General features: G+C 31.1%; 9 protein-coding genes across 16 annotated transcripts; 2 read left to right on the top strand and 7 right to left on the bottom strand.

Annotated features, from left to right (window-relative positions):
• Positions 1–4967: 4967 nt before the first annotated feature.
• On the bottom strand, positions 4968–7544 carry LOC108328443 (acyl transferase 4). Its single transcript, XM_017562314.2, has 2 exons — positions 7020–7544; positions 4968–5951 (listed from the first exon to the last, which is right to left on the bottom strand). Exons 1-2 carry the CDS (start codon positions 7425–7427, stop codon positions 5070–5072), a joined length of 1290 nt encoding a protein of 429 aa, XP_017417803.1. The 5' UTR covers positions 7428–7544; the 3' UTR covers positions 4968–5069.
• Positions 7545–13895: 6351 nt separating this feature from the next.
• LOC108326808 (two-pore potassium channel 5) lies at positions 13896–16579 on the top strand. Its single transcript, XM_017560374.2, has 2 exons — positions 13896–14992; positions 15905–16579. The coding sequence occupies exons 1-2, from the start codon at positions 13980–13982 to the stop codon at positions 16050–16052; spliced, it is 1161 nt and encodes a 386-aa protein (XP_017415863.1). The 5' UTR covers positions 13896–13979; the 3' UTR covers positions 16053–16579.
• Positions 16580–20168: 3589 nt separating this feature from the next.
• On the bottom strand, positions 20169–22257 carry LOC108328175 (pentatricopeptide repeat-containing protein At4g02750). The gene has a single exon (XM_017561994.2). The coding sequence runs from the start codon at positions 22233–22235 to the stop codon at positions 20550–20552; it is 1686 nt and encodes a 561-aa protein (XP_017417483.2). The 5' UTR covers positions 22236–22257; the 3' UTR covers positions 20169–20549.
• Positions 22258–27519: 5262 nt separating this feature from the next.
• LOC108327847 (protein RADIALIS-like 3) lies at positions 27520–28345 on the bottom strand. Its single transcript, XM_017561572.2, has one exon. The coding sequence runs from the start codon at positions 28229–28231 to the stop codon at positions 27854–27856; it is 378 nt and encodes a 125-aa protein (XP_017417061.1). The 5' UTR covers positions 28232–28345; the 3' UTR covers positions 27520–27853.
• A 1780-nt stretch (positions 28346–30125) lies between these two features.
• LOC108327914 (peptide chain release factor 1, mitochondrial) lies at positions 30126–35382 on the bottom strand. Of its 5 annotated transcripts, none has more exons than XM_052872391.1 (12): positions 35174–35382; positions 34880–34980; positions 34597–34695; positions 33526–33709; positions 33346–33394; positions 33179–33257; positions 32977–33051; positions 32814–32891; positions 31901–32059; positions 31109–31204; positions 30914–31025; positions 30126–30504 (listed from the first exon to the last, which is right to left on the bottom strand). In XM_052872391.1, the coding sequence occupies exons 1-12, from the start codon at positions 35304–35306 to the stop codon at positions 30449–30451; spliced, it is 1221 nt and encodes a 406-aa protein (XP_052728351.1). In that variant the 5' UTR covers positions 35307–35382; the 3' UTR covers positions 30126–30448. The 5 variants fall into 5 exon arrangements, 3 of the variants coding, with proteins under 3 accessions (XP_052728351.1, XP_052728352.1, XP_017417134.1); XM_052872392.1 differs by having other exon boundaries at positions 30126–30508; XR_001832067.2 differs by lacking the exon at positions 30126–30504 and adding an exon at positions 31370–31539 and having other exon boundaries at positions 30983–31025.
• A 3320-nt stretch (positions 35383–38702) lies between these two features.
• On the bottom strand, positions 38703–40574 carry LOC108327622 (pectinesterase). The gene has a single exon (XM_017561309.2). The coding sequence runs from the start codon at positions 40483–40485 to the stop codon at positions 38767–38769; it is 1719 nt and encodes a 572-aa protein (XP_017416798.1). The 5' UTR covers positions 40486–40574; the 3' UTR covers positions 38703–38766.
• A 5529-nt stretch (positions 40575–46103) lies between these two features.
• LOC108327623 (pectinesterase) lies at positions 46104–47968 on the bottom strand. Its single transcript, XM_017561310.2, has one exon. The coding sequence runs from the start codon at positions 47865–47867 to the stop codon at positions 46149–46151; it is 1719 nt and encodes a 572-aa protein (XP_017416799.2). The 5' UTR covers positions 47868–47968; the 3' UTR covers positions 46104–46148.
• Positions 47969–52003: 4035 nt separating this feature from the next.
• On the bottom strand, positions 52004–53940 carry LOC108327624 (pectinesterase). Its single transcript, XM_017561312.2, has one exon. The coding sequence runs from the start codon at positions 53831–53833 to the stop codon at positions 52115–52117; it is 1719 nt and encodes a 572-aa protein (XP_017416801.1). The 5' UTR covers positions 53834–53940; the 3' UTR covers positions 52004–52114.
• Positions 53941–57828: 3888 nt separating this feature from the next.
• LOC108326894 (uncharacterized) lies at positions 57829–61870 on the top strand. 4 transcript variants are annotated; one of them, XM_017560491.2, is made up of 6 exons: positions 57836–58093; positions 58254–58346; positions 58807–58837; positions 61271–61294; positions 61389–61561; positions 61633–61865. In XM_017560491.2, the coding sequence occupies exons 1-6, from the start codon at positions 57902–57904 to the stop codon at positions 61669–61671; spliced, it is 552 nt and encodes a 183-aa protein (XP_017415980.1). In that variant the 5' UTR covers positions 57836–57901; the 3' UTR covers positions 61672–61865. The 4 variants fall into 4 exon arrangements, with proteins under 4 accessions (XP_052728354.1, XP_017415980.1, XP_017415979.1 ...); XM_017560492.2 differs by having other exon boundaries at positions 57842–58093; positions 61389–61521; positions 61633–61861; XM_017560490.2 differs by having other exon boundaries at positions 61389–61865.
• The last annotated feature ends 6415 nt before the right edge of the window (positions 61871–68285 follow it).

Genomic DNA, 68285 nt, shown 5'->3' on the forward strand with positions numbered 1-68285 from the left:
TTTTTCTTGCAAAAAGCAAATTACCTTTAAGTAAGGGTAAATCATTTATTACATCTAATAAATTATTTTTACTTTATATATGTTGTGTTTTAAATCTTATATAATTAGAGTGGCATATCTTGGAGGTTGAAGTATTATTAGTGATGTCATATACTTTGTTGTTAGCTTGAGTAGTAGATAATCATAATTAGTATTAATTGGTGTATATGTAGTCTGAATGAAAAACGTGTTATTCTAAATGTTTTAGTCATGGTAAAAAAATTAGAATAGATTTTAAATGTTTTAATCATGGTAGAAAAATTAGAGTATAGACATTAGTTATATATCAGTTGTGATACTGTTATGTTTTCTAATTTGTCTGCATCTTATACACTTTTTAAAGTTTTACTAAAAAATTGCTTATAATAATATTAATAAATTTTTAATACGTTTTTCTATTTCATTATTCTTATGTTTACAGTAGTTAAACTTTGAAATTGAAATATATATATATATATATATATATATATATATATATATATATATATATATATATATATATATATATATATATATATATATATATATATATATATATATATGAGATCTAATAAATATATTAAGTAGATTAGATAAGACTCATTCAGTATTATTGACCTAAAATGATTAAATAATATTGTAAGAGATTTTTGTTGGTGCAATTATCATATATTAACTGAATATGTGACTAAATCTCGATAGTTTGATTACGTTATAAACAATATATTGCATTGTTGTTATTATCTTGTTAATTTAACATATAATCGATAAGTTGTTATATTTGTTGATATTATTTGATATTTTTTTCTTTATCACATAAGTTACAGACTCATAAATCTTATAAATATATTTGATTATATTATAATATTTTTTAATATCATATATCAATAAAATATACGGGTAATTCGGTAAAATATTGTATTATTATTATTATCTTGCTAATTTAATATATAAACGATAAGTTATTATATTTATGGAACTGATAATGAAGTTGTGCTTGGGATAGAACTTGCACTTAGATTTTTCTTATTTGGGAAAAATGGTTAAGTGTAAAGTTTAGAAGGGAACAACAAGATAAAAAAATGAGGAAAAGAAAAAAAAAAGTAAAAAATACATTATAATTTGTGTTAGATATAAACTTCTGCAAAAAAACAAAATTAAAACTCCCACCGTTAACAACTTTTATAGACAACTCACTAGAATAATCTAAATAATGTTAATTTGGAAAGTTATAACCTCGGGAAAATAACTCCTACTAATTTCTTTTTACTGTATTTTTTTGGATATTTTTTGTTTTTATAACATAATTTATTGGTTCTAAAAATTCTATAAATACATACACTATTTCATTAGTCATCAAAAGTATTCAAATTGATCTTGCTCCATATATAAAGATTCACACCTCGAATCTTAATAAGAATAATCTCAATCTATTATTTTAATATATTTTTTATCTCAAACTTTTAAAAATAAATGAATATATTTCTTTTAACTTAAGGGAAACTTTTCATTTTCAAAACTAATATTTTAACTAAAACATGTATACAAAACAGACAACTTAAACGTATAAAAATTATTGGCACATTAAAAAGTTTGGCAGAAGTTTGAAAAAATATGTCAATTCATGAAAACTCGTACAAAAATAAATTCTAACTTTACATAAAAATTTAGTGACTAAAATATATTTAATTTTTTTTAATTCGTTGATACGTCAAGTGATAAGGAATGCTCATGACTTATTAAAGATTTTCTACAAGTTAAACCACAAACTAGGAAATCCAATTGAATCACATGTTAAACAATATCATATATATTTATTGCACAAGATATTGACTTTTCACTATATTTACTTATAAATTGGATGAAATTATTGCGTATACACATTTTTTATTTTATGCATTATAATTTATATAGTTAAACTAAAACTTATTTATTCATTAAATGAATTTGTATAGTTAAAATATGTGAATTATTTTTCTCTAATCACGACTGAAAATTACAAAAAACAACATTTAAATTATTTAATGCATGTTATTTTTAATCTAATAAATATTTAATATGTATTTTTTATATAAAATTTAGATGTTAATATTTTTATTCGTAAAATATTTTATTATGACTATATAGCACAAATTTAAAAATATCTATATAGCAATTAACCTATGTAATTAACAAATGAATAATGTATAATTAAAATATTAACTTGTGCAATAATAACATATATCTTACATATTTTTATATTCCATAATTAATAGTCTATTAATTATTAATTTTTTAAGGATTTCTAAGAAAAAATATTTTTATATAATAATACTTTATAAGATATTTTAAGAAGAGACATCAATGTGATTTGACATCGATGAGATTTGACATAAGTAAATGATAAATAAGTTCATATAAAATAATAAAATATTATTTTCAATTTAAAATTTTAAAATTATATATTTATGAATACTTTCATTTATATATTATTCATCTTATTTTTTTTATCTAATATAAAAATTTTAACTTGAATTTCTAAATAATATGGTTCATCTACTTCAATTATTGGTATTACTTCATGATTGTCTTTAAACGAAATGAAGACCATGTAAAATTTGAAGATTAACTATTTATTCGAAAATATTCAATTATTTTCAATCACATAATCATGGATTTTGTTTTTTCAATACTATGCAAAAGGTTTGTCCCCGAATATTGGAACAGTATGATCCACTATGCTGTTACTTTTATATATATTTTTTAAAATTTATAGTTAATAAACATAAATCAGGTGATATTGTCTCACGTTTTAGGTATGTTTTTAATACGAGTCTTGTTAAATAATATTTATTTATCATGTATTTCTAACTTCACACAGAATATAATTAAATGAAAATTTACTCCCTGAAAAATTATTGTGCGAAAGAAGTTGTGAAAATTATGTATAATGTTAAATTTGATTGATTTGGTTACGTAGCAAATTACTGTGATAATGAAGTATTTTTGGTCACATTACTATTGTTTTTATTGTACGACGGTATGATATAAAATACAACTAATTATATCTTAAATGTTTACTCCAGTGACTATTAGACTGATTATTTATCGATTTATAGAAATTAATAACATACCAAACTTTTTGTGATTTAGTAAAATATGATTAAACACGAATTCAGATAAAATAAATGGATTCATGTCTATTCAATCAGAATCCACAGAGATAATAAATTGTATTATAAATAATACAATTATTAATGTATCCTTTTTTACTTTTCGTTAATTATACTTAATATTTTATTGATATCTAAGGTTTGTTTGAGAGTCAAATGTTTTGTGTAAATACAATCTTCATTCACTTTAAAAAAAGGCAAATAGTAGAAAGGAAAAAAAATAAATACTTTAGAAATGAAAATTAAATAAATTTGTGGAATTGGAGTTTCTTAATACCTCATTAATTCTGTATTAAGAATAAATAAGTTTAGTTTTCTAAATCATACTTTTAGTAGAAAGTGTTATTGTTTCCTATTTTACGTTGTTTTGCAATCAAGATTGATATTTCAATTTGTTCAAATTGAATTATTCACATAAATTTGATTCTCGATAGTGAATTTGATATTACAACTTTATAAATTATAAGTACTTGTCGACTAAGCTACTTATCAATTCAAATATATTCTGTAGAAGTTATTTGTATTAAATTAAACCTTTATTTTTTGGGATTCATAAATATCTTATAGGTAGAGATTTTAATGTTATACGAGGAAAACAATTACCTACAAATCATAATATTACACCAATATTAATTTATACTAAGGTAAAACATAAACGCGTTTGTGTGTACCTTTTTCTTTTTAACTATCTACAAATTAATTAAATTTTAAAAGTAATAATTAGAAAAATCAAATTAAAAAAACAAAAATATGTATATAGTTATAAATATAACTAAAATAAATTTTAGTTATTAAAATAAAAAAAATATATTATAAGTAATATTGTGTGAATAATATTATGAATAGTTATTTAAATTTGAAAAAAAAAACATTTATTAAAATGATAAAAGAGTAAATAATTATTTTATATTAAATCATTATTTAAATTCAAAAATATAGTTAATAAAATAATAAAATTGAAAATTAATTTAAATAATAATAATTAAAATGGTAAAATTAGAAAAAAAAAGATCAAAAAAAGTATATCATCTTTATATATAGTTATAGATTCTAGTTAAGTTTTCAGTTTAAAGGTTCTGTATTTATAATTAAGACAGTTTTTTTCTACTTTTAGAGTATAATACCACAAGATAAATAATATTTACAGTACAACTCTTTCTTATGTAGGAGTGTAATGTAACTCAATCTACTTAACTTATGTCATTAAAAAAATACACATGTATCACCTATCTTAAAAGTTAGATAATTTATTATTAATAGAATATGTTACATGATTAAAAGATAAAACTCAACAACTCATTTCCATCCAATAATATTTCCAACATATTATTTCAACACGACAATATATACACCTAATGAAATATAAATATACAAATAATTAAAGATAACTCTTGACCAAATCAAAATCATCTTTCATGTGACTAAAGTACACTAAGAAAACTTTCAAACAAAAATTATTTAGGGATGTCAAATTTTTTTATGAGTATACAAAAATTTTAAAAGTATCAAATATATTAAAATTTAAAAATTATATATTAATTTATATATATAAATATATAAAAGAATGCGGAACACCAAGACCCTCACACACCATTAAGCGGAATCCCTCCTAATTGGTCCAAAATCTATATAATATTTAAGAAAGACTTATTTCAACTCCTTCCTTTAATACTCATATTTACTTCCTTTTATTTCAACTAAAGAGTTTGGTTCAAAAACAGTTGAATTTTGAGTAACTCACATCTATATAGTTTCCATATATTAATAGGTAAAAAACAATTTCATATTAAAACAAACTTCACGGAATTTACAATTTATTTCAAATGGCAACATCACCGAACAGAAGAGTAAGAAGCAGAAAGGTTATAATTTTTGTTGGAACCCTTCATCTTCTCCTATTTACATACTCAGTCCCTCGTTCATCACCCCATCCATCTCATGGAGGAAAGAAACGCGATGTGCCTCCTCCACGCACCACGTCATCAAACGAATCCCTTTCTTGGGAAGAGGCATGGACCCCACAATGGCAACTGGTATAATGCTAGACCCTTGGATGGGAACCACGTGGACGGGTGGGCCCCACTGGTAGTCCACGTGGTTGAATCCGAGCCTTCCCCATTCAGATACGAACATAGTGGTGTAGGTGAGTGGAGGCGCAAAAGGGTCTTCTCCATTATTCAAATGCTCGCCCTTCAAGTATTTGTCAAATTCCACGCCTAACTTGGCCTTCGCTTCTTGTATCAGCTTCACCACACCAACCGTTGTTGCATTTCTAAGTGACTCACACGAAGCCGTGATCGTCACTGGGAAGAAACAATTGCCGTAGAAGCCATTGGGCAGAGCTGGGTCCAACAGTTGACGGCAATTTGCAAAGAAAACTAGCTTCAGTTCCGTATTTGGCTCGAATCGAATGGCTCTTGTTCGACTGGTCCAGCATGCTGCTGCAACAATCTCGAAGGTCGAGCAATTGAGTCCAGTCACTTGTTGAAATTCTCTTTTTAGACGGTTGATTTGATCCAGGGGCATGTCTATGTTAGCATGCTGTAGTTTGTAGTCTGGCATTTGAGGAGGAGCGAGTGGTGTTGATGGTAATGCAGTTTTTTGGGGGGTTTGAGAAGGTGGAAAGAAGTTCCTGTGCCACACTGGTTCAATGCTAGGTTTCTCAAGATCCCTAGCTAGTTCCCCTACTGCATTTAGAAACTGTGCAGCACCAAGACCATCGCATATGCTGTGGCAGAATACGAGGCCTATCACAAAACCCCCGCAACTAAATTGTGTCACCTGAAGGAAATTGTTTAAGAAATAGATTTAAGCCACACCCATTTTCATAAAATTGACTTTAAAATTGAAGTTTTCATCTTATTTATATATTATAATTTGATTTTATATATAGTTAATGTGAAACTTTTAACGCATCTTTTTCGTACTGAGTTATAAACATCTCAAATATTAAAATAGAATTAATGAGTTGATGTGGAACAAAATCTCTCGCATAAATCAATGTTCAATATTGCACTTGGCATGGCATGTACACTCAAAACTAATTGCATCAACCATCTATTAACTTAATGTTACGATGTTTGTGTGAAATATAATTATAGATTATTTACCATTTTACCATGAGATATGATGAGTTGGTCTATAAATGAAAAAAAAGGTTCTATTTCTGCTTAGTGGGATCTTTTCAATTGTACTAACACCATCTCAAAGTTTATGAGAATAATTGAAAAAACCAAAACAGACATAGACTTTTCATTGTTAATGTCTTGGATAAGTTTTTGTTATAGTTGATTGATTTTGATCAGTTGATTGATTGGTTATGCGTGTAAACACTATGAGTTGCTGTTTGTTGATTTTTTTTTTTGTTAAACTTGAGCCATTAAGAAAAATGTTTTTTTTTTATGAAAATAGGTAAATCCGACTTCTATATTACCAGAATAAGCAGATTTAAAAAAAAATTAAGAAAATAAATAAGTTAAGCAGTCCTTAAAAGATTTTATACGAAGAAATCCTATATTTCTAGTCCATTTCAGTTTTGTTATATATGAAAAGTTGAAATGATGTATCTTCTAAATGATCTCAACGCGTTAAAATCATTTATCTCGATACAACTTCAACGATACCTATGTTGAAATCATATAGGGATACCTTTCTTCAACTTTTCATATACAAAAAGCTGAAGTTTGTAGAGAGACACGAATTTATTTACAAAATATATGACTTTCTGGTATAAAGTCGTGTGAAACAACATGATTTACTTATTTTTTAAAAATTTGCCTTTGTTAATATAATAAGTAGATTTACCTACTGTAAAAAAAATGAGAAATACAAGGTGAGAATGATATATACCTGCATTTGCACGAGGGGTTGGATGCCTTGGGTCTCGGGAACAGCATCAGGAAGAAGATCGTGATAAGGAATAGAATGAAGATCATCAAAGAAATCAAGAGAGTGAAGTGTGCAATGAGAAGATGCTTCAACATACCAGACTCCATCACCTGAGCACTCAATTTGAAGGCACCCTATTTGCGATTCTTTGAGTCTCCCCGCAAGAGGGTAATAGGGAACGAGTGCTTTGGAGAGGGCCTCTTTTATCACCCTTGTTGCTTGAGGACCGTGTTTGAACACATGCAAGGTTTGAGCATTGCATCTTAGAACAGGTAACCTATCGATCACTGACAAATCTAGTGTGCTCAAGGGAGTCTCCTTCCCTGGCTTAACTAGGCCTCGATTTCTTCTTATCACACACAATTCCATGATGCTGTGCTCAACAAAATGGATTTGCTAATGTATGATCGTGTACTGTCAATAGGCTTTGTATTTATAAATCAATAGATTCATATTTTATGTTTTGTGCTCCTTGGCGTTTAAGTCTAAACTGTGTTTGGTGGGTGTACAAAAGAGAAAGTGAACTGTTCTGTCAAGCATACACGCACATAATTTATCAATTGAGTAACAATATATATATGCATTATAAAATCTTCACATTTTGTCTTTTTGGGAAAGATCCAGAGAGGGAGTGCATGTGTTATTTTTAAAATGATATCATACAAATAATGTTAATTTTGTTATGCATTACTTAAGGTTTAAAAATGGGGCAGTTAGAGACTCCTTTTTTACGTTAGTGTTAATTTATACATGAGTTAGAGACAGAAGAAACATATAGTGATTTCTTGTAAGTCTAAGGTTAATGCACGAGTAGCGCTGGAAAAGAAATAAATAATTGAAGTGCACTGTTAGTAAAAAAAATAGTTTGTTTGAATTAAACTAATATTCAATTAAAAAAATTCGCAAATTTCGAAATGGTGAACAAAAAATTATGTATAAATAATTAAATTTTAAAATTTAGTAAAAAAATTCAAATTTAATCAAATTTCAAAAAGTAAATAAAAAAATTAAATACAATCGAATTTCGAGATAAACAAACAAAATTTCACACATAATCAAATTTTAAAATCCATTAAAAAAAATTAAACTTAACTAAATTTTGAAATTTGATTTAAAAAATTGATACAAAATGGTAAAAAAAATCACGTATAAATAATTACATTTTGAAATTTAGTAAAAATAATTCAAATTTAATTAAATTTCAAAATTTAGGAAATAAAAGAATTACACAATCGAATTTCAAAAGTCGATTAACAGACACAATTTCACACATAATCAAATTCTAAAATCCGTTAAACAAAAAAAATTTAAACTTAACCAAATTTTAAAATTTGATATAAAAAAATTATACATAGTTGGATTTTAAAATCGAATTATTAAAAGAAAATTGACACTTATTCGAATTTTAAAATTCAATGAAAAAAAATTATATTTAACTAAATTTTAAAATTCAATAAAAAAAAAATTCATACTTAACTAAATTTTGAAATCTAATATGCTAATAATCAAATTTTGAAACCCAACAAATAAATAAAAGTTCATATATAACCAAATTCGAAAATTCGTTGTAATGGAAGGACAAAAGGAGATGCAGGTTTGAGTGTAGCAGCAGACAAGTTCAGTTTGAGAGTGAAATTGTGGGATTGTCCTAGTCAAGGGTCAAAGGTTAATTTAGCCCTTTTAAACTTTTTGGGGTGCAGCAAGAAAATAGTGGGGTGGAGGAAGAAATCTCCCACTTGAAGCTCGGTTTGTTGATCTTTCTTCACGTGTTTTGTTGTAATATCGATTGGGCCATCTCTTTTTGTGTCTTGGGTTGGGTTTTGTAGCTCTTCAATCTTTGTGTTGGATAAAAATAAATAGATAAATGTTTCGGTAAAATAAAATAGAAAGAATCCTCCTCATTTGTCAAATGGAAAAAACAATAAAAATATTATTATCCTTAAATTGCACTCATACTTTTATAATTCTATAAAAAATAAATATCCAATTAAATTAATAAAAGGCTTGAAATGTGATTATATATATTAAAGAATTAAAAATTAAAATATCATTGTGTTTTCTTTGCAAGATATTAAAGTATGCTAAAGACTTTTAAAGTAGTAATTTGAAAAATGAAAAGTTTGAAAACCAATTGGACAAAACGAAATTAGAATACCAATAAAGTGTGATGTTAAATTTAAAAAGAAAGCATTGCATTAAAATAATATAATTAATACTCTAATAATGAATGTAAATTTAAGAATCAAATTTCCTTATAAATCAAATGTGATATCGTAGATAGAGCTATAAGTATCTACGTAAATATTCGTCTCATTTCTATCCAACTTTTTAATTTTTATTTTTGTTATTCATCACATTATTCGTAACATTTTTATTCTTTTCTCTCCTTGTTTTTCTACTCTAATGACTATAAGTTCGTAATTTTTCCGATAAATAGTGAATTTATACCTGTTCAGTTTAGAGTATTTTATTCTTTGGTGTTCAGTTTGGAGTTTGATGCCATTAATCGCAATAAAAAATATTTTTCCCTTATTAAAATCTAAAGTTGGTTTAATTTGTTAAATTTAGTTGAGATTGCATCTTTAAATTAATTCCAATTATGTTTTTATATTAAAACCTCTTTTGTTTTTTGTTAAAAAGTGTAAGGATTAGTGTAAATAATTGAATTTGATTGGTTGTTATATTGTAAGATTCTTTAACACAATTTATTAAAGTTTTGTGTTGGTTTATTTGGAGTATTTCAAGTTGTATAGTATTTATTTTGTTGTATCATTCCATTTCTTATAACATTTAAGCTTCCTAATAGCAATATACATATAATAAGTATTTCGGAAGGAAATAATTTTTTACTTAAATATTTTAGTGATTTCTTCGATACATTTATTTTATCATTTAATTTTTAATATCTTTTATTATTTAAGTCTTTGTAATATAAAATTATCATTTTAATTTCTATCAATACAGTTTTATCATTAAGTGATGACATGACATACGAAATATTATGTTATCAGTTTAATTAAAATTAAAATTAATATCCCTGATATAAATACTTTTTCTCTGAGATATATTAGTGATCCCTCTAGTACATGTATTTTACAATTTTGGCATCACAGCCGAGATCCTCCCCCAACCCTACCGAAACAGTTCCTTTTATTTTTATAATGAAGATTTTATTGTTTATTGTCATCAAGGTTTTGTTATTAAGTGATAACATAATACATGAATTTCATGTTATCATATATAGCACATGCTGTAGTGTATTATAATAGTTATCTTATTATTTAGAGGCAATACTCTTTCGAAATAAAAACAAAAGAAGGTAATACTTTAAGGACCAAAATCATATATATTTTAGGACCAATATTTCAACTTATTAATATTTTACATTTTATAACATTTTTGAAATATTATGTTATTTATACAAATTTAAAAACTATAACTATTTTTTAATTTCATTTCTAATTTCACACTAACTGAGAATAGAGCTGTCAAAACGGGTAACCCGGCTCGATCCGGTCCGGTCCACCACGGGTTGGTCACTTAGTGAGTCAACCCAACCCAACTCATTTATCAACGAGCTGAAAAAATTCAAACTCGGCTCGACCCACCACGGGTTGGTGGGTTAAACGGGTTGACTCACTGACTCGCTTAGTTATAAGTTTTTTTTAAAATAAAAAAAATTACATTTTTTTCAAACTCAACCCGGCTCAAATTCATGGTGAGCCGGGTTGGTTCGCGGGTTACAACCCATTTTGATAGCACTACGTTTAACCCACCAACCCATGGTGGGTTGAGCGGGATTCGAATTTTTTCAGTTCGCTAATAAGTGAGCCGGATTGGGTTGGCTCACTAAGTGATCAACCCATGGTGGGCTGAGCTAGGTCGAAGGTTACCTGTTTTGACAGCTCTAGTTAAACAGGTTGACTCACTTAATTATAATTTTTTTAAAATAAAAAAAATTATATTTTTTAATTCAAATCTAAATAAATTTCACTCTAATGATGTTAAACTTCAAAGACAGTTCAAAATAAAAAAATTATCATACAATTCAAGCGTAATCCAAAAACAAACACAAAAGACGGACAAATACGTTTTTAATATTGATAATTTTTGTATCACTTGTCCATCTATAATATTATAGTCTTGAATAGATAATCTATAATATTTTTCTCTCTTTTAAATTTTTTTTCTTCTATCCCATCTACAATATAATAAAGAAATGCTAACTAATAATATAGAAACATAAAATAATAAATAATTAAATTAGATTAGGGGAATTGGTGAGTCAACCCGACTCACCACGGGTTCAACCGGATGAGTCGGATGGAAACTAACTCACTTACAAAAATTATATTTTTTTCAAATCCAACGTAGTTCAAACTCGTGGTGAGTCGGATTGGTTCACGGGTTACAACGACATCACTAATTGAGAATGCAGAAAATAGTTAAATTTATTTAATGTTCCCTTCATAAAATAAAATATTAAGATTTTTAAATTATTTTCGGTCATAATCATTGAAAGACGTATAAATTTAAACATACAAAGTACTTTTGAAATCATTAAATAAAAGATAGAGAAAGTTGAAACTTATGTAATTTATATATATATATATATATATATGTATGTATATATATATATATGTATGTATATATATATATATGTATGTATATATATATATATATATGTATGTATATATATATATATACATGTATGTATATAATGGAAGGAAAACAGCAAAATAGAAGAAAGAAATATGCATGTTGGGTGCAAAAGTAATGAAGTTTGAGTGAAACATATATTAGGTACGCTAACTCTTTATAGTTGGGTGGAGTTTTATTTGGTTTGCTTCATGAAAGATAAGGTTGGTGGAGTCATAGACCAGCTGGTTCGATTTTAATTTTTTCATTTTAAAATTTTAATATATATTAAAACATATTTAACTTTCTAAACATTATAAAAATATTTAGCATATTAATTAATATTTTTAATTGAATAAATTAACCAAATTACTTAGATAATTTATTGGCATGCAATTTTGTGTTGTAGTTAGATAGAAGATGAGTTGTTAATGAATATATTTTTTTATTGCTAAGAATAGGAGACATATTTACCCCTATGTAATTCTCCTCCACACAATTCCTAATTGCCAAGCCACAATAACTGGACTTTAATTTTGTTTTATTTAATGTCTAATTCAACTTAATTTAATCATCAACTTGTGTTTAACTGGATAATATGGCTCCCTCAGCAAAGCACAAAGTACATCTATTTTATTTATAAAACTAAAACTCTCAGCATCACAACATCGAGGAAAGTGAAAGTCACCTTATTGTTATTTTTTTAACTTGACCAAATTTTGAGTTGATTGCAAATTTATATTTTCAATAATTTTTAATTAAAAATGAATCATTTTTTTTTCAAAGTCTCTAAAGATTTTAAAATTTTTAATTGAAATTTTAATTAAATTTTTATAAAAAAATATTTCTTCTATAATTTTTTTTAAACTTTATGATTTGCCATTCAAAATGTAACATCAGATACTTAATTGAAAGCAAATTCAATAAAAAAATATACAAATTTTAATTAGTTAATACAATGAAAAATTTATAGGAAATATTAAATTAAAAATAAATAATTTTATAAATAACATAATGTTTAATTATGTTGTTTTTTTATTTTCTAGATGAAAACACGTAATGAAAATTTCTACAAAAATTTAATTTAAAATATTTAAATTTATAATAAGTTTAAATTTTGATTATGTTAAAAAATAGAAAAACTTGCTGACATTAAAAGAAATACAATTTTTTAATATAAACTAAGTTAAAAAAATTAAATTTATAAAATTTGTGTAATTTAATTTACGTTTTTTTTTCTTTATTTTAACATGGTCTTTTAAGTCACAACTTCCGTCACATTTTTAATGTTCTTTTTTATCTCTTAATTATGTCACTATTTGATTAGAATGATATGTGTATATCCATGGATCGTACTAAATTCTCTGGTTAAAATAATTTGACATCTTTAGTGTTTTCTAGGTTCACCTTACTTACGTGTAAGCTAATAATATTTCTTTTTCATATATATATATATATATATATATATATATATATTAATATACAAGATACATTTATTATTATTGTTAACACATACTAATGGTATTAAATTTAATACCGATCAAGAAAAGTATTTTATTGGATACGGTATAATTTATTAACTAATATTATTATATTTTAAATTATAATAAAATTACAAAGATGTACCATCATTATTTTTTTATCTAGATTAATAATTATGACAAAATGGATTAAGGGTATTCAACTTTAAAAAGTAAATAAGAATGAAATTAGGTGATTTAACTCATCATTTTGTCTATTTTTAATTCGTTAAAGAGAATAATCTTACAAATGTTTTCTTTTAAAAGAAAAAAAAAAGCATTCATAAGATGTATAATGTAATAGTGAAAAAAAATTTAAAATGAATATTAGAAGACTGTATATGTTTTTATTAAAATACCAATAAATTAATATGTATTAGTTTTAGTCTTAATCTTAATGAAAAACAATATTCTGAAATATGGTAATGTTTAGAAAAAGGTGTGTCAAAGTTTTGAGTCGTGGACTTGGTGGTTGTATGATTGGTAGGTTGTTGTAATTGTTTTCGTGACTCCGAAAAGGAAATAAATAAATAATAATAATAAAAATGCAAGACACACTTTGTCTCTAGCATGGAATGACTGGAAGCCCCCGGAGGTGTTGCAATCAGCATACGTGGCGTGGGGCCCAGAGGAAGTAATGAGTGTTTGGTGGCTGAGTGATGAGTGAGCAAGTAACAATAATGAAACCAAAAATTCACTTCAACCATTCTCAGACACCGTACCATCTAAATCTATCCACGCACACCAATCTCCTCTAATCTCTATGTTCTCTTTTCTTCTTTTGCTTTCTGCAATGGAAGACGAGCCTTTTCTCACAACAACAACACTCGCTTCCCAACGGGCCGATTTCCACTTGCAATCTTCCAAGTCCTTCGACGACGTCACGGCGCCACGCGCCGCCCGTAACGCCGAGATTCAAGAACACCTCTCCCAACCCTCTCCCTTTCACTCCAAGAAGAAAAAGCTCAGTCGTTGCAAGACAGCACCCGCCCTGGTTAGCATGCGAGACCTCAAACCTAAGATGCCCGAAGTCCCCAAGCCTCAGTCCAGTTCCATAATCCGCCAAGGCATGTGCTTACTCGCCATGTACCTCTGTGTGGGAGTCGCCATTTACTCTTTCAACAGGGACAATTTCTCCGGCATCGAGACCCACCCCTTGGTCGATGCCCTTTACTTTTGTATAGTTACCATGTGTACCATAGGTTACGGAGACATCGCTCCCTTGACCCCGCTTACAAAGGTTTTCGCTTGTGTCTTTGTTCTGGTGGGGTTCGGCTTTATAGACATACTCCTCAGTGGCCTTGTCAACTTTGTTTTGGATGTGCAAGAGAACATGATCCTCACGGGGCTCCAAATGGGTGCAACTGGGAGGGAGGGCTTTTCTGCCCGGAACTACATCGTTGATGTGGTGAAGGGGAGGATGAGGATCAGGTTGAAGGTTGGTTTGGCGCTTGGGGTTGTTGTGCTTTGTATTGGGATTGGGTGTTTGGTTTTGTACTTTGTGGAGGGCTTGGATTTGGTTGATTCTATTTACTTGTCAGTCATGTCTGTCACAACGGTTGGGTATGGGGACAGGGCGTTTAAGACACTTCCCGGTCGGTTATTTGCTGCTATTTGGTTGCTCTTTTCAACTTTGATGGTTGCACGGGCTTTCCTCTATTTGGCAGAGGCCAGAATTAATAGAAGGCATCGCAGAATGGCCAACAAGGTGTTGCAGAGAGAAATTACTGTTGAGGATTTGCTTGCTGCTGATATCAACCACACCGGTTTCATCAGGTACCAATCAAAGTTTTAATCTGTCACAGTTTCATCACGATCTTTAACATGCTAAGAAATTTTATAAAAATGCGATTGATGTTACAACAACTGCACTTGCTATATATGCTCGCCAAAAAGGCTAAAAAATTGATATTGTAACCGAAATTGCAATTATGAAAAAGCCTTGTTGCCAATTATCACGGTTTTAAAAGAACAGCTACATCCGCAATTGAGAGACTGTAACATCGAGATCTTTTTGACTTAGTGTAATTGCAGTACAAAAATTGTGTCTGCATCAGTAATATTTTGCATAACGTTAGACATTTGATGAAACCGCAACTGCTTTTCCAGTCACTGATACATGTTAATTTACGCTCTGCCTATTGTCAATTACAAGTAAGCAGAAGTAGAGATTGTTGAGTAAATTGATCAAATGGGGCCTTATTGTAATTATTGGTATCTAGTATTCGTAGGAAAATAGCTCCAAATGCATAGGATACCATGATTAGGATATTCTAATCGAGTACAACGCACCGCAATTAGCTAACACCATAAAATATGTTATGATTCGTGAAATCAAGAGGCATACTAAAATATTTTTAAGAAAAATATGAATGGTAGTCATGTGCGGAGATGACTATAATTTGATTAAACATTGTGGTTTTGAGGGAATTTTTTTTTCTTTACTTGTATACTTTCATGAACTGTCATCTGTTTTGGAAAATGTCACTTTCTAAATAAAGATAATACTAACAGTGTTGGATGTTTCATGCATCATGCGGAGTGTACAGGTAGGGGCAGAGAGTGTGAGTCATCAATGAATTATTTGATATTTTATGTGGTTATTATTTGAAAGGATTATTCTGTTAGATACCGTTCTTACTATAATTCTGTATCTGCCATTGTTCTTCTCCTTGGCTTTGTTTTCAGCAAGTCTGAGTATGTAATCTTCAAGCTGAAAGAGATGGGTAAAATACAGGAAAAAGATGTGTTGCAAATTTGTGACCAATTCAGGAAGCTTGACCCTTCTGACTGTGGGAAGATAACACTGCCTCATCTCTTAGGGGGCACTTTATGACAGAGTAAAGGCAAATCAGCTGGTGTAGGAATGCATAATTGTTCCAGTACAGAACCTTGCAAAGGGTAAAGCACCATTTTTGAACAAGGAAGAACAGGGGTAGACCATCCACGCTGAAAAAGTTCAATGTCGATAAAGCCTTTTTCCTTATGGGTGATAGTGATTGGATTATTTGGAGCACTAGAAATTACATCGATCATAGAGTTGGATGCAGTGCCTGGATCAATTCTGTGTCCTAAAATCACACGTCTCTAACATGAAATTAAAATCAATTATGAAAGAATTGAATTTTGTCCTAAACAAGTATGTAAATCATAAGAAAAAAAGAAAGAAAGGAGTCAGCCATTGTAAAGTCATTCAACCTGTTACAGGTATGAAAATGCAGATAGGAAAGGCCAAAAATGCATTATCACAAGTGTTACTTGTTTTGTAATATAAAAGTATCCATTTGGATATCTAGATGAAAAAACACTACTAAAAAGTACTTGTAAAAATGTCATGGTATACTAAAGTTCTCTTCTTTTAAATGATGCTTTTTAAATCGATGCAGTTAAACATTTAAAGCTATTAATTATTTATCAACTGACTCATTGTTAAAATAAATTAACTCACAATAATTTTTATAATATAAAACATAATTTATTGAACCAGTCATCTAAAATGGGTTTAGTGAAAGTGACAAATATCTTACAACGTGATTGGTTTATTTATAAGCTTAATATAGAACTGGGCATAAGTCACAAATCATGTTTGAAACAAACGTTACAACAACAATTAAATATGACTTATTACTTACGATGCATCTGGACACCCAGATAAATCACGTGAAAACAACTTATCATCAGTGAAAAACGTGAAAGATAGAATTATTTGTTCGTAGCTTGACTTGAAAAAACCCGTCAAAGCTGTGGAGCCAAACGTGCCACAACGAGCCATATTCGAGGGCCGAAAAATCAGAGACAACACTTGATTCGGCCACACTTTTTTTGATGTTACGTGTATTTTAGTTATACGAAAAAGAAAGTGCAGTCTCTTTTGTCTTAACCTAACAGTGGATGACCTTTAACTGCCTCCATATTAAGCTCAAACAAATCTCTTTTTTAGTTGATTTTCCTGTTATCACAGTTATATTAATTAATTTTTAACCAAAACCTTATTTGACTTCCTTCATTCCTCGCACTAAGTTTTTGTTGGGAATCTAAATAGTGCATGTCTTACGAAAAACTATATAAAGGTGAAAACACATTAATTCATAGTTTTAAAGTGTTGGAAAAAGAGTGATGTTAGTGAACTTTCTCTTTGATAGACCCATCATATTTCATCAATGTTTGTATCTTTTCAATAAACTTCCTTTTTTATAGACCGAACAGTTTTAATCAAAATCTTCTTTGTTAGTTATTAAGTTATTACTTTTCATCCAAGTTGACTCTCTGTTAAAATCTTAGAGCATCTTCTTTTTTTTATTTAAAATTATATTGAAATACAAGAACATTTTAATTTTTTTAGAATGTACCGTTGTGTATTAAGTTTTTCTAAAGAACAAGAATAAATGTCTCCAATAAAAAAAAAGTCCTATTAAGCTTATAAATAAAATTCATTCACTCCCAAATCTTATAAATAAAAATTGGTAATAAAAATCGGCGACTTTTTAAAATCGTAATAAAATAAAACAATAAAATTAAAAATAACCAAACACCTTAAATTTACTTCCTATTGTCTCCTTATACACAAGAAAAAAAAAACCTATTGATTTTCATGGTTTTCATAGCCTAAGGCCTCTCTAATCAGTTTTACACTTTGAACTTTTTGCAATTTTTTTTTTAAAAAATTGTTTGACATAAGAAAAAAGCTTTTCCTCTGCTCAACCAACCTGCAAGTATATATGCTGTGGTATGTAGCCTCAACTTTGTATAAAATACCAAAATTTGAAATGCTCAATAAAAAACTTAATAAAATTTAATTAAAAATATCAAATTTATAAAAAAATTAAAACTTAATTAAATCTTAAAAATATCTTATTAGTATACATTATAATTAAAAACTAAACTAATTACATGTATATGAAAATATTTATATCTATAATTCTAACGCCATGTGTGGGTGACACAGAAGTTGGAAATGGATATCCCTTTAAAAAAATATTATGAATTTGTTTTTAGGAATATGACAATTTTGCAATTCCTAAGCAGCCTATCTGGTTTGTACTTTTTACTCTGTCAACAACTGAAGAAAACCTGCATGCACGTGACAAACGAAAATAAGGGAAAGTTAAATGCTTTATTTTTCTTATTTGACATTGTGCAATTGTGCCTTTTTGTGGTATTTTATGAAGACAAAAAGATTGGTATAACTTTTATAGGGCTTTTTTTTCTTCTTTTAGATTTGCGAAGAAATATATAACACCAGTTTCAATAAACTTCCAATTACATATTTGACTATTTTTTATTTTTTAAATTTAAAGTAATTTTAATCTATTATCATATTATAAATTGTTGACAATATAAATATAATTATGTGATCTTGACATTGTTGACAATATAAATATAATTATGTGACTCTTCGAAAGACTGTTACATCCGACGTTGATGTTGAAACTAAAGGCTGATGCAACCAGAAGAAGTACCATTACGACACAAGAGGAATGCATAAAACTGTAACCAAAGTCTTCATTTGTCCACAATTTCCTATTATGAATGTTTCAAACTCAGTAGTCATAAAATTTGTAAGCTAATCAACGTTCGATTTTCTTCGAGATGGTTGGTTTGAAAACATTAACCATTTGGTTTTATGATTGAGCTTCGAGAGTCACCAAATTGTAGAGTCAGACTGAACTTAGATGTCAAAAACGGAAGACCTAAGAGCCAATTTCACCTTTTAGATATGGGAAGCCGCAAGAACAATGATGCTGGATGATGCTCGAGAATTTTATTGTCTATTAAATATTATAAGTGTTGTTTAATATTTGTCAATTTAGATTAATCTTTATATGATATATGTATACAGTATTTCATTTTAAGAAAATTTTCTGATCACAATGTTCTAAATATTCGTATTTGAGTTTGAATAATTAATCAATTGAATCAAAATATTATTCAATTTAATTTGTATTTAATTATTAAATTAAGATTCAATCAATAAAACGTAAATTACAATAATAAAGTACAAAACCTAAATTATAGGAGAGAAAAACAAATTTATATTCAAGTTTAAAACTCTTTTAAACTATATGTAAACTTCAAATATGAAGTAAATTTAAATGTGAACTCTAATTTAGGTAGTTAAATCCAATTACAGAAATCTAAATCAATACAAATAAAGTTGAATCCTGTTACATTCTTGCAACTGAAATCAATACAAAATAATATTTAAAAAAAATGAAGTTCAAAACAAAAGAAATATATATATATATATATATATATATATATATATATATATATATATATATATATATATATATATATATATATATAAACTAAAACTACAAAATTAAAGTAAAATATATACATTAAAACCAATTTATAACTAGTAAAAAAAATTGGTTAAAAACTGAAAATAAGCCTATGTTTGGGGGGCTATGGAGTAGACTCAACTTCTATCAGGGATTGAATTTCTATTCTGCTGCTGGAAGCACATGAGTGTGATAAACCATCTGAATTTCTTGCTGCAGGACCCTGGCACTCCTGCTGCTCAAAGGATATACACTTCTATTGATATATTAGTGCACAAGATGAAGTAGCAGGGTGAACTCTAAGCAACTTTGATGTCATTCTAGCAGACCCATTGTCCAGAATTGAAAAAAATAGCTTCGAGATAGATTGACAGTTTGAACTGAATTTTTCATATATAAATTTACAGAAGCACATAATTTTTAACAAATTTATATTAATGTAATTCTCGCTTTATTTCTTCATTGTCACCTGATGGAATGTAGATGACTAGTCTACAGCATTCATATTTGAACAGATAAGAACTTCAGAATGAAAATTGATAATTCACCTCGTATATGTTTGTATAAGGTCTAATAATTTATTTAATCTCTATGTTTTAGTTTCTATATTTTTAGACGACAAAGCCTGTAATGAACTGAAAAACTGTATGTGTAAAGACATACATGAGTAAGTTTTAAGATATAGGAATTAAAGCTTAAAGATTGTAGAAGTACACAAACTACATAAGTATTTAAACCTTCCAGTAAAACAAATAAGGTGTCAAGTGTCTTTCAGAATTTGCCACTGAAAGGCTATTGGAAATTATTATAAACGTCATTCAACTTTTTCATTCTTCTCCAATAAAATGGGCATTTAATTCATCAGAAGCCAATGGAGGTAAATAAAGTGATTGCAAGTTCATCTGGCATGTTCCCTCGTCAGGGGCTTGAGGGTGATAGAGACTTCAACATCCCTTGGACTTTAATGTACCAAAGGACTTCAATTGAATATAAAGAACCACAAATTCATAAATTGCACATTGTGCATAATCATTAACACTCGGCTGAGATTACAGAACCCGACTAATTGCCTTCTGCTTTCTAATTTGTTTAACGCTCATCAAGTCCCTAAGTTCATTTACACTGCTCCATATTCCTTTCTCACCTTGGATCTTTGAAAGAATTGAGTAAGAAACAGGATGTTTGCTTTCCAGTTTGTGGATCCTATCTGCAGCATACTCTCCAAGTACTAAATTTGAATGCAGGCCACAAGCTGCAAGCAGCGCACCCCACAATACCACGTCGGGCTCCAATGGCATATTTTCGATCAGCTTTACTGCTTTATCAAATTGCCCTGCTCTTCCGTAGAGGTCCACCATGCAAGTATAGTGTTCCATCTCTGCTTCGATTCCATACTTGGATAGCATAGAAGTGAAGTGCTTTTCACCTTCTTCAACAAGACCGGCATGCACACACGCTGACAACACATTTACAAAAGTAACTTCATCTGGTTTAACACCAACTTTTTTCATCCGATCAAACTCCTCTAGTGCTCGGTTACCAAGCCCGTTACTAGCAAAGCCGCCAATTATTGAATTCCATGACACCAGATTCTTTTTCGGAATGGACTCGAAAACAAGAAATGCTGCATCCGTATCTCCACATTTAGCATACATATCCACAAGCGAGGTCAACGAGATGACATCATCTGGTATGCCAGACTTGATAACACACAGGTGCACCTGCCTTCCCGTCAAAAGACAGGAACAACCAGCACATGCGTCCAGCACACTTGAAAACGTGAAATGATTGGGACGAGTTCCTGACTTCAACATCAGAAGAAAAAGCTTCAGTGCATCAATAAATCTCATATTTTGCACATACCCACTAATCATTACCGTCCAGGACACCACATTTCTATCACTCATTTTGTTAAAAACAGACCTTGCTTTGTTTATCTTCTTGTTCCTGATATAACCATTCACCAAAGTAGTCCAGGAAATTATGTTCCTTTGGGGCATCACATCAAAGTTTGTTTGTGCATCATCCATGCTTCCCACTTCCATATAACCAGAAACTAAAGCATTCCAAGATGTGACATCTTTCACCAATATATCATCAAACACGCGCTTAAAAGCCTCTACCTCTCTTAAATTCGCATAAGCTCTGATCAACGAAGAACCAACAAACACACTCAAGTTAAGTGCCAAATGAAGCGCTAGAGCATGCACCTGGGGGACCAAAACACCCAACTTAGTACTTATAACTGCTCTGAGCAATGTGGAGATGGTATAGTCATCCGGGGCAACACATGATCTTCCCATTTGCAAGAAATGGCGGTACAACCCATCAGAGTCCGTAATTCTACTAAAACCAGAGAGCATGATATTCCAGGAAACTGTATCTTTAAGGGGCATTTGATCAAACAGCTTGTGTGCATGTTCAATTTGATAACGTTTGACGTGGCCAGTCATCATCATGTTCCAGGAAACAAGGTTGCGGGATGAGGGATTATCGTCAAACAGTTTGCGAGCCTGGTTTATGTTGTTGTCTTGTATGTGAGCGTCGATCATGTAATTCAGCTTTGCGGATGTAACCGTACACATGTTGCGTGCGCAGAAGCATGGTGTCCGGGACAACAATTGGAACATTTCTGCATTTCTTCTTTTATTGACAATGAATTCGCATTGCTTTATGGTTATGAGAAAAGACATTCGGCAATTGGATACTACACATTTCCGCACCTGCCACATCATTATCCATCGAACTTAAATTTTATGAACTAATTGGCGCTTAATTTTATGATTTTCATTCATTTTTAATTAATATTAAAAAGAAAATGTAGTAGAAGGAGTGTGCTGCAAAAGCATTCTTAGTAATTTAGTCTTACATTTAAAATAAAAAAAGTTAATTTGGGATGTCTTTGGATATTGTTAGAATTTTTTATTTTAACAGAAAACTTTCTTATTAAGTAAGTATGTATATAGATAAAGATAATATATGTTTGTCATTTATTAAAACAAAGTAAGTTGTTTTTATTGATAACTATAAATATTTTCATACAATTTCTTTTAAAGAAAATTGCAAACTCTCATATAGATTTTATTTTTTGATAAAAATTGCATATCCTCTCATGACATAATAATCAAGGTCTTTATACATTTAAAGAACTTATAAAATTATAGTAATAATTCTCAAATTAACTATTCATATCTATAATAATTTTTATTTTTATATTACTTAACATGATGCTTTGACGTATACTTAAATAATCAAAATTCCTGATGTTTATTAAATTTATTTACAAAATTTAGGATTTTTGTTTCTCACACATGTTCTTGTCATAAAAGTTAAGCTAATAGTGTCTTGCTGAAAAGATAAGATCCTTTGTGAATTGCTTTGAGTGTTTTTTCTCAATCTCGTAGATGCAAACTTCAACCTGCATCGGAGAAAACTATATTCCTATATTTAAGGAAAGAAACTAGAGGTCATATCTTACAAGATCTCCAATGCCATGATTTTTTAATATCTAAAAAGTACAAACAAAAATATCGATAGTACAGATATGTATGACCTCATCCAACCTCACGTTTTAAACTCTTATGCTGTGTTCTTTTTAAGGGATTTAAGGGAGATGATTTGGGGGAGATGATTTGAGTGGATTTGAGGGTAATTTTTTTGTTGTTTTTTGAGTGGATTTGAGGTTAATTGAGAGTGGATTTGGAAGGAAAGTTTGTTAGAATTAGTGTAGGATTTGATTGATGTGATTGATTTTAAAAATTAGTTTAATTGGTAGAAAATATAGATTATCAAATTGCCCTTCTTATAAAAGTATTATAAAATGTTATTTTGTAATGTTATATTTAATGGTAAAAAAGTTTATAAAGATATAAAAAATTATTAATAATTGTTAAAAATATTGTTTAAAAATTATAAAAGTTATAATGTAGTAAAATAAATATATTTTAAAATGTTTAGGGAAATTTTAACATAATTTAAGATTTCAAAGTCACATACAAACCATAAAGACATTGAAGTGAGGGTGTTGAAAAAATGGTCTGGTAATCGTTTACACCATTCTTGTAAACGATTACCCGAGAGGAAATTGGATTTTGTACAGAAAGTCCAATACAGGTACTCAGTCAGCTGAACATGGGTCACCATTAAAAAAAAGGTGACTTTTATGCAATTTTGCACCTGTCTGAGGCTGGTCCAGGTGTTTCAGTGCTGGGATAGGGTGGTTGGTGATGTGATGTGAGGCCAAGGAGTGTGGGGTGACCCCTCATCAGTTGGAGGAGCAAGGTGTGCAAGGGATGAGTGAGGGTGTTGAAAAAAGGGTCTGGTAATCGTTTACACCAACCCTGTAAACGATTACCCGAGAGAAAATTGGAATTTGTATAGAAAGTCCAACACAGGTACTCAGTCAGGTGAACAGGGGTCACCATTGAAAAAAGAAGTGACTTTTAGGCACTTTTGCACTTGTCTTAGGCTGTTCCTTGTGTTTCAGTGGTGGGAGAGGGAGGTTAGTGATGTGATTATGTCCCAATGATGGAGGAAAGTGATGTTTTGGCACCCCATGATGGAGGAAAGAAACAATGTTTATGAGATGAGCAACTTGAGTGAGATAACATGCTGTCAACTTTGACCTTTGCTGGCTATTTTACTGATAACTTTTCCCACCGACCTCCAAATGATGTGATTCTTTTTTTATTAGAAACTAGACTCAAAAATCTTTCCAATGACTACTAATTTGTAATTTTTGGACATCTGAGTTGGTACAGTTTATTGTTTCAAGTTAGCGTTTCATATATTTTTGCCAACTCTGACCTTTGCTTGTTCTTTTGCTCATAACTTTCTCCACCGAACTCCAAATGAGTTGATTCTTGTTTTGTTGGAATCTATACTCAAAGAACTTTCAAATTATGCCTTAGAAATCAAGTTTACACCTTCTTTGACACTGTAATCGATTACAAGGACATTGTAAACGATTACCCGAGAGAAAATTGGATTTTGTACAGAAAGTCCAACACAAGTACTCAATCAGGTGAACAGGGGTCACCATTGGAAAAAGAAGTGAGTTTTAAGCACTTTTGATCTTGTCTTAGGCTGGTCCTGGTGTTTTAGTGGTGGGAAGTGATGGTGGGAAGTGTATCATAAATTGAACATTACATATAATGTAGGAACTCCAAGAAAAAGTCTGAATTTTGTTTAAATGGTCCCCTCATTACTTTTGCAAAGTCCAAGGCTACAACCTTCAACATTTTATTTTGACTAAACGGGAGCCACCACTTTGGCTTATGAATTAAAAACCCATAAGCTGGATGGAGAAGGGGCACCTCACGGCTTTCTCCATTTTCTGGCTGCACCTCACGTAAAAGAAGGGAGAGGAAGTGGAGTTGATGGCTTGGCATGCAAAGTGTTGAATTTGTTGAAGTAAGAGAGCCACCAAGTTCACGATTTTTATCTCTTTGGAGGGATGCTTCTCATGGCTTGGATGGAAGAAAGGAGGATTCATTCACTTCATGGAAGAGTAGAGCTGGACAAAGGCAACCTCACGGTCCAGCAGCTTGGAATTGAAACAACTGCAACCACCTTCACAGTCTTCATTCTAGCAGCTGCAGCCACCATCACATCCAGTTGGGAAAAGAAGGAAGTATTGTGCAACATGAGAACACCTGGCTGCATCCTATCCTCTACTACGTCCAGCCTCCACCATCATCCACCGTCCTCCACCTTCCTCCACCTTCCTCACCTTCATGCCGGTACGTGAAGAAGAAGAACAACCTGCAGGCCATCCGTTGTGCATCGTCCAGGCTCCGGCATCGTCCACCTTCCTCTCCTTCATGCGGCTTTTTCAATTACAGGAGCAGAAATTTTGCACTGCTGGTAACCGGTTACTCAGTGCGTAACCGATTACATATGGCTTCCTTTTCATGGTCTTCAGCGTAACCGGTTACACCCTCCAATAACCGATTACACCACCCTCAGTTTTATGTAAATATGTACAGGGTATTACGGAAATGGTTCAGGGCAATTGCGTAAATGGGTAACAATCCGTGCAAATCATCTCACTTATGCGAAGATTGTTAAAATCGTGCCATCCCGCAAATCCATCCTTTTTCATCCGCGTAAATCGGTCCAAACGAACACGCTTACCTCTCCCTATCGTCGCTCGCAAATTACCGTGAACAGTTAAATCCGCGCATGCGAACACAGCCTTAAAAACATTTTTTTTTTCATTCACAATTAATGACACACGAAGTATTTTAAATAAATTATCCATTTTCATTTTATTAGAGATTTAAATGAGTCTAAATTTATATTGAATAACAAAAATTGAACAATTAAGATTGACATTAGATAATATTGTAATTGATGCAAAGAAATTGAGAAAGGGAGAAGAACCCACCACGTGCTTCTCACTCACCTTAACTTGAGTACAAACTGCAAATTCCTTCCTTCCACCATCCCACGTTTTATCTTAATTGCTATTTATACCACCAAAGGATCATGTTCATGTTCGGTAGTTTTGTTCGGTGACATTGTTCAGTAACATTTGGATTCTGCTACTTGTACTTTTGCTAAAACAAAGGACCAGTACCATCACATGACTAGATCCATTGTCATTATGGCCGATGAACTGTCATTAAATTGACAACTTTTAAATTGTAAACTGTCACATATGCCATGAAATTCTGATGTACTGATACTGTACAAAAAAAAGAATCACCTTGACAGATGGTATAAAGTAAGTTTACCCAAGTGAGTAAAAACTTCTTACAAAATCCATCTTGCAAAATCGATCGATTTTATAAGAAAAGTATATTTCTTAACCCAATGGATGCGTTGAGTAGCACAGGGTGAAAGGTACAACCTGACACGAGGTCTCCCTGAAGTTTCTTTTTCACTATCATCAGTGTACTACCAATATCATGAAGTAGTACAGGGCAGCGTTGGACTGATATTTGTTAGTACATGCTTGTACTACAAACCATTCATTCCTCTCTGAGGTACACTTTTTGTCATTATAATTACCAGTATTACATATAGAGAAGTATGAAAACGTAATCTGCAAACCCAATTTAGAGAGGATAGAGGTAAGTTAGTCCTTCCAAAGTTTGAGAGAGTGAAAGAGAAGAGATAGGACAAACAAAGGCTGGGAAGAGGCAGAGCACGAATGTAGCTATCAACAGAAAATGGTGAAGTCAGAATGAGAGAAGAGAGAGATCTGTTGTGGCCACGCTCATGCACTGCCTCTTCCCTGGCTCTACCTCTTTCTTATCCTCTCTCTCTTTATTCTTTTTCTGTCAAAAAGGTTTTTGATCATTGCATCAGCTCTTTTGGATTCACTCTTATTGCTGCTAATGTGTTTGCTCATGCAAAATTGTCCAGTTCCATACATTCAAAGTTATCTGGTTGTGATTGTTTTTATGTCTGTTTATTATTTTAAGGCCAATAATTGCTTCCACAAGCATGACCATAGTCATATAATGGAACTTTATTACGGACAGGATACTGATAAAAACGTTGAGATCTTTAGCTTTCTGACGAGTGTGTCAAGAAAGAATTCTCAACCCAGTTTACGGATACGATAACTATGAATGTATGGAACATTCTAAGAGATTCAAGTTATGCCACATTCTGGATTCTAATGCACATAAATTTCTGTTTATATAGATGGACACTGAAATCATATCAGACTTTTCTTTTCTTTTAGAAATGTTTGCTGCAGTACTTTATACTGTCCGTGATCTGTATGTTACAAAAGTTTTAAAATTTAGAAACGTAACATTGTATTTATGAAACCTTACATTTTGAAATCACTACTTGAAATGCTACCAGATAAACCAATTAAGGACTATACTCTGTTCTAACTTTTTTTAACGTTTGCCCGGTGACCTTTTCTCACGATTGGTTTTATCCATGTTTGAATTATTTACCACTTCCAAGCAGCTTAAAATGGATCTGATTCTCTAGCAGAACGTGTGTTTTGGCCTAATTCAACCAGGTAGAGAGAGAATAGCTAATGAGGGAATGAAATGGGAAACAAACATCAAGAACAACCTGGTTGCCCCATAGAAATAATGAAGAATCAAAAGCAGCAGCTACACTATAGAGATTTGAACACAAAATCAAGTACACCCACACAGAAAGTTCAAGAGGTAGGTGTGTGAGACTTCTACTCAACTGAAGAGAAAAAAGAACAAGAGAAGCATAAATGAATTACCATATTATTTCCAATTGAATGACCAAGCTGGAATCAACATATCAATCACACAGCTTGATCAACAGAAACACGAGACCAAGAAATTTCATGACAGATATTTGTTGCTTCCATTCTAAAAGAATATGGTTTGAACCAAATAAAAGGGAGTTACATGGTTGAATCGTCGTGGGAGAAGCATATGGACTCCTTGCTCTCAACTAAGACAACAGGCATAACTTCCCCAAGTTTATGGTCCAGTTTTCCAGATTCTATAACGAGTAAATCCTGGAGAAGGATGACGTAATGTTCTTGAACATCTCCTGCACTTTTTTCTCCTCCAACCATGGCTGCAACCACTTCCCACCGTTCAGGGTGTTGCTCATCTACCACTGCCAAAGCTAGCTCGAACAACTTGTTCTCCTCCCAACTCCAACCGCAAAAGCTGTTAGCAAAATCTTCCATCGCACTCACTCTGGATGATCCCTTCAGGGCACTTTGAAGAAATTGAGGATTCTCTAGTAATTCTTTCACATTAGGTGATTTCATGGTATGTGTTCTTAGACAAAATCTGACACCCCTTATGATGTCTGGGGAGTTAGATGTTTGTAATGACGTGCAAAATACTTTTTTTTTTTCAGTATTTAAAGGGGTATCTCTTTTTTTTTTACATATTTTTTTTACGAGAAGTAATCTTCTTTGAATTAAATATAAAACATAGAAAACAATATCGCATTAATTGATGCTCACAGTGATCTTAAAAGGACATTTCTTAACCCAAAATAAACAAAAAAGTCTTTGCATTATAGAAATATTGTCCCTCTTATAAGTTAGATCTACGTTTTGGGCAGTTATGATAGAAACTTGTGACAATGAAAAGTGGATCCTATGGCGCCGAAACAGGAAACATAATATAAACAATGTATTAAATAAAGCACCTCGTTATCCATTTCTTGCCCAAGTTGGGATCTTTATTTTTTTTTACAGGGACCCAAATCTAGCAATTAATTGTACCAACTATCTAGCAATCGTTGTCTTGTTGAGCTACACCACATGTCATTTTGAAATCTATAAGCTTTGTGATATTGTTTTATATTTTATATTTTATAAGTGCAAATTGCAGGCTATCTATCAATCTTTTTTATTTTATTTTATTTTCCTTTCAAAATTCAAGACTCTACCTTGCAAGAAAAGGAATTAAGATTCAATAATGCTTTGTCCTTATAGATTCGAAACGATTCGATGCGTCGCCATGTATAACTGGGTCACTTTCAAGTGCTATTATGTGTACCAACTGAGATCTGGAAGTAAAAATTAACCACACAGTACTGGTATTGAAATGAAAACTCAGGGGCAATCAAATTTCATATATTCAGTTTTCAATAATGAAATTATATTGAAATCTACTGTTTGTAACTAATGGAAAAGTTATAGTACGAAATAACCCTTCGAACATAAATTTACTAGCTTTAACCTTTTTATTCTGGGTAAGTATATCCATGACGTTAGAGAAAAACAATTTAGAGAATAATTTATTGTTATAAAAAATTTGAAGTATTTTACGATAAAATATTTTATTTATACGAGAAATTGTCAAAGACATTGTCAATTCGGTATCAGAAGAGATGCTACCAGCTACACTTTAATCAGGATGTTATGAGGTTAACCAAGGTTAAAAGATCGTGGACTTAACTTTATTACTTTATCAAGATATTATTAACTCAATTAAGATTAAGACATCGTTTGCCTCATCAACATTTAAAACAAAGCCCATCATATTTTTTCTGACGTAGTTGGCATTGAAACATTTTTATTTTTCGATTAACATTAATCAACATCAATCTCAATCATACTTTCTTTTGTCATAAAGATTTTCTTTATGAATATTATTCTTTATCCAAACTTTTTCATTATGTAAGGATGGAAATTTTTTTTATCATCCTTTTACTATGATTTTTTTATGAATGTTATGAAAAAATTTCAGTCAACATCAAATATCTGTCAAAAGTTAATCAAACCAAAAATTTTATATTGAGAGGGATACATAAATTGAAAGTATTTTTTTTTCATTATTACAATCGTATCATTTGATAAGATTGTCTCAGAATTTAAGTGGCTTATGTACCCGAAATATGACCACAAATATTTCTCTAGGCTTTATTCAATTATTTTATTTTTTCTGGGCTTACTTAATTAATCATTTGGACACCCCAAAAAAACTATTTTTGATAACTCACGTGTTATTTGGACAGAATTATTAGGATTTAAAAAAAATATGTTGATTTAGATTTCGTGCAGCAGCTATTATGAGAAAAATTAAATTCTTCCATCTTATATTCTTTCCATATAAAGAGATACTACAAAATGAAAATGAAAAATGAATAAATAAAATGGAAAATTACATTTTAACGGCAGAAATAAAATGAATAATTAAATCAAAACAATCTTAGTCGTTTACATTTAATTATATCGAAATGAATTATTACACTACAACAGGTGTTGTTTTTCTTTTATTAACATAGATTTGGAGTATTATACATTTACTTTCTTACACTCCTTTTACATTGTATCTACATATTTTCCTTGGATAATTCGTTCGAATTTTTGTTTCTGTATCTCATCCTTTCTTCCACTCTATCAACATTTCATAGTCGTAAGGAAGTGAAGGAAAAAACTAACAGTCGTACCTGACAGCTACTTGGAGCAGTGACAGGATCCACTCATTATATCGTACGAGGTAGTAGCTGGGTGAGGGGTTCAACAGTGTTAAGAGGAACGAAATAAGAGAAAGGTGACATTCCTGTCCACCGAGCATGGTCTAACTGCCTAAGAATGAAGCAACTTCCATAGTTAAAACAGCCATTCCAAGGAGAACAAATTATGCAGATTGGTCCCACTAACTCTTATGTTAGGAATTAAAAAATTTAAGACACGAGAAAGCTCACTTAGGTCAACCAATGCAAAAACAAAAATAAAGGTCATTAACATTTCATGTTTTACCATCTCTCAAGCCTCTCTTGTAAGTTATATATATTATCTCGACTTATTCCTCTACCTTGCATCAAGGAAAAATACGAAAGTTCTTTTTTTCAGAAGCAAATGATACTAATAAGATAGTAATAATGCAGAAAACTTGAATCCGCTTGTTTTACTGAGACGAACTAAAAGTTGCAATTGCATCCATTTCTTCATGCAATAGAAGGGCATCGATGAAGACGTCAAGATTTTCACCTTGCATCACATCATCGACCGAGTGATAAGTGATACCAACTCTGTGATCAGTTACCCGGCCCTGAGGAAAATTGTATGTTCTGATGCGCTCAGATCTGTCCCCACTACCAATCTGAACAGTTTGACAAACACCAAGTCAATCCAGAATGTAAAAGGGTAGGGAATTGAACAAGTTCAATGTGACATCTCATCTACCTGCTCAGATCGAAGCCTTGATCGACTTCTATGAAGTCTTAGCCTTTCCATTTCATATAGTTTTGCACAGAGTACCTTGAGAGCTTTGGCCTTGTTCTAATAGGAAATGAAAAAGGAAGATATAGAGTGTAAGAAGAAAAACGTACAACGGAGAAACCAAAACAGTGAATTTATTGTAGACCATAATTAACCAAGTCCCTTACAAAAAAAGATTTTGATTACTGAAACAAGAATTTTTAGAAGGAAAGAATATTTAATTACTTGGCATAATGATTTTTTCTGCTTTTTCAACTAGTTGACAAGGCGGGCTTGCCTATCCACATACTTAGACATAAAGTTTTCAGACTAAAATGTAGCTCTTCCACAAGGATGCTTTTCCAAAATCACAACACCAACAAGCAAAACGCGTACAGCTAACTTAAGCTGTCTGCCTGCTTCAACCGAGAAAACAAATGCAGCACGAAGTTCACTCAATTGGAAATGTTACGATGGCATCATCCATGTCATATGAAAAGCATAACCAATATAAGAAATTAAAAGTTGCTACACACACCAAAACATATTGCCTCTATAATTAATCTCTTAAAGTATAAGCAAATGTCATTCAGGGCGAGTTAAATTGCATGTCAACCAGGAGGAATCGAAGTAGTATTATAAACTCCAGCTCACAGAATTTTGGAGTTAGTTGAGGCACTCTATAAATTAAAAAAAGAGGCTATGTACCAACAAAATCCACACTGCCAATAAAAAAATATTAAATGTGAATCATGCCAAATATTTTGGACCACTTACCATATGTTGAGACCGCTCATCTTGTATAGTAATCATAATCCCTGTTGGAATGTGGGTTACTCTAACAGCACTGTTCGTTGTATTTGCATGCTGACCACCTGAACCACCAGATCTATAGGTGTCGATTCTTATGTCTTCATTCTTCAATTGAACATCTACCTGCATATGGCGCATGCATAACAACTATGAGTCACCAGAAGAAAAGAGCAAAAAGTAGGAACAAGTCAGTTAGATAACCCACAGCGGAATAATTAGTTAGCCTAGGGCAAGATAATTAGGAAAACAAAGGCATGCCAATAAATACAAGGGATGAAAGGGAGGCAAATCTTGTCATCTGTAAGAGAATTAGAGCCCTTTGGCTTGGGAGGTGCACTCCCTTGAAGAATGAGTGAGCGTTCTATTTTGTAAGTTAGGAAGTTCATCCTTGTATTTTCTGCAATAAAGATACCAGAATTCTATCAACTGGTATCAAAAATTTCCACCGTGATTCTTGGTTGCAAACACCAGTCGTGTAAGTTGTGAAACTAGTGTTGTAGGCTTTGTTTGGGACTTGTTAAAGAGCTAGTGGCTTTGGGCTGTGGGGCGTGGCAATTGTAGGATTCAAGTGTAAGATATGGGAGTTCACCCTCACATTAGGTGTATGGGTTTCATAAGGCCTTATGCCTTCAACTATGACAGCTATCTTTTGTGTATGGTTCTCCTAAGATCTTAACCAAACCTTTGTAATTTCATTCATCGACCTAACAGAACGAAAGGATGAAAATAGAGACATAAATCATATTTGAAGTCTTTTTCTTTATAATTATTTTAGAGTAACCAGCAGTTGAATATACTTTTTATTTTCTTAAAATCAACAAACATTTAAAGTTTCTTATCACAGGGCATTGATTCATAGGAAGTAATTGCTAATTACCTCATCAGCCTGAGGAAGAATAGCAACAGAAACAGCACTGGTATGAATTCGTCCTGACTTTTCTGTCACAGGAACTCGCTGTAAGAAGTAGAATGTAAGTGGTTGACAAAAGTAGATGTAACTATAGTCATATAGATTACATCTGAGAGGCGGTAACTAAAACCTGGACACGATGGATTCCACTCTCAAATTTTAGTTTCCCATAAACACCAACTCCTGCAATTGCTGCACTAGCCTCCTGAGAAAGAATAGTCCAAACTACATCAATTGCAGGATGAAATTCAACTCTACTGGCAGGAACTAGAGACACACAGTACAAAATCCTCTTCATATTTATTGACTACAATAATATAAGAAATATGTACCTTGTAACCTTTCAGATCAGATTGAGCTATATCTACTACTTCAAATTTCCAGCCTTTCTTGAGAGCATACTTCTCATACCTATATCATGTCAAACAAGATCGCTTTTAGAAAACGAACTACAGTTCCTAAATCTAACAAAATTCCAGTTACAAAAATGAAACCTTACATTCTAAAGATATCCATTGCAAACAGGGAAGCCTCCTCCCCTCCAGTGCCTGGGCAAAAAATGGTATAACAAAACAGAAAACAGAGAGTTAAAAGCATACGAATACCATAATAGAGTGATGAACAAGACAGTTTGATAACCAATAATAATAGATATCTATTTTGAGCCATGATATTTTACCTGCTCGTACCTCCAAAATGCAATCTCTTCCATTAGCATCATCCTTAGGAAGTAATGACTTCAGCAGCAAATTTTGCAGTCTTCTTTCTTCTTCTATGGCCTGACCCATTTCCTCTGTAGCCATATTTAGCATGTCTTTATCCTCAGAACATTCCGTCATTAGTGACTTCAAGCCATCAATTTCCTTAATATAGTAAATCAATAACATTAGATAACGGGTTGGTTTGTTTGTGGTTTTTTTTTCTTTTTACAAAAGAAGTGCTTATTTAATAAAATAAATTGATTTTTGTTTTTTTATGTATTTGTTTAATCTACTTATTTTAAAAATAAGTAGTTTTCAACTTATTTTAATAAGCAAATCCTATGTGTTTCTCCAATAAGCAATTGTTTTAAAAATTGTTTATTTAAAAAATACTTATTTTAAGTTTAAACAAACTAGCCCTAGATAGCCACAGAAAAAAACATTAACTTATCCTCCCCATTTTCCTTCTTATTTCTTTAAATCGGAAAAGAATTGCAGATAAAGCACTTGAGTATGCAAACAGATAGATATCAGGTGCATATAGATAGGTAGCAGGCTATGTGGTAAATTTTATCACAGAAGAAACAACTCAACAAACGTCTTTTCCTGCTAGGTGGAGACAACGAAATGGAAAAATGACACTATTATACACCATTAACTCTATGTGTACTAAGCACGTATGATTAACTAAATATCGGGCTACAATAATGAAGTCATAAATAACACAGATTTTCAACATTAAAAATTCCCTCTTCAAATTAAGGTTAAACTCCAGCCTGAAATTAAGACACAAAATACATTCAGTCTTAACTCAGCTTAGCTACATAATTTAATGACTCCCAGAGGAAAAAGAAGTCCCGTCCCAAAGAAATATAATCTGTGTTACCAAACCAATTTTAGAAAATCATACACTGATCAGAAGACATTGCTTAGTGTTGCTTTATTATTCTCTTCATCTTTGTGATTCTTAAAAAGTAACGATCCTGTAACACCACTTGCCATTCAGGCAAGTTGCTGTTTGCTAAGATAAAGTTGCATGAACTCATTACCTTCTGTTTGGTCCTCAATTCATTAATAAGGTCCACAGAACTACTTAGCTTCCGAAGCTCCTTGTTAGCTCTTGCATATTCTGATGGCGATGCTTCTGGCTGTCTTCAATGAGCAGCAGAAATAAAACATAAGATAATGAACTAAAACATAATCCAATTATAAGATTAACTTATGTTTAATTCTAATTTTTGCCCAAATTTAATATCCTCTGATTTCTTTTAACCGTAATATAATCAAGTCCTTCCACTGGTTTTTGAAATAAGAAAATAGCAACTGCATTACCTGATTTAGAAATTTGTTGAGACATGCAGTCCGGTACTCAATTGCGGAGAGTCTTTGTTCCATTATGTTCAAGAGTTCAGGGGACAGTTGACCTTGCACTTCTATTAACAACAATAGTTACACACGCTAAGAACAACGTCGTAGCGCTGTTTCCAATAACTTAAAACCAATAATAACTATGAAGAATCGTTTGCTCTGAACAATCCATTATTGATGAATGAATATAACCATTTTACTTGAAATTAATATAACGACTAAAACCTGAATGCATAAATAGATTGAACAAAGAATTACCGGAAGAATAAGAACGAAGGAAGAACGGAGCTCGGCGCCGGAAACTCGGAAGTGGGAATTCGGATTTTGAATCGAATTGCTTTCGAAACTGAGAAAGAAAACGGCGAAAAATAAAGCTCCCACGAAATCTCATCGTTAATATTTTTCTCTCTGTCGATGAGGCAAAATGAATAGTTTCCGCAGGCAAGTCCTCTTCTCAACTTTGCTTTCTCGTCTCAGTAGAGACAGTGAGGTGAAAGGGAAAACTGTAAATTTGATGGTTCTTGTCGACCCGCTACGTAAGCCCATTGGGCTCACCCTCTTCGCCTTTCTTCTTACACTTTCGTACTTTTCTTCATGCACCCTACATTTTTTGAAAGCCCATTTTGAAAACTATATCATTTATGGACAATTGTAATTGGGCAGTTGCTCCCACCACCACCACCAACCCTTCCTACACCTCTTCAAACCTTCCCAATTTTTTTTTAAATTCAAAAGTACCCTTTTTTTTATTTTTAACTATATTTATTTACTTTTTTACCCAAGATCAAACACCATGCCCTGCAAAACAAGTAACAAAAAATTAATGTTATGATGAGATCCTCACAGAGCATGCATTGTCATGATTGTTGACTGCTGACTAGTGAACACAATAAAAGTAAAAGGTTGCCAAGACACGAAAACCACGTCAGTGAAACGATTCACATAAATTCATAAATAAAGATACCCAAGAAATTAAAATTGCAATCAACCTGAGACGAATTGCTGAGACTCCAAAGATGTGAAGACTCGTAGCAGGGAAATTCGTGAAAAAGATTGTAGATTCTGCAGGGCTTTACATCTTCTGGAAGGCCAGCAACGAAGAGGGTGCAAACCTCTTTTGTGGAGGGTTGAGGAGTACCGTAAGAACCGAACACCGCTTGTTGTTGATGCTAAGCCACGTATGGCGGATGCCCGTGGTGCACTGGCGGAACAACCGCGCTAGGTGGTAGTGGTATCACCGCCAACAACGAAGGAGGTTGCGGAGGCGGCAGTTGATAGTACTGGTGGTAAGTGAGAAGGCCCGCCTGGGGCTATGAGTTCACACGTGACAAGCCCTGGAATTTTGGTTTATATGTTGGTTTATATTTTTCTCAATTGTTTCATTCGGCTTGGGAGCTTAAACGGATGTAAACATCCGTTTGTCCTTCAATCGGATGTAAACATCCGTTTGTCCTTCAATCGGATGTAAACATCCGTTTGTCCTTCAATCGGATATAAACATCCGTTTGTCCTTCAATCGGATGTCAACATCCGTTTGTCCTTCAACGCATATTCATATCCATTTAAATATTATTTAAGGGTAAAAAAGGAATGGAGTAAATATTACTCAAGGGTAAAAAAGGAATGGAGAGGTGTAGGGAGCACTGTGTGGTGGTGGAGGGAGTAACTCTCTTGTAATTGGCTTTTCACTGTAAGTATCCCAATACGTATACATTAAGTTAGAACGAGAGTTACTCCCTCCACCACCCCAACTGCTCCTTACACCTTTTCAAAAAATTTCTTATTTCAAAAATATCTTAGGTTAAAATTTTTTAACTTTTACCATTTAACTTTATTTACCTTTTTTAAAACCATAATTCTCCAGTCTCCACTCCCTAACTTTTCTCTTTTTCTAATTACATACAAACTTCACCCCCCTCACTTTCTCACTTTCTCTCTTCTTCACACAGAGTCGCCACCCCCTCACTTTCTCTCTTCCTCTCTTCTTCGCACACACAAAGCCCCCACCCCTCCCTCTTTCTCTTCGTTTATTCTTCCTTTACTCATTTTTGTGGTTAAAGCTTCTTTCTTTTTGTTCTTTTTGTATATGTGCTCTGTAAATGGATGTATGTAGTGTGTTGTGTAAGAGAAAGAAGAAAAACGCAAAGGCTTGAACGGATGTGAGAAATCCGTTCAGTCTTCAACGAATCTTGAGATCCGTCCATGGATGTCGAGATCCGTGGAATTCCCACATCCCTTCAAGTCTTTGCATTTCAATTCTTTTAATTTGTTTTTGTTTTTAGTTTATTATTTTTTTTAAGATTTTACATAATTTAATAATTTTTGTAATATTTTTTATGTATAAAAAAAGTGTTAAAAGATAAAAAAAATCGTTGAAAGAGAAAAGTGAGGGGATGGGGGCTGAAAAATTAGCGTTTTAAGAAAGTAAGGGAGTGAGAGATGCGTTGTTCAATGGATATTTATTTACGTCAACCCTCATGAGAAAAAACTTTTAATTACAAGACAAAATGGGAATGGAAAGGTGCAGAAAGCAACTTGTGGTAGTGGAAGGAGTAACCCTCGGTTAGAAGGTGCACGACTATTTATTATATAATTTTTCTTCAACATATTCTTACGTGTTTTAAAAACAAAATGGTGTGAAAAAGATTAAATCTCACAAGAGAATACCTTAAATGTGATTAACAAGCACAATTACTATTAATATAAAGAAAATTAGTTTTCCAAAAGTTATTAAGAGTATATTTTTCACGTTTAATTTATTTTATTTTTAAAATATAAGATAAATAGAATACTACTTTTTTATAATAGTTTTTTTAAGTTATATTTAAAAGCGTTTTGAAGAAAAAAAATAATATAATTTTATTGAGTTAAATAAATAATTTAACGAAAAAAAATACTACATTGTTTTATTAAATTACTTAATATATTATTGAATTAAATTTTTTTGGCAAAAGTAACATGTTAATCTTTAATTTCTATAAAATCTATACAAATATTCTCCAAAATATTTTTATTAATGAATCAAAATTTGGTCATGTTAAAATTCATATTTTCCAATTACTAATTTAGTATGTTTTATTTGGGCCTAATATAAAATATAAAATCTTATTTTTGTTTGTTTTTGTGTATCGCTTATGGGTACATCAAGTTCTGAATCGTGACTGAAGTGTCTATAACACCTGTATACCAATTGAAGAATCGGTAAAGTCTCTAGGATGAGATGAAGACCATATTATGCTAAGTAACCAGATTTCAATACAAAATGTTCTATATCCAACCTAAAAACGAGACTCATAATTCCAGATGGACAATAAAGTGTAGACAATTTTAACATGAAAATACTATAGAATACGAGTAAAATATATTGCATCCTATACAACTCAAAGAATCAGTGACATTGTCCTTTATTCTTTATTTCTTTGATTCGGGTCCCTTAATTATTCCTACCTAATTACTTTTGAAGTCAATGTCAAAAATTAATCTTAATACATTACATTTTAGTTTAATGAAAAACGAAGAAAATGGTTTTCTTTTAAAAAGTTATAAATACTTTAGATAATTTAAAAATTGAAATTATTTTAAGATTATTGATAACTATTATCATAATAATAATAATTATTATTATTATTATTTATTATTGTTATTATGTCCAAGGAATTAGGTTTGTAAGAATTGAATTCCTTCCTTATAAATTATAAATAAACAGAAAATAAATATAATGGAAAGGATTTTTATAATTTTTTTTTTCTATATTTCAATATAGAAATTTAATTACAAAGAATAATAATTGTTTCCGTCTTCTCGTCACATACTCTCACATAAAATTGAAGGTATAGAAATTGTGTCTGGTTTTAAGGTTTGGCGAAGTCAAGGACGTGAGGAACATGAAGAGCTTTTAACCAATCGGCTCCAGAGCCAACTCCAGCTTGGAGGAATTGGCCAGGGGTGAAATGGGCAGCTTCTTCGCGAGAAATGAGACCATGATAACCCTTCCACTTGATTCTTCCCTCCACTGCGGCACCAGGTCCAGCATTGTTGTACTCAGCATAGTACAAAGTGTCTTCAAAGTGTTCGCCTGCCCAAGGGCACCATCCTTCAGGGTGAAGGAAGTCACCAATAGTGGATTCCATCACCACAGTCCTTGAGTACTGCTTCCATGGCCTACCCAAGTATGACTTAATCTGGAATCTCACTGGGAAGAGCTCAGCTTCAGGCACAATCTCGCAATCCTGGATAACGATTCCAGTGTTCATGTTCTTCTCGGATGTGCCGTCTGCAGTAATGGTGTTTAATTGGTTGTCAAGGGGCTTCCTGACAACAATGACAGAGTGTTGGATCACAGTGGGTGAGGTGCCAAAGATGAAGTCAATGGTGCCGGAGACGACACAATTGCGATAAAATTGTCTGTTGGTTTGGGCGTACAAGGTGTCTTGGTAACCCAAAATGTGGCAGCCAATCACTGCTGACATGTCTCCTTGGTTCCTAAAAGCCACGGCTTGGTGTCCGTCAGCTCCAGCAGTGTTCTCAAATGTCATTGCCTTGGCAATGAATCCCTGAGCAGTGTTGGCAAAAGTGGCAGTTTGCATTGTCTTCACACCATCACGAAAGTTCTTGTGACCAGTGACAACGGTCTTTCCAGGGCCATCACCATAGAGGAGAATATTGACGGCGTTCTTAGGAACAGTGATGTATTCATCATAGACACCAGCCTTAACATATATATTATATCTACCTTGGAAGTTGTTGGGGTAAGAAGCAATTGCCTCGGCAATGGTTTTAAATTGACCAGAGCCATCCTGGGCAACTACGACATTAGGTGTGATGTGTGATCTCCATCCTTTACGTTCAAGTTGAGCCAAGAGCTTGCGATCTGAGGCAGAGAACCAAGTGGGGTACCCGTCCTTGCTGAGAAGACGACGAGAGGCGGGTTTAAGGTTTAACTTCAACCCAAATTTCTCAAGGATGTGTGACAATCCACTCACGATATCAAGGGTGATGCAAGTAAGTTTTTGCACTTGGTCTAAGCTCTCTGTTTGGAACTGCTTCTTCATCTTCTTCTCACCTTCTTTTCCATCGTCGAAGCCCTCCATGCACGCCTGTTGGTATGAGATAACTGCACTAAGCCAATTTTTGAAATCAGCAGTTTGATCATGCACGGCTTGGATGTTGTTATTTTTCACCATGTCAGTGCTGAGTTGAAGACTTTGGATGGCAGATTGCAGCAAGTCCTTGCAATCATCAAGGGCCATCTTAGTACCATTGTCTATGTCTCCGTGCTCGGTGGTGAGTCTATCACTCATGTTGAACGCTTTGATGACACTGTCCATGGTGGCTTTGACTGCTGTGGCGATGTAGGCCTTAGGGTCAGCTATGTCATGACCCTTAACGGAACTAAGAGTGTTGTGGCAGAGTTTTTGGTCATCGGTATTTTGACATATAATCTCAACAGATTTTTGATGGGATTCAATGGAGGATTCGTCACCTTTTTTGTTAACGGTGACCACAACACCGATTGCCACACCTACCACGAGGATGAGAGAAACAGCGGAAATAATTATTTTCCCAGACATCTTATTATAGGCTATGAGCCTTAGATCTCCTTTTCTCCTAGACTATGGGTGAAAAGAAGATTATAGGCTTATTAATCCTCCCCTTGGAATACCTTTGGGGAGGCTATTGATGAGATGGTGGCGAAGAATGACGAGGAAACGATGGATTTATATAGTGCTACTTTCACTTTTCTCCACCATTCATTCTAATTCGTGGTCCTCCGCATTGTCTTCTCAACCTCTTGAATCATGTATATATTCTAACTATCTATTTATAGATGTTTTTGAAACAAATTAATCTATTTTTTATTTTAGTAATTACAAAAAAGAAATTAGTCTATTTTTATTTTAATAATTTTGATAAGTAGATCTTAAAAACTATCTCTTCAAACTCAATTCCCTAATTTCTGGAAAAATTCTTTAGAGATTTCTTGTGTTATTTGATATCTATTACTTACTCCGTCAAATTCTATAGGTATAAATGTTATTATTATAAATAATAATACTAATACTAATAATAATAATAATAATATTATTATTATTATTAGTCATGACATAAACACAATAATATAATTTTAAAAGCATATATAATTTTGTAAAAATAGTGTTGAAAGAAATAAGGTTGTTGTTATTTAAAAGAATATTTAATCACTTGATAAGTCAGAGATTGGATATTGACTTATTTTATTAAATAAATAAATTAACTTTTGTTTATTAAAAAGAAAAATTATTCAATAGAAATTACCAAATGATTTATTTATTTATTAAATGATTACTATTTATTATTATTGTTAGTTAGTAATTACTATTATTATTATTAAATTAAAATTATCATTGTTTATAAAAAGGTTAGTTTATAATATTTCATTTAACTTTTTTTATAGCTGTTTTCTATTCTAATAAGATCAGTTGACTTGGATACAATTTTCTACAAGCAAGCGATATATAATTTAATCATACGCATTTTAATTTACATTTCTATTTCAATTATTATTGTTATTATAATAATATCAGTAATAATAATTTTATTAGATTTATTATTATCATAGTTAATATAATAATAATAATAATAATAATAATAATAATTTTTATTATTACTAATAGCAGTATATGACAGGTTGATTTCCCCTTCATGATAAAATTAAACACAATTGGTCAGATTTAGGATTTCTTTCTATTTGCATTAATGGTATAATTTAGCAGTGACTACCTATGTTGAAAGAATGAATTTATTTTTAGTTATAAGCAATCACATTTTGAAAATTCTATTTAAACATATAACTAGATGACAATTTCTTCAACTCATTAAAACATTATTTCATATTATTACATTATTACAATATAGCTGCTAAAATATTGTTATTTAATTATTCTAATAACTAAATAATCAATTTGATGTTTGGATTTTTCTCTTATAAGATAATGATAAAAAAGGTAAAAATAAATCTATTTAGCTTTTTAAATTAAAAACAAAATATTTTTTTCTTAATGTAAACACTATTTATTAATTTGTAAATAATAAAAAAAAATTAAATTAAAATCAAAATAAGCATCTGATCTCTGAATCAAAGACGGAAGCATATATGTAAAATGGTAGGACAATGGATAACTCCTGACTTTCTCCGTCTTATTTCTTTCTGAAAAAGCTTTAGGATACATGATGCATATAATTTTATGAGATTTTCTATTGTTATTGGATTTGCATTGAATTACTTGTAAACATTTTTAATATTTTGTTTAAAAACTTTAATAGTTTGTTATAATAATTTAAGACATGAATGGACCTGTTTTTAACTTTTTATTTCCCTTGACAATGATATAAAATAGGTAAGACACTTTATTTTTGTATCAAACATAAATTGTTGTTCAAAGCTAAGTTTATTTTATCTTTTAAAAAATTAATTATTGTTTAATTGAATATACATCCATTATTATTATTTTTTACTTTATATTTTATGTTTTCTCTTTCAATATAGAATTTATTGTTATTTAATGATGCTTTTATTTTATTTCTTTCAAAAAAAAAATTAAGTTGCTATTTAAATTAGTATATAATTGTTTATATATCTATTTTTTTATATAAATTCAGTTTTTAAGGATTCTTTTTAGTTTTTTTTTTTGAAAAAGTATAAATTTGAATTAGTATATTATGTTTTCTTTCTCTTTTTCTATAAAAAATAGATGTTTTTTTAAGGATTTTTGTTTATTTTTTCTCCTAGAAAAAAAATCAGTGTTGTTCGAATTTGCTATTCAATTCAATGAGTCAAACAAAATGAGAGATGCAAAGTGTTCTTGTACTTCAATACTTCAAGTGCAAGTATTGTACATGTTTATAAGGGTAGTATTACAAGAATGAAATATTACCGGTTAGAACAGAAGAATGTTATTTATTGTACATTTATTACAAATAATATTAAATATGTGTTTGTGAAGTTGTTACAACACGCATACGTCTAATCACTGAATAGCCAACCTTAAAAATGATCAGTGACATTTTTGTAAGGACTTTGACGTATTATTTGTCAAGCCAAAAGCCAAAAAATAACACCTTTTTAATTTTTTTTCTTTTTTTTTAAACCACATATAATACGTCGAATTTTATAGGAGCTTCGACGTATTATTTGTCAGCCAAAAGTTTCCCCTTTTTAATTTGAGCGGGAGATTGAAAATTCATTCACTTTATCTTAGCGCGCGAGACTCTCTTCTCTTCACAAACTTTTCTCGAACGAAGTTTGACACCATCACATGTAATCTTTCTTTCATTTGATACCAATGCATGTTAATTAACTAATTATAATTTTCGTTTGTTTTGACCGATTATTTTCGTGTTATTGTCTTTCATAGGCACATTCTGCTTTTTCTCTCAGTGGTGGAAACACTTTATTCCGACGAACCCACATTTTGAAGGTTAGTTTTCGTTTTGAAGAATTTGAAGGTTAGTTTTCGTTTTGAAGAACTTGTTTGTTGTTGTTTTTTGTTGAACTTGTTTATTGTTGTTATTTGGTTGAACTTGTTTGTTGTTGTTGTTTGATTGAACTTGTTTGTTGTTTGTTATTGTTGTTTGTTGTTGATATTATACTACACGTTCATAGTTCATGCTTTATAAAATACCAAAAACTAAAATTTGTTGTTTTTTTTCTTTTGAGGTCTCGTTGAGTTGTAAAAAAATATTACAATTAATTAAAAAAAATAAAAAAATTTCTTAACGTGGAATATTAACAAAATTCCATGTTAATTTGATTAACGTTGAATTTTTTAAATTCGACGTCAATTTAACGTCTCCGGATATGACGTCGACCTCGAATTGTGAAAGACCAAAAAACAACGACGTTATACGATATTTTTTAGTAGTGATTACTTTAAAGAATTGGATATCTAAGATAATGATAAAAAAGGAATATTAGAGTCATTTGCAAAAAATAACAAATTATAATAAAGCAAAAAATAATTAATCAAATGTTTAAAGATAGAGAATTGGTTCTTCTATGAGTTTGCAAATGTATAAATCACAATACTTTGTCATTTTATTTGGCAAGTGTAGTTCTTTATTTGGCCAAATGCTAAATTTTGCTTGTGGATATAGAAAAAGTTTAAAGCTTTTATTTCCCATAAAGTTGGAGTATCTTATTTGAAAAATATGGCTGGCTTTAGAAAAATCTGAACGGAGTTATACTTTGATGATTGAATAGGTAAAAGAAAGAGGTCTCTTATCAACTTTTTTTTAATAATTCAAGTGAAATAAATATTTTATTTTTAAATTTAATGAAATTGGTAACATAATCAAGAATGTCAAAAATGACAAAACATCTTTTGCACTTATTCGACATATATTTATTATTTGATATATTTTAAAAGGATAATGAAATAAAGGAATCAAAGTGTGAGATGCATGTGATATTTTAATGTTTTTAAAATAAGGAAAAGATAATATTTATAAGATATAAAATATTATTTGTGATATAAACAAAATTCATATTACTCAAAGATATATATATATATATATATATATATATATATATATATATATATATATATATATATATATATATATATATATATATATATATAATAAAATAGTAATAAAAAGTAAAAAAAGGTAACAAGAGGCTTATTTTCCTCACTTGTCATTTTTTTTCTCTCTCTCCTAAATATACAAATTTCTCATTTTTCTATTCTCTTCCACTTTGCAACTCCAATCTTTATCATTTTTAGAAATTGATTACATCCCTTTGAAATTTGAGAGTTAAAGAGTATTTTGAATAGATGATATTTTAAAACAAAGTAAATTTATTATTATTATTATTTAACAATAATAGACACACTTTTTTAATATATTATTTTTTTAAATAAGCTTATACTAAATATTATTATAAACTTGGATATTACACCAAGTTCATTAAACCATTTGTTATTTCACAAAAGTTTATTAAAATAAAAAAGAAAAGAATCAATACAAAGCATTGGATAAATCACATAAAACTTTTGATAAAAGTTACACTTCATTAAACATAAACAAAATATAATTATTCTAAAAAAATCTAAATAAATATATGAGATTAAAATATTAAATTAAATTAGTTAATTTATCAAATACGATGATTTTCTTCAAAAAAATACATAAAAAACTTTAAAATATATATTTACAAAAATACAAGTCTCATCTTCCCTAAAACTTAAAAAAAAAATCACTTGTCAATGTACAAAACTATAAGAAACTAACATTATTTGTATCACTATTTCATTTACTCATCATATCTACAAATTTTTTTCTCTTTTTTAAACCAAGAAGAATGGGAGAACTCAAATTTTAAGTAATACTATAAGCTATAAACAAAAATATTGTAGCAAATTGCTACTAAGAATGTTCTTTTGATAACTTTTTTTATTTTCTTTTTATTGATATATATATATATATAGTCTAATGAATTTTGTATAGAATTATGTTTTCTTACATAAAATACACATGAAAAGAAATCGAGGAATTTGAAAAACAAATACTACTGAAATTGAATAATTGTTTTTTGGAAGAAAAACAGTTAAATAATAAACTGTAACAAATCTATATCCTAATATAATAGCAAATTATTAATATAAGCTTACTTCCGCATCACCAACATATCATTATAATAAAATAACGCACCCATCATCCACAATAATAATAATTTTTTATTATTTTAGGAGCAAAATTCTACACTTCCATAAATAAATGTGAAAGTAAAGTATAAATTTTTTTGTATATGGAAAGATCATTCAGTATGCGAAAAGAAAAATCCCATTGTATTTTAGTTTAACACTAATACAAGTAAAATAATAGCTCTGTCCCTTTTGAAGTTAATGTTTAAAATCAGTATTAATAAAGTATATTTTAATTAAATGGAAAATGAAGAAAATAAATTGTATTTGGAAAAATATAAATGCATTGGATAATTTAAAAATTAAAACTATTTTTAAAGTAATTTATTATTGTTATTATAATTATTATGTTAAAAGAAATTAGTAAAACTAAGTTGGTAAAAATTGGATTCCTTCGTTATAAAATAGAAATAAACAAAAGCAAAAATATAGTGGAAAGATTTTTATATTCTTATTTTCTATATTTTAATATAAAAATTAAATTACAAAGAATGATAATTGTCTCCGCCTTTTTCATCTCACACTTGAAGGAATAGAAACTATGTTTGATTTCAAGGTTTGACAAAGTCAAGAACATGTGGAACATGAAGAGCTTTCAACCAATCGGTTCCAGAGTTAACTCCAGCCTGGAGGAATTGACCAGGGGTGAACTGGGCAGCTTCTTCGCGAGAAATGAGACCATGATAACCCTTCCACTTGATTCTTCCCTCCATCGCGGCACCAGGTCCAGCATTGTTGTACTCAGCATAGTACAAGGTGTCTTCAAAGTATTCGCCTGCCCAAGGGCACCATCCTTCAGGGTGAAGGAAGTCACCGATGGTGGATTCCATCACCACAGTCCTTGAGTACCGCTTCCATGGCCTGCCCAAGTATGACTTAATCTGGAACCTTACTGGGAAGAGCTCAGCTTCGGGCACAATCTCACAGTCCTGGATAATGATTCCAGTGTTCATGTTCTTCTCGGATGTGCCATCTGCAGTAATGGTGTTTAATTGGTTGTCAAGGGGCTTCCTGACGATGATGACAGAGTGTTGGATCACAGTGGGTGAGGTGCCGAAGATGAAGTCAATGGTGCCGGAGATGACACAGTTGCGATAGAATTGCCTGTTGGTTTGGGCGTACAAGGTGTCTTGGTAACCCAAAATGTGACAACCAATCACTGCTGACATGTCTCCCTGGTTCCTAAAAGCCACGGCTTGGTGTCCGTCAGCTCCAGCAGTGTTCTCGAATGTCATTGCCTTGGCAATGAATCCTTGAGCAGTGTTGGCAAAAGTGGCAGTTTGCATTGTCTTCACACCATCACGGAAGTTCTTGTGACCAGTGACAATGGTCTTTCCGGGACCATCACCATAGAGGAGAATATTGACGGCGTTCTTAGGAACAGTGATGTATTCATCATAGACACCAGCCTTAACATAGATGTTATATCTACCTTGGAAGTTGTTGGGGTAAGAAGCAATTGCCTCGGCAATGGTTTTAAATTGACCAGAGCCATCCTGGGCAACTACAACATTGGGTGTGATGTTTGCTCTCCATCCTTTACGTTCAAGCTGAGCCAAGAGCTTGCGATCTGAGGCAGAGAACCAAGTAGGGTACCCATCCTTGCTGAGAAGACGCCGAGAGGCGGGTTTAAGGTTTAACTTCAACCCGAATTTCTCAAGGATGTGTGACAATCCACTCACAATATCGAGGGTGATGGCAGTGAGTTTTTGCACTTGGTCTAAGCTCTCTGTTTGGAACTGCTCCTTGATCTTTTTCTCACCTTCTTTGCCATCGTCGAAGCCTTCCATGCACGCCTGTTGGTATGAGATAACTGCACTAAGCCAGTTCTTGAAATCAGCAGTTTGGTCATGCACGGCTTGGATGTTGTTATTTTGCACCATGTCAGTGCTGAGTTGAAGACTTTGGATGGCATATTGCAATAAGTCCTTGCAATCATCAAGGGCCATTTTAGTGCTGTTGTCTGTGTCTCCGTGCTCGGTGGTGAATTTGTCACTCATGTTGAATGCTTTGATCACACTGTCCATGGTTGCTTTCACTGCTGTGGCAATGTAAGCCTTAGGATCAGCAGTGTCAAGACCCTTGACGGAGCTTAGAGTGTTGTGGCAAAGTTTTTGGTCATCGGTGTTTTGACAGATAATTTCAACAGATTTTTGATTGGATTGGATGGATGATTCCTCACCTTTCTTGTTAACAGTAACCACAACCCCAATTGCAACACCTACCACAAGGATGAGAGAAACTGCGGAGATAATTATTTTTCCAGACATCTTTTATTTTTTTGCCTCAAATCCCTTTTTCTCCCAAAGATGGTGGAAAAAAAGATTATAGGCTTATTACTCCTCCCCTTGAAATTTAGGGGGAGGCTATTGTTGAGATGCTGGTGAAGAATAATGAGGCAGGGGAGAGTTTATATAGTGTTCCTTCCACCTTTTTTCACCGTTCAATCCGATCCAACAAACTCTATAATTGGCCTTCTGTTTGTGGTTTAACCTATATTTGGAGATACCATATTCAGTCGATCCCGTCCTTTCTTTTAGAAAGTATGACTGTCATGGCAGAAGAATGTAGAAAACTTCTATACCTATTTGTTTCTTCCTGTTGTTTTCATTATTATGTTACTAGTAATATATTACGGTAAAATGTGTAAACTTAATCTAATAATTTGTTATAATTTTTATGTCTCTTATGTATATTTTAATTTTTATATTTGTCATATTATGAACCCATCGTAGTGCAAACTAAAACAGAAAATGTGTTTGAAACTCCAAAATAAGAGGTGTGATAATTTCTAATCATATTAAATAAAACCGTATAATGTGTTATATTGTCCAACTGTTAGCCAGGAAGAAACTCATAATTAAAGAGAAGAATACTTCAGTGTTACTTTCTTATGTTATCATATTGTAGACCTAAACTTTCTAATCCATTGAATCTTTGTAATAATATATGCCAATGTTATTTTTATATTGATTAAAGAGTGTGTGTAAGTGTATTAAATTTGAGAATATTAAAGGGACACATAAATTGGATTTTTTTTATAAATCATCACAATGATTTTTCTTAACTTTATTTAGTTATTTTGATTATTTTGTTATACTTAATTGATTTGGGTTATGCTCAATTGATCACTTGGGCACCGGAAAGAAAAGTTATTTAATTTTTTTGCACCTTATATGCTCAAAATTATTAGAATTTAATAAATGATGTTTGTTTAGATTTACTGTGCAATTATTATATGATTAAAATTATATTCTCCTATATTTTATATTCGCCTTTCATTATACAAACAGAAAATATAAAGTGGAAAATGAATTAATAAAGTGGAATAGTACATTTTAATTTTAGAAATAAAATGAATAATTAAATCAAAAGCCTTCATCATTTACATATTATTATATCAAAACGAAGATATTACTATGATTTTTCTTTTTCTTTTATTTAATATGGACTTGAATTTTTTTTACGCTTTTCTTACATTCCTTTTACATTTCCTCTCTACATATTTTTCTTAGTCCCATAATTCGTTTGATTTTTTTTTATCTCATGCTTTCTCCCACTATGAACATATATCGTAGAAGGAAAATACTGACAAAATTGTGATAAAAAAATCTCTCAAGAACGTTTATTGTATGGGTCATAAATTTGTTTACTCAACTATTGGAGTGTGGTAACTCTAGCAATTGGCTGTATTTGCATGTTTATCAAGTTTTTCTTTTTAATCAGAAAAAAGACGTTGGTTATATTTTGACACCTACCGAATAAAATATAATCATTTGAGAATTCAATATAATAATTTTTATTTTATTTATTTTATTTTTAGCTTAAAATTCTAACATACATTATTAAATTATTATAATAGATTGTTAAGTAGAAATAAGAGAAAACTATGAATGTGAAGGAATAATTTTCCATTTATAAAAGAGTAATTGTTCAGTCTCCATACACCTCGGGTTGCATTGGATACATATCCTATATAAGAAAAATATACTTTAGACTCGTTCAAGAAAGTTAATCCACTTATACTTTTTTCTAATAATATAATAATAATTTTTTTGTTGACAATACAGGTTGTATCAATCGAATTATCCTAAATTGATCATTCAAATTGGAAGAAAACCATTATAACCACGTTAGTAATCAAATTTATTGAGTTATGATTATAGACTATAACTAGGAATACATGGAGAAACATATAAATATAAGTCAAAGATATAATTGAAAGTTTTACAATGCATTTATTATAATATTAATTGTTTAACTAATCAAATCTGAACCGAGTTAAAGCATCAGAGTATCTTTTAGCATATCAGTAAAAGTATCTTAATAGCGAGGAAAGAAATTAAAAAATAAGAAACACTATTTCAAGTGAACACTTGACCTTATACACTCAAAACATTAACTAAAATATATATAGTAATATTTTAGGTCTTATAATGGATGTATTTATCTGAGTGTTAAAATATTAGTTGTTTAAACAATAAAACAAGTACTAACAACTCAATCACTATATCACTATATCAACGGGCTATTTAAGTTGAATTTTATTCTGATTTAGAATTAGGTTAAACCAAATAATTGAGTTTTAAGGTATAGTATTTAAATGTTTTTGTCTCTCCTTTTTTTATGTTGCATATTTTATTTATGGGAACATTTTCAAGGTTTCTCATTGTATAATGTACTCATCTGATCAATCATTAATCGAACGTTAACTTTATTAGACCGGACAATCTAATCCTTGTAGAGATCGATTGGTCGAGTTAGCAAATTGACTTTGGCATTAGAAAACTTTTAACAGGTACCCTTGACCGGTGTTTGACAAACAAAACTTTGGATTGTGAACAACCAGTTAAAGACCGGTTAATTAAACTAAGAAGACTAGACCTTGTACCCTAAACACCCATAGTAAATCGTTGATAATGAGAAAATGACTTTGAAAACTTAGGATAGTGAAAAATTGATTCACCTTGTTAGTTAGTACTTGTATTAAGGTAGCTGAATATTTTCACAAGTTTGAAGTTAATCTTATTTTCAATGGACTACATATATAGATGACCAAATACCTATAAAGAAGTAGATTAATTTTTTTATCCCTAAAAAACATATATAAAATAAAGAAGCACCTTCAACCTTTTTACAGATGCAAAAGCATAAGTCAAAACTGTGAAAAACTAAAAGAGAATGTAGCACCCATAACCTAACATATGGAGCTATAAGGTTAATCTAATGATAAAAGTTGGAAAGGAGATAGGTTGTGAGTTCAACTTCCCCATTAACATTTGGGAGATATAAGGTTGGTTTGAAGGATTTGAGAGAAAAGGTGATAAAGGTTGTGAGTTTAACTCCCACACTAACAAAAACTAACAATAATATTTGTCAAGAAAATAAAAAGGAAAAACATACATTACCTATCGTAAAGAGGATATAAAAAACTATAAGCAGTTATCATAACTATTCTACAAGCAAAACAAAATAGAATTCTAAAAATAATAGAGACAAAGGTATGTTAAAGATTTTACAAGCTCAAAGAAATCAGTCATTATCCCGCCAACTTTGTGACAAAGTTTCTCTTCTGTTTTCTATCATATCCATCTGGTCCATAAGCCCACACTTTGGGTATTGCGAAAAAGAATCTCCAGACTCTAGGCTGAGTCTATATAACACATTAGACGAACATAAATAAAGAATTATGTATGAGTGTAACTTAAAAAAGATCACAAATAAAATATACCTCAAATCACTTGACAGAAAAGGTAGCATATATTAGAAAGTGAGTTTATGCCTAACTCATCCCCACAAAACCGGCTTGTAAGGTGAGGTTTGCACCTCATTTATATATTATAATTTGGCCTTATCTCTAGTCGATGTGGGACTTCCAACACACCCCCTTCACGCCGAGGTATAGACATCTCGTGCGTGATAGTAGAAATTGGGTGGTCCGATAACGGCCCGATAGCGGGTGGAATAGAAGAATAGAATGCCCACTTAGAACTCGCTAGGATAGGCTCTGACCTGGCTCTGATACCATATTAGAAAGTGAGTTTATGCCTAACTCATCCCCACAAAACCGGCTTGTAAGGTGAGGTTTGCACCTCATTTATATATTATAATTTGGCCTTATCTCTAGTCGATGTGGGACTTCCAACAGCATATGATGTGTATGTAAAGTAACAATTTTGGCATGTGTTGTGAAGAAATATGTGCCTTAGGCAAAAATATGTACCATATTATTATTATTATTATCATTATTTTTATTATTTTTGTAATTATTATTATTATTATTTTATTATTATTATTAGTATTATTAGTAGTAGTAGTGTGCGCGCAAAGGAACTAAACAAATTAAGTCTACAAGAATTGAATTCCTTAATTCGAAAAAAAAAATAGAAGAAGAAGTATCGTGGAATAATTTTTATATTTTAATGAGGGAGATAATTACAAAGAATAATAGTTGTCTATGCCTCATCATCACACACTCTCAGAAATAAAACTGAAGGAATAGAAATTATGTTTCATTTCAAGGTTTGACGAAGTCAAGGGCATGAGGAACATGAAGAGCTTTCAACCAATCGGTTCCAGAGCCAACTCCAGCCTGGAGGAATTGGCCAGGAGTGAACTGGGCAGCTTCTTCGCGAGAAATGAGACCATGATAACCCTTCCACTTGATTCTTCCCTCCACCGCAGCACCAGGTCCAGCATTGTTGTACTCAGCATAGTACAAGGTGTCTTCAAAGTATTCACCTGCCCAAGGGCACCATCCTTCAGGGTGAAGGAAGTCACCGATGGTGGATTCCATCACCACAGTCTTTGAGTACTGCTTCCATGGCCTGCCTAAGTATGACTTAATCTGGAACCTCACTGGGAAGAGCTCAGCTTCGGGCACAATCTCGCAATCCTGGATAACGATTCCAGTGTTCATGTTCTTCTCGGATGTGCCGTCTGCAGTAATGGTGTTTAATTGGTTGTCAAGGGGCTTCCTGACGACGATGACAGAGTGTTGGATCACAGTGGGTGAGGTGCCAAATATGAAGTCAATGGTGCCGGAGATGACACAGTTGCGATAGAATTGCCTGTTGGTTTGGGCATACAAGGTGTCTTGGTAACCCAAAATGTGGCAGCCAATCACTGCTGACATGTCTCCCTGGTTCCTGAAAGCCACGGCTTGGTGTCCGTCAGCTCCAGCAGTGTTCTCGAATGTCATTGCCTTGGCAATGAATCCCTGAGCAGTGTTGGCAAAAGTGGCAGTTTGCATTGTCTTTACACCATCACGGAAGTTCTTGTGACCAGTGACAATGGTCTTTCCAGGGCCATCACCATAAAGGAGAATATTGACGGCATTCTTAGGAATAGTGATGTATTCATCATAGACACCGGCCTTAACATAGATGTTATATCTACCTTGGAAGTTGTTGGGGTAAGAAGCAATTGCCTCGGCAATGGTTTTAAACTGACCAGAGCCATCTTGGGCAACTACGACATTAGGTGTGATGTGTGATCTCCATCCTTTACGTTCAAGTTGAGCCAATAGTCTGCGATCTGAGGCAGAGAACCAAGTAGGGTACCCGTCCTTACTGAGAAGACGACGGGAGGCGGGTTTAAGGTTTAACTTCAACCCAAATTTTTCGAGGATGTGTGACAAACCACTCACGATATCAAGGGTGATGGCAGTGAGTTTTTGCACCTTGTCTAAGCTCTCTGTTTGGAACTGCTCCTTGATGTTCTTCTCACCTTCTTTGCCATCATCGAATCCTTCCATACATGCCTGTTGGTATGAGATAACTGCACTAAGCCAGTTCTTGAAATCAGCAGTTTGGTCATGCACGGCATGGATGTTGTTATTTTGCACCATGTCAGTGCTGAGTTGAAGACTTTGGATGGCTGATTGTAATAAGTCCTTGCAATCATCAAGGGCCATTTTTGTGCCGTTGTCTTTGTCTACGTGCTCGGTGGCGAGCCTGTCACTCATGTTGAACGCTTTGATGACGCTGTCCATGGTGGCTTTCACTGCCGTGGCAATGTAAGCCTTAGGGTCAGCGGTGTCAAGACCCTTAACGGAACTGAGAGTGTTGTGGCAAAGGTTTTTGTCATCGGTGTTTTGACATATAATCTCAACAGATTTTTGATTGGACTGGATGGAGGATTCCTCACCCTTCTTATTAACGGTAACCACAACACCAATTGCAACACCTACAACGAGAATGAGAGAAACAACAGAGACAACTATTTTCCCAGACATCTTTTTATTTTTATTTTGCCTTGTATCTCCTTTTCTCCAAGATGGTGGTGGAAAAGAAAACCAAGGCTTATTCTTCCTCCCCTTGGAATGCCTTGGGGAAGGCTATTGTTAAGATGCTGGTGAAGAATGATGAGCAAAAGATGAGTTTATATAATGCTACTTGCAACTTTTTCTCCGCGTTCAATCCAAAAAACTCTAAAATTAGTCTAATAATTGTGGCTGTGATTTAACCATTATTTAGAAAGACTATATTTGTATTTGATCTCATCCTTTTTTCTAGCAACGTATAGCCTTTTCTTAGTAGAAGGATGTAAAAACTTTTACACCGATTTATTCGTTCATTTATTATGTTGGTATTATTAATGTGTGAACTTAACCTAACCATTTGTTTTAATTCTTATGTTTTTAATTCATTGCTAATTTTCTTCTTGTGTCATATTATGACCCCAACGTAATACAAATTGTAACAAAAATTAAATTAATTTTAATCATAATAAACGAAATAATTTAACACATTATATTAGTCATATTTTTAGTATAGGAAGGAACTCATTTATGAAATGAAATATATTTTATTTTTACCTTTTTGTTGTTGTTATGTTATGTTCTAACACCTAATACAACTTTTTAACCTATTGAATCTTTTGTGATAACACATATAAAATAAATGGAAATTATAGTAGATGGGCCAAACGGTCATAATGATACGGGATGGTTAATCTGGTCAGACGACCATAGAATTATCTTCACTCTGACCGGACGGTCAAGAGTGAACGACCGTAAAAATTTTGTAGTACGCAAAGATTAAGGTAAGCAGCTACTTAAGCCATTGGGCTGAAATTTGGTCATGATTAATATCTTACTGATCTCAGGCCCATGACGAAAACTATAAATACAGGTTAAAGGTAAGAGGTAAGTGATTCGTATTTACTATGCATTTATTACTGTTACATTGAATTGTCAAACGGTACACATACGAGACAGGGGACCAGGGAGCGAAACCGGACAGTGGAAGACAATAAATTGTGAGGTGTTTAGTGACTCAACCTTTTTTTATAGTAAGTTAAAGATAATGTATCTATCCTTTTATAAATATATGTATCAAATGTTATGCTTAAGGTTTTATTATATTGATAGAATACATAGATTATTGAAGTTTTTTTTATGATAATTTATAAGAGTGTAGTGAAGAACTTAAGTGGTATATGTACCCAAAAAATCATACAAATTTGTTTTTCTTAGCTGTATTTAATTTGTTTTGTGATATCTTATGATTATTTGGTACCCAAAAAATTTATTTATCATTTATGCATTATTTTGGACATGATTGTTAGGATTTAAAATAATTATGTTTGTTTAGATTTTCTGCGCAATTATTGTATAATTAAAATTAAATTCCCCATCTTGTATGCTCCCTGCACTGTACAAAGGCATAGTATAAAGTGGAAAAAGTATATTTTGATTGTAAAATTAAAATGAATAATTAAATCAAAACAATCTCCATCCTTTACATATAAATTATAATGATATCGAAAGTAAAGATGATACTTTCCTCTTCCTTTTTTTTTTATATATACTTAATATGTATTTATTTAGTTTTTGCATTTACTCTCTTATATTCCTTTTACTTTTTTCTACATATTTTCTTAGGCACATATTCCTCTGATTTTTTTTTTGGTTGTTTATCTCTTCCTTCCTCGGACTCTAAAACTTATATATAAGGAAGTGAAGGAAAATATATAAAAAATTCTGATAAAGAAGTGAAGGAAACATATTTCATAAACAACGGAAGGACATAAATAAGTTAAAGAAAAAACCCGATGGTTGGAATGAAAATAATCTATAGTAAAAAAAATCTTAAGAGAATATTCATTATAGATGATAAAATGGGTTAATGTAGGGTATGAGATGGGAGAATCTTCTGATTTGTTATATATTTTATTTTATTTTATTTTTAAAACTCATCTTCTTTATTTTATTTTTCTTTTAACTCCTATTTATTATTTTTTTCTAAACTCTTTTTCTTTTGTTCTCAACTCTTTATTTTGTTTTTCTCTTAACTTTTTTTCTTTTTTTTTTCGACTCTTCTTCTTTATTTTCTTTTTCTCTCAATTCTTTCTCTTTATCTTCTTTTTTTCTCAACATTTTTTTATTTTTTTCATTAATTTTATTTAATATATGATGTTGAAATATCTTGAGTTTTTTTAAATATATTTTTCTCTTAATTTCTCCTCTTTATTTTCTTTTTTTCTAAACTTCTCCTCTTTATTTACTTTTCATTAATTTTCTTTAATATATGATATTGAAATATCTTGAGTTTTTTTAATATCCTTTTCTCTTAATAGTATAATCTTAAAAGGTCTTTATATATATATATATATATATATATATATATATATATATATAATTGAATATCAAGAGTCAAACTTTTATAGTAACTAATGAGAAACTATAAGAGGCTCTGAATATCAAGAGTAGAAGTTCTTGTACCAACTGATGATAAATTAAGACAAACTATTTTGATATTCAGTTTAGAAAAATATATTAATGTTACACTATGAGAATGTGAGTTATAAGTCATGGAGTATGATTCTCACATATTATCTTCATAAGACCAAAATCGAAATTTCTATAAGATATAACTCAATAAAAGTAAAAACTTTTGATAAAATTCATATATCTCTTTTTGTATTACAAGTGCAATATTATATAGGATGAATTAGATAACACCCTTTATATTCTCCAATAATTCATACTACCTAATATTTAATACCCAAAGATTACATTTAATTCCCATTATATAATGATTGTTTCCTATATTTAATTAAAAAATAAAAATTATAAGAAAACTCAAAATAATTTTTTATATAATATAACACATTCATTCATCATATAACATATTCACTCATTATGACTTTAATAAACCATATTATGATAAGTTAACCACATTTTAGTTCTTCAAACCTTTGATATATAAAAACAATTACCCTAAACTATTATAGTTTTAGTCTCCTTCTGTTGGGTCTATCAAGGAGGAGGTTCCGATCAACACCACCCTTTACCCAAAATCTTAATGCTCTGATACCAGAGTTAAGTCTATCGAGGAGGAGTTTTCCTATGGGTTACACAAACACCAATAACGAACCAATTATATAAGAAATTGATACAACTCTTTACCCAAAATCTTAAGGTAATGGGTTAATGGGTCTTTTATCTTTACAAAGTGTTTTACTTTCTCATTTCTATTCAATGTGAGACTTAAACTCAAAGTCCCAACACATTCCACATCCATAATTCAAACAAGATAATATAATACTTATACTTGTCTATTAAAATTAGGAATTAGTAAAATGATGCAAAAAGTTCTCAATATAAACCTTTATTATTTTAAATGTTTTTATTAATTTTATGTTAGTATAATTTTAAAAGTAATAATGATTATTACTATTCATAATTGTATTTTATATAATTTTTGTTTGTAATTCTCGTAAATTCAATTTAAGTATTAATAATTATTATAACCACATTATTCTTATTAAAAATATTTTCTATTAATTATAAATTTTATATGTGATTTTTTTAAAGAATATTAAATATACTTATTATTATTCAAATTTATCAGTTTTTAAAGATGTAACTCTCATTTGTATTTTAAGAACATTATTTCCATTTTTCGAATAGAATTTTCAATAATGGTTAACTTTTATATTTCATAAATTTGTTAACAATAAAATATCTATTAATTATTTAATTAATATTTATTAATTTGTTTTTATAGTTTATATAACAAATTCAATTTGATGTTTTAAAAATATTTAAAGTTTTTTTCTAAAATATGTTTAAAATAAATTAAAATAAGGTCAAAAAATCAATTTCCAACCAGCTGTTAATGTTTATTAAATAATATTCTGTCCACCAGTATTACACTAGAACAGTATTTAAATAATTTGGTGATGGTATATGAGAATTTTGTTTTAAGTATTGTTGATCGGAGAAAAAATTCCCTTTTTGTTGTGAAACATTTATCCTGAAAATATATTATAAAAAAATTAGTCGCAGAATGCATTTATGGTAAATTCTTATAGGAAAAGTTTTTGGTGGGTGCTTGAATTTACCTTGTTTGTCTCTGCACTCTGCAATCAAATTCATAAGCTTGATGCCAAATGTTACTCTGTCACTCACTCCTCTTCACAAATGGATGCTCATGAAGCCAAACTCTTGTTGGGTTTCCCTCCCAATTCACGTCCAACTCCTTCCCAGGTCTTTTCATTTTCTCATTCCCAATTTCTAGGGTTTTTATTTTTTCGATTTACCCATTTTTTATCATCACCCCAATTGAATATTAAATAATTTTTTTATCGTAAAGTGCTGCTGAAGTTGGACGATGAACAGGTGCTTTGTCGTTTCTTTTTATTTTTAGGTAAAATCAGCTTACAGAAAGAAGGTGTGGGAATCTCACCCCGATCGATTTCCATCTCATGAAAAGCCTCTTGCTGAGTCTAAGTTTAAGCTGGTGAGCTGTTGGTCTACTTTTCTTTTTATGATGTTTGGTGACTTGACCTGGTGTTAGACTATGACAGATGTTTGGTGACTTGACCTGGTGTTAGACTATGACAGTAAAACATTTCTCGTAAGCCTGGTATTCGGTGTGTTTCTCTTCAGAAATTGTTCATTTCGGTGATGGTTATTTAACCTGTTTTAGAGATTTAGGCCAAGATCATAATTGCCACATTATACGATTTTAGGTGTAGAGAAAATTGCCATCATAAAACATGCAGAGAACTTTGTTTTTTCTGCCTTCAATAATAAAGGAACAAAATCGACTACAGAGAAGGAACCCCAATATCTAGCGTTGATTTCATTTTGTGCTAAATTAGAGAGTTGGTTTTCTTGAAGCGGGAATGGTTCTTGTTATTACCATATTTCCCCCTTGTTAAATAGAAAGGCCAACTGAACTCTATTGTTTTCTGCAGATTTCAGAGGCTTACACATGCCTGCAATCTGGTAACTGTCCAAACCCCTTGAGCTCTTAGAATTTGCTAGTCTCCCTTGAAAGTATTTTGAGATTCCATACTGCTGCTCATAGTGTTTGAAAAAACGTGACCCACACAAATAATAATACTCTCTTTAATTCACTGGGGTTACTTTTCATTTTTCATTGAACTTTGGCAACCTTTAAATAGATGCAAATAAGGCCATGGGAAAATCAAAATTACCTATATCTATTTTATCTTTATCAAAATCAAACCAAATATTACTAAACTCAAAACTAATAAAATAAGATTTTAATGAATCCCTAAAATTTAAGTTTATTCCAACAAACTCCCCATAAATATAAATTCTTCCTTCCTTCATATGGCTTTCCATGTGCATCATCTCACTCCGGGTTTGCATCTTCTCTCCAAGATTTTCAGCTGTAGTTCATACAACCGGTTCTTCTTTGCTTTTATCTGGGTTCATGAATACAGTATCTGATTTTTCATAAAAACTTAATTACCTTTTTCAATTATTTGAAACATGCTTAAAATATTGCTCTTCAGCTCCGGAACATAGTAAACATCCATAATCTCTCCAACTCGTCCACTCTTCTGCATATGATTGCTTGCCCCAGTATCTAGATATCATACCGAGTTGGTAGAAATCTCATCAGCGTTCATCTCTTCTTCATCTTCTTCTTCCTTATTTTTATCTGGTTCATGAATGCTATATGCTTTCTCTTCCTTTTCAAGAGCCGCCTTCTTCAGCTCCTCAAGCTCAACCCTCTGTTCATCTAGAAGCCTCCCTATCCGCTGAATCTCTTCATCTTTTTGTTTGAGTTCTTTTTCCAGATTTTCCTTCTCCACAATTGTTACATCCTTTTCCGAGATCACTTCATCCATTATTGGGATCGGGCTCTCCATGTCCATTGCATCCGAGCTCTTTGCCATCAACAGGATTCCACACCCTTCTTTAACATCTTCAGTAAGGAGATTCGTCTCCCCCTTTCTCTCGATCTTGCAATACTTTGCAATATGACCAACCTTGCCACAGTTGTAACACTTACTTGATCTACACCCATTTGCATAGTGGCCATATTTGCCACACTTAAAACATTCAACTCCTGACCGATCTCCTCGGCCTTTTCCTTGTCCTCGGTCATGCTAATTCTGCTGACCGGTTTGCTCTTCATCATCATTCTCAAAATTACCTCGACCACGTCCACCTCGTCCTCGGCCTCCTCGGCCTCTGCCGCCAGGACCTTAGCTCTGAGTAATCCGAGATTTATTCGAGTCAAACTGTACCTGTATTGATCATCGGGTTCCCTCTTTTTCTTTTTCTTCCTCAATTCGTGGGCTTTTAATGACCCAGCTAACTCCTCCACAGTGAGAGTTGACAAATCCTTTGTCTTTCAATAGTGACCACGATACTTTCAAAATCATCTGTCAAATTTCTCAAGATCTTTTTCGCAACCCGGTCAGGAGAACCTCTTCTCCCTTCATTCCGAGTTGGTTGGCCATCTTCTACACTCGAGTTATAAACTCGGCAACTCCCTCATTTTCATCCATCTCCATATGTTCAAACTCTCTTCTGAGAGCTTGTACTCGGACGTGCATCGCGCAAGTATCTCCTTTGTATGCCACCTTCAGAATTTCCTATGCTTCTTTTGCTGACTTTGCATTAGCTATTTTCTCGAATTCATATTCATCCACTGCATTATACAAAAAGTACAAAGCCGATCTATCTTTCACTCGTGTCTTTTTCAATGCAGCAATCTAGTTCACTGTCTGATGCTCATCAACCGCGGGTTCATTGTACCCGTCCTCCACTATGTCCCATACGTCTTGGGATCCAAGAAATGGTCGTAATTGGTATTTTTCCGACAATTGTGGCACACTCATCCCATTGACTACCTTTGTCATCTCTCTCACAAAAAAAATCAAGCACTCACTTTTTCTCTCACGATGTTTGACTCTCTCCTCTCTCTCTCTTTCTCTCTCTCGGTACTCAGAGAATAAAGCTCCGATACGACGGCTAGGAAAAACGTGACCCACACAAATAATAATACTCTTCAATTCACTGGAGTTACTTTTCATTGAACCTTGACAACCTTTAAATAGGTGCAAACAGGGCCTTGGGCCAAATACAAATAATAAAAACTAACAATAGAATATCAACTAACTTAAAATAAAATTTACTTAATCTATCTCTATCTTATATCAATAAAATAAAATAATACTCTCCTAAATAAAAGGAAAATCAAAACTATATATATCTATTTTATCTTTATCAAAATCGAACCAAATATTATTAAATCCAAAACTAATAAAATAAGATTTTAATGAATCCCTAAAATTTAAGTTTATCCCAACACATAAGCGTTTACCAAAAACAAAAACTGCATTTTATTATATTTTTCTTGCTACTCCTTTTAAGTACTGAATAAATTTGGTTACACAGGTAGGAGAAATGTTTCAGGTTCAGGTAAATTTGTATTCCGCACCCTCCTGTGTGTCGTTTTGAACTTATACTTGTGTTTTTCTTTTCCTTTTCTAAACGTGGCATGATCCTTATTCAGTTGAATATTCACATGTTGTGCGAACTGGATTTTCGAGGGCTCATGGAGGAAGAAAAAATCATGCAATGATTAAAGTTCCATTCGTTTTAATCATTCTGGGAACTGTCGCGCTTGGAGGTTTCAATGCTTGGAGGTGGCCAACACCCAATCTCGTGGCTGATTCTTCATTCTTCGTATGTTTAACAATGAAAAATCAATGGGTGTTTATTCACATAATTACATATTTTCTGCTACTGTGTTGCAGGGCTTACAAAAAGCAAAAGGAGGAATACCCTTCTCATAATCCATTTCTACCTTGATTTATCCTCGGGTTCAATTCAGTAATCATCTATTTGTTGTAATTTGTGAAGAATATATAGTATACTATATGTAATGGTAAATGAAGTGGAACCAATAGAAATTATGTGATTTTATCATATAGATTGTAAACTGAATTCCATCTTGATTAATACAATCTGATTCTTTGAAAGGATGTATTGCAGCTTCACGTTGTTGAAATTTATACCATTTATCTGTTCTCACCCTTAGACTAGATCACAAATTCAAAGCCGAACAGAAAAAGGACAAGGGTTACAACAATTGCTGGCAATGAAGTTAATTAGTGATACAATAATCACCATTTTCAATTACTTGACTAATATATGTATTAAATAATTCTGGTGGTTTTAATATAATACATACTTTCTATTTATGTTTTCAGCATTAACAGTATCAGTTATATCTAAAAGCTTATGTGACATGATAATTACAAATTGGAGTCTTCCTTTTCTTATCAAATAAATTTAAATTTTCCTTTATTATTATTTCCATTAACCATTTTTCTTGTTATTTTATATTTTGAGCAGTGACCTCTTCGCATTACAGGCAATTCAAAGTAATTTCACGTTTTTTCACGGGAATCACTCAACGAATTTTTCTGGCCCAATCAACTTTACCCATGTCATAATAAATTTGGCAGTTTCTTATTGCACCGTCTTGGTTTTTTGTAACACCTCATAAACTCTGGAACAGTTTAAAACATGTTTATATATATATATATATATATATATATATATATATATATATATATATATATATATATATATATATATATATATATATATATATATATATATATATATAGGATTAGATAATTTGAAATGATTGTATTTTTCATTTATTTCTACTTCAGGTTACTGAAATAATTATGAAGATATGACGATAAAGTATGAAAATGTAGATAGAAATAGCCATAATTTATTGGTGAAAACTGGTTTTGTTAAACTAGAACATAAGGTATTTGAGGAAGGTGTCGTCGTGGGCGGAGATGGTGACAGTGCCGACGTAGTTGGAGTTGGCGAGAGCGGAGGTTATGTTCTGCGGAAATGAGTGTCTTGGCCGTTTGGTACGCAACAAAATGTCCTACCACACCGAAATTTTGCCCTTCCATTACGCGGTGGAATTCCTTGTGCCTGCATGGCCACCTATCCATCCACACGCACCACACTCAACTTTCATTTCACAGTTGCCAAAGGTAAGTGGTATGAGTCTTTTAAATTGGAGTTATATGACGTAGAATTCTCAAAAAGTAATCGGTGAGAATTAAGGACGACTTCTTTATAAATATCTCCAATGAAAAATTGTTAGAATTGATAATAACTTTTAATTTATAGGATGTTGTTCGCAGTAATAATCACTTTCCATTGAATCAAAGTGGTTTAGACTCGTGACGATTTTAGTCGTGTACAATTTGTTTGAACCAAAGTCGCGGTTAGCGATAATGACTTCTATTATAAAAGCAAGTTTATTAAGTTTGACAAACTTTTCTTCTGTTATTTAACGAGCTGAAATTGAACTTTCCAGACTCAAATTGAGCGTATCAAATTTGCTGGGACTCAACTGAGCTTCTTTTTTATTTTGTTTTCTCTCTATATATATATACATTTTTTTTTTCTTTTTTCAATGCATCTCTTTAAGCTTTTCATATTCTTATAACTAGTAAGAGAAATATTATTTCTCTTATTCTTTTTCTCTCTCTTCGTCTCTTTTAGATTTTTTCTTCTTTACTTTCTTTACATGTTTGGTTTCAACTCATCAAATTCATTATCATTCTTAACGAATTTCGTTCAATATATTTACAAAAAAATCATTATTAGTCCTAACGACTTCAACTGTTTAGAATTTTATGAAGAAGAGATTTTCACTCACGGGAACTTCAATTTAAAAGTTGTGAGGATTCCATACAACTTATTCTTATCACATTTTTATAATTTACTGAATAAACTATTCAATTTTTGAAATTTTTTTCACTCTTTTCACCGTCACAACCTATTTTATATCTCTCTCCCTCTCTTTCTTGCCTCCTTTTATCTTTTCTTTTGTCCTTTTAAAATGTGTTAAAAAAATTAGAAATAAATTTTGTATAATTATATGTGTATATTGTTTTTTAAGTTGAGGATAATGTGAAGACTAAGAAAATTAAGAATAAATTTTGTACCACTACATTTTGTTTAATTAAAGTTTGGTACGATTAAATTTTTGTATGGAATTTAATAGAATGATATGAGTATATTTTATTGATAAAAGGCTAACCTATAAATAGGTTTTATTATAAATAATTCGTATAGAAATTCTTCTTTATCTTTCTAAACACTTTTTTCTTAATATTTTGTGACTTCTCTCTCTAATCTACCTTACTAATCTCTTTTATTTATTTTTTTATCAGAGATCAGCTTTGAGTTCACAGAATCTTAATCTACTCGATCAGAATTAGCATTTGAATAAGTTAATCTTCTACCCATTTTCTAGAACACATTGTTTTGTTTGTTTTTTTAGCTACATGTGGCTCAATTATTCAATATAGATTTTCTGCACGTGTTTGATTATGGTGATAGGTCAAATCACTATTTTGAAGTTTTTTTCGTGTAGTTTGAATCACTTATTGGAGTGGACTGGACTATGGAGGGGAATCTCTAGAGCTTAAGGAGTCCAAAATCGAAAGTTAGAAATCTATTTAAAATTATTTTCCTTATATGTTGTGAACTTTGTAAATTCTGCAAATTTTATTGATTAACTTTTAGGGTGTACGAATTGTTGAGATTGGGGCGGATCAATGTATTTACATGATTGTGACTTCAAGTTTTATGAATTAGTTAGTTAAATTATAATTTGTGTGAGGTGTGTTGAGATATCCGAAAGAGTTTGTCTAAATGATAAAAATGAGTTAGAAAAATGTTTTTGATATAAAAGTGAGGAAGCATTTAGACAAATCAATTGGAGTATCTGAGGTAACAAAAATCCAATTTGGTATGGCTATAGTGATGTTGCAGTGGATGTTGTTATGCTGCTGCCACGTAACGTTACTCTATTTTGTTATATATATATATATATATATATTTACTGACGCGCGTACACCTGTTTTTCAGTTGGTACATTTTAGTAATGTGTACCGGGTTTTAGTAGACAAAAAAAGAAATTCCCAAACCCTTACTCACTTCTCTCATTCCTCTCAACCCTTTCTCTTTCATTGTTAAACAATTTACCTTTGTAAAGAGTTGAGTCATTGACATATTCACCTTCAGGAAAAGGTTCATTCAAGATGTCTTCAATTTCACCATCTTCACTAACATCTCTAATTTCATCATCTGCATATGTTGAATCATCATCTCTAAAAAAAAAACCCTGCCAATTACCAATTCCTTCAGATGTCATTATGCTTGTGAAAATTAGATAAAATTATATACAGACAAAAATTATAAAATGAAAACTCATTATAAAATCATTTTTTTAAGAAATTGTTTAACAACGAGTGTTTCTGATTTTTTCCAGGCCAATTACCAATTCCTTTGATGTCATTCTGCTTGTGAAAATTAGATAAGACAAAAATTATAAAATGAAAACTCCTTATAAAATCATTTTTTATAAGAAATTGTTTAACAACGAGTATTTTTTATTTTTTCTAAGTAAATTACCAATTCCTTTATGCTTGTGAAAATTGGATAAAATTATATAAGACAAAAATTATAAAATGAAAACTCATTATAAAATCATGTTTTGTAAGATTGTTTAACCGCCAATGTTTCTGAATTTTTTGAGTTGGGCTACCATAGGATGATAGAAAAAATGTTGGAGTGAGAGAGATGAAAAAGAAAGGGTTGAGAGGAATGAGGGAGGTGAGTAAGGGTTTCGAGAATGAATATTATTAAAATACCCTTAACCTTAAAACTTAGAATCCATGATATATAAGAGTATTTAACAAAACAGGCGTACGCGTTAGCAAAAAAATGTAAAAAAATGTATGAATTGTATATTGATTTTATGAATTACGAGTAAGGATTAGTAATCTTTATAATAAAGATGCTAATGTATGACTGGTGTTTGTAATGTATTGATATAATGACTCAAAGTTACTTTGAGAGTTGAAGGTAGATTTGACTTATGTTAAAATACAGTACGATTCATTCAGCCTGTTGTGTATTTTGATTTTTAATATGGTCATGAAGTAACGCGGTAAAGAAACCAGATAAGTGAAGTTGAGGTGCATTATTAGAATCTAATCAATACATCAAGTCTTCTCCAATTGGTCATTTTATGATTTTTTTAAAGAATAATAATATTTTATATACTATTATGTAAAGTTTGAATTATTACTTCTAAAATGAAATATAATAAGAATAAAATTGTATGATAGATCTTTTATTAGGACAATAATATAAAGTTATTTTTATAAATATATGCGTAATTTTCTATTATGATCATAAAAAGTAAATTGTTAGTTTGACTTTAATCAATATCCCATCTTGTTTTAGTGTGTAATTTTATCTTGTCTTATGATTGTTACTCACATGAACATGAACAGAAAAGAATACAGGTGAACAAAATGAACAAAACCAAGGACTTAAGAAACCAAGTTTAAGATGTTTAAAAAAATATAATTACATTTTGTACTGGTCTTTACATATAATATTTGGAAAAACTGTATCGCTTTGTAAACCCTAAAGTACTGCAACGTAAAAAAAATACTCTAAATATTTTTTTAATGGTAACTTATTTATCGTCCCAATTGTTTTAAAATAATAAAAATTAAAAGCATATGTTTATTTAATTATTCATACAGTGTTTTATGTAGTTTATATAAGTTTTAAGATTCCATTAATTTGTTTGGTTTCAGTTTAAAAGATAATTAAAAAAACTATTTAGATTAAAAAATGCTTTATTGTATTTCCGGCTAATCACAAGGTGTGCAAAAATCACTAAAATGGAAAGTAATTAAATATTAGTAAAGAATAAAATCAACTTATTACCAATTATTAAAATAATTAAATATTTACTTTATTCTTATAATAAAATTTTAAACAGAATTTGGTAAACACGTTCAGACAAATTATTCACAAAAAGAAATTAATAAAGCTAGGTTCAATATTTTGCTTATTAAAATTAGTAGAAACATGTCTGTGAGTAATAATAAAAGAATTACTTTTTAATATAATTATTAAAAGAATAAATATTTTTTCTAATTTTATTATGTATGAATTTTTATTATAGGTAATTAATTAAAATTTTAAAAATAATTATAAAATTTAAAAAGTAATAAAGATAAAATTGGTAACAAAATATGAATACAAAAAATAATTATAAAATGGTTAGAAAAACAAATAGAGAAGAAATTTAAGGTTAAGTTGTTTTTTTAAAAAAATAATTCAAATACTCTTAATTTTAATTTTAAGTAATAAGCTTTTAATAATCAATTATATTTTTTAAATGGGATTAATTGAAGAGGCCAATATGATAAATAACTATTATATCAATTCATAAATTAAAGCAACGGCTTGAGGCAGCTATAGATAATGGACTTTTTCATTTATTTATAAGTATAATTTTAAATAACTTTCTATATAGTTTATACCAAACTATTTGTTTTCTCTGTTACCATGTTTTGGGTTACAATTTAGCTGGGCTATACAACATATGAAAAAAAATTGAAACATAAAATGAAGTTGTATACATATTTTACTTAGGAATTTATTTTTCAGTAGACCTATAATGTAAATAATAATAAAATACTAATTAATACTATAACAAAATCTTAAATAAACGTTATCATTAAAAATAAGTTTATTGTTTAATCATTATAAATTACTCAAGTAAAAGTCAATTTAGGTTTTAATTCTTTCAATTTTCGAAGACCATCTACAAAAAGTGTTGGTAAGGTTGTCTATTTATTGGAAAGCATCCTAAGCGAGAAATTTAGAAACAAAAGAACAGGTTATTCCTTTGAACCAAACAGTGAAAGCAAAGAGGCCAAAACAAATTATTTTCTCCATACAAAATTTTAGGAGACATTTATTTGACAGAATCCTTCTACATTTCCCAGGAACGAAAATATTTTTTTTATATTTTTTCTATAATTTTCATTCTCATGTTAAAGGAATAAAAAAAAATACAATCCCAATGAAACAAATAAGAATAAAACAAGTTATTGTCCAATTCCATTACAACTTTTCATCTTATTTCTATTTTCAATATTTTAGAATTGAAATAAGGATTAAATATGTTTTTCGTTCCTTAAGTATTACACGATTTTGAGTTTAGTCCCTAAAACTTTGATTGTTTTTAGTCCTCATAGTTTTGAAACTATTACTATTAATCCTTAAAATTGAACGACGTTAACGTTTGTTTGATGTGACAAACGACGAGGTCACGTCTTATGCCAGCTTGCCTTTTCACTCTCTGCCACGTTGCTTGTGCTTGAAAACTCTGTTCGTCTTCTCTGACAGAGCAACCACGGCTTCGCTTCTCGTGCACCATCACCCCAATCGTGCAACAGCCCAAGCCGCAGATCAAGCAAGCATCTCCATTCTTCACCTGCAAAGAATCCAAACAGCGGAGCCCTTTCTTCAAATAAGGGAGCCCTAGGGA

This window comes from Vigna angularis, chromosome 2 (genome assembly GCF_016808095.1).
Source record: "Vigna angularis cultivar LongXiaoDou No.4 chromosome 2, ASM1680809v1, whole genome shotgun sequence".
Taxonomy (NCBI): domain Eukaryota; kingdom Viridiplantae; phylum Streptophyta; class Magnoliopsida; order Fabales; family Fabaceae; genus Vigna; species Vigna angularis.

Excerpts from the sequence above, each read along its gene's own strand:
- LOC108326808 (XM_017560374.2), top strand. The coding sequence starts at position 13,980 with ATGTTCTCTTTTCTTCTTTTGCTTTCTGCAATGGAAGACGAGCCTTTT. Across the intron at positions 14,993-15,904 it reads AACCACACCGGTTTCATCAG|CAAGTCTGAGTATGTAATCT; the intron begins GTACCAATCAAA and ends CTTTGTTTTCAG.
- LOC108327847 (XM_017561572.2), bottom strand. The coding sequence starts at position 28,231 with ATGAAATCACCTAATGTGAAAGAATTACTAGAGAATCCTCAATTTCTT.
- LOC108326894 (XM_017560490.2), top strand. The coding sequence starts at position 57,902 with ATGGTAAATTCTTATAGGAAAAGTTTTTGGTGGGTGCTTGAATTTACC. Across the intron at positions 58,347-58,806 it reads CTGAGTCTAAGTTTAAGCTG|ATTTCAGAGGCTTACACATG; the intron begins GTGAGCTGTTGG and ends TGTTTTCTGCAG. Across the intron at positions 58,838-61,270 it reads TTACACATGCCTGCAATCTG|GTAGGAGAAATGTTTCAGGT; the intron begins GTAACTGTCCAA and ends TTGGTTACACAG.
- LOC108327914 (XM_017561645.2), bottom strand. The coding sequence starts at position 35,306 with ATGAGATTTCGTGGGAGCTTTATTTTTCGCCGTTTTCTTTCTCAGTTT. Across the intron at positions 32,892-32,976 it reads GTGGAATCCATCGTGTCCAG|CGAGTTCCTGTGACAGAAAA; the intron begins GTTTTAGTTACC and ends TACTTCTTACAG. Across the intron at positions 32,060-32,813 it reads TTCTTCCTCAGGCTGATGAG|GTAGATGTTCAATTGAAGAA; the intron begins GTAATTAGCAAT and ends CGCCATATGCAG.
- LOC108328175 (XM_017561994.2), bottom strand. The coding sequence starts at position 22,235 with ATGATGTGGCAGGTGCGGAAATGTGTAGTATCCAATTGCCGAATGTCT.
- LOC108327622 (XM_017561309.2), bottom strand. The coding sequence starts at position 40,485 with ATGTCTGGGAAAATAATTATTTCCGCTGTTTCTCTCATCCTCGTGGTA.
- LOC108327623 (XM_017561310.2), bottom strand. The coding sequence starts at position 47,867 with ATGTCTGGAAAAATAATTATCTCCGCAGTTTCTCTCATCCTTGTGGTA.
- LOC108328443 (XM_017562314.2), bottom strand. The coding sequence starts at position 7,427 with ATGGAATTGTGTGTGATAAGAAGAAATCGAGGCCTAGTTAAGCCAGGG. Across the intron at positions 5,952-7,019 it reads AACCCCTCGTGCAAATGCAG|GTGACACAATTTAGTTGCGG; the intron begins GTATATATCATT and ends AATTTCCTTCAG.
- LOC108327624 (XM_017561312.2), bottom strand. The coding sequence starts at position 53,833 with ATGTCTGGGAAAATAGTTGTCTCTGTTGTTTCTCTCATTCTCGTTGTA.